This window comes from Natator depressus, chromosome 1 (assembly GCF_965152275.1).
Source record: "Natator depressus isolate rNatDep1 chromosome 1, rNatDep2.hap1, whole genome shotgun sequence".
Taxonomy (NCBI): Eukaryota; Metazoa; Chordata; order Testudines; family Cheloniidae; genus Natator; species Natator depressus.
In genome coordinates this window covers 156,393,880-156,454,827 of record NC_134234.1, presented here as the reverse complement: position 1 = coordinate 156,454,827, position 60,948 = coordinate 156,393,880, and the positions used below count along the sequence as shown (strand labels likewise).

Below are 60,948 nucleotides of genomic sequence, written 5' to 3'. Positions count from 1 at the left end.
CGCAGCCAAGCCTACCAGTCCCCTCCCCCACAACTGGCCAGGCTTCTGCTCCAGGGAGACAGGTGGGGCCGCATAGATAATGGGAAGAAGAGACTGCCTGGAGCTGGAGATGCACGGGGGTCCGGCCCGGAGGCAGAGAGGAGCTGGCAGGTGGGACCAGGGGGTGGAGAGGAACCCTTGGCTGACCGGCAGGCAGGCCGAGAGGAGCAAGTGGTGGGCAGGGGAGGGAGAGCCAGCGGGCTGGTGGCGGCTCAGTGCAAGTGGAGCAGGCTGGGGCCTCTTCTGAGTATGGGCCTGGCTCCATGGCACCATTGTAAACCCAGTACTGACTTACCTGAACATGCTTAACCCTGATGTGAAACTGGATGCGCTGGCTTTTTAGAACAGTCATCAAGACACACTTCCCCATTTCAGCAAAGTGACATGGTGAACTCTGAGTGTACCCCCTGGGTGTCTTGACACAGGGTGCTTATTTTCAAGGTTGGACTACCTCCAGGACAGCAAGAGGCTCAACAGGAGTGAGGATGCTTTGAAGAAAATTATGTAAGTGTACGCAAATCAGGATTTCTGGAAAAACTATTTGCACCAAGTGAGACAAAAATATCTTTGTACATAAAAAATGTTTCAATTATACTGTAGTAAAATGTGTATATTATGAATGTGTTCCCCCACCCCACCCCTATTTTTCTATTTTTTAAAACCTCAATTTCATCCCACTTTTAATGTTTGGAAAATGAATATGGAAAAATTCCAGGATTTTTTTTTCCCCCTCCACACACAAATAAAAATTAACACACACAGAACACTCAGTATCCTTTAGGCAAATAGCTCCATTCAGTTCATCTAAACACCACTGCATCTTGACATCCAATACTGCTCTACTACTACATATACATAATCCTGCCTCAGTGCAGGGGGCTGCACTACATTATCTGCCAAGCCCTACTTTTGTAGGATTCCACACAAGATGACATCTGGACATTCTGTTCTGCTAAAGGACTTTTTCTGACAAAAAGTGGTGAAGTGATAGTTGGCTTTGGGATATAACAAATTGTCCATTAAGAGCTGGGCATGTTTATAAACCCGGACAAACAATGCAAACATCAAATCTTAGGCTCAAAGTATTCATTTGTCCCTCAGTCCCCTCCAATAGGCTTCCTCCCAGCACAGTTTTAGAATGCATCCCAATAGCACAGCAAGGGATCCTTCCTAGATGGGCTCAGGCACAATAAGAACGGAGCAACACAGGGTCAGGCACAGCTAGGAGGAGCTTGCTGCTAAAAAAAAAACAGGTAAAGAGGCCCTGAAAACATGGAGTCTTGTTATTAATGCAGATGAGCACACAAGCAATGTGGTACACCTGGAAGACCAAGGCATATATGACAGGATACTACACAGAGACAATCAGTGTTTATTGTTTTATGTACAGCAGTAGTTCTTTCTTTTTAAAAAAAGAAGACATCCTCTTTTCATGCTTATTAGTGATAGTCTAATAAATCTGTACAGCACAGTCCTCTTAATTACACCAAGTTATTTTAGTGTACAAATTATAAAAAAGTTATCACAGCTGAGTGCTAAGAGTAAATGTTTCACCCTGTTTGGAATATGCGAGCATATTACACCCTTGGTAAACAGCTACACTTTTTATATAGGGATGTTAAATAACAAGATTGGCAAGATAACCAGTTCCATATACGCCAGCTACTTTTGCAGCTCGCTAGTAGCTTGCACAATAGCAGTATAGCTGTCCTGAGTAATACATCGCTCACCCTTAACTGAATGGTAGGAAGATTAACTGAATGTATTCAGAGTTTATTTATCATTAAGGCCCTGATTCAGCCAGGTACCTAAGCACATGCCTTACTTTAAGTACATGAATCGTCTCACTGCAGTCAATGTGGATGTCGAGTAAATGTGAGGCCATTGGTTGCTAAAAGCAGTTTAAAACAACAACTCTGCTCTTTACATCATAGCTTTTCCAGTAGGGCAGCTACATGTACACATGGACTGTACTAATAGGCACTGTTCCCTTCGAGCGATCATTTAATCCTATGCTATGGTGTACTTGGGTTTTTTATGATACCCTGCTCGCACATATCTTAACTTTCGGCTTTATATTCAATGAGACACAATCAATAAAAAAAAAGAAGTCACATTTATATGATTCCTCCTCTACCCCTCAAACCCCACAGTACTATTGCTCTAACATCTAAGGGATCACTAGAACTGAAAGGGACTATTTGGAGTGAGGGTGGGGAGTTGAAGTGCTGTCAAATGCACAAAGTATAGTTAGTTTCACTGTTTCCTTCTGCAAATTTTACATAACAATCAAGAGAAAACACATGGGGGAAAAAAAAAAACAAATAAACCAACCCCTGTATACTTTCTTTGGCTTACAGAATGCACGGATAAATAAGAATTAAAAAAACACCACAAAAAATTTCATGAATTATTTCCACAATACAGCTTTGAGATTATATGAGAGAGAGAGAAAATGAAAACATAATGCAAAGGTTTTGATGCGTGATGTGATATTCCTTCTCAAATGCTGAACTACTAAAATCATTAAGGTGTGTGTGTCTGTAAATTACAACCCCTGCCCTTCCCCAAAGTTAGGGAACCATGCTGGATCTGATATTGCAAGGTGCAGTGCTGTCCCAGTGCCCACTGATATTCTTCACAGATCGTGGCAGGAAGCATTTAGCACCTGAGAGGATTGGACCCAGTGTTAATGTTAAGTGCCGTGCCCAATCTTGCTGAACTCTGTGGCAAAACTCATGTTCACTTAAATGGGAGCAGGCTGTAGGTGAACTACTGGTATGTGCCCATCTATTCCCATAGGATTGAGTGTTGCTAGCTCTTGCAATTTTAACGGTGAGCTTTCCAATATGAGATTTTATTTAAAGCCCCAGTGCCTGGAAACAAAATTACATGAGAATCTCAGCTTTCATTTAAAAATAAGAGTAAGTTCCTAGCCCTCATGGTTGCAGAAGAAAGCTTGAAAAACATGACTAAGTTCACCTCATAATTTTGGGGGGTCTGGATCATGATTTTGAACATTTGAAATACTGAGGATTTGAACTGTCAGTTTGGGCTCACAACTAATGACTATGGCTAACATGCTCTCAATGCTATCTACAGTGATTTCTAGAAGAGGGGAAAAATGACCTAGCCACATGCGGCAAATCTTAAGTCACTATCCATCTGAACAGGGCTATTTTGGAGGGGCCCATTGAGAAGCTTTTAATTTATTGACAAAAATTAAGACCCCCTTTTATCCCAAATGTCTTTGTCCCCTCCATCTTGAGAATAGGCTACACTAGTCTCCACCTTAGTTCCCCACCACCAAAACTCAAATTTTGGCAGTCATCCAAGACTTCCATAAAAATCAAGAGTTACTGGTCTACTGGGGGTGGAGGAGAGAGCCTCCTGCTTGCATTCTGCCAAGATGAATGTAATCCCTCACACCAATTTAAAAGATGAACCACACAAGGTTTTGTACACAAAAATCCCAACTCAGTAATTTAACAGACTTTACATATTTAGTGTCAAATGTTTTGATCACAATCAGTGATTCTTTTCACTCATCAGGGCCTAATCCTGCACTTCCTAGGTTCTTGTATACTATGGTGATATGCACCTTAGGAAAACTTTAGTTTAGAAAGGCCACGACATTTAGGGTTTAATTTTGTTTTTCCTCCTTTCAGCAAACAGCATCACTAAGGGCAAGTTTACACTTAAAACGCTGCATCGATGCAGCGCTGAGTTGTGTCACTGTAGTGCTTTAAATAAAGACACTCTAAACTGACAGGAGAGAGCTCTCCCACCAGCATAATTAATCTGCCTCCCATGGGGGGCAGGAGGTAGGGTGGTATAACTACATTGCTCAAGGGTGTGGATTTTTAAACTTGAGCAATATAGTTATACCAATATAAGTCTGTAGTGTAGACCAGTTCAAAAACTTTAAATAGGGCAGGGATCTCTCTTACCTACCATTACATGCCAACACCTAACGAAATCAAGGGGAATTGTGCGTGCACCAAAGAAGTGCAGCCTCAGCCTTTTAGTGCTGATGGCATCATCTGTTGTACAGTAGATATGGAATCCTAACCTCGGTTTTTTGCAAGTTAGTAAAAAAGGAGAAACAGTTTCAGATATGTGAAAGTAGGATTCTAACCTAATCCCAAAGCCATAATGATTTCGGATTTAAAAAAGACAACGCAAAACAAAAAACCCAAAAAGCTGTAGAGTGTTGCATAGTTATATTACAAAAAACTGCAACTGCAACAAACTTAAGATTTTTTTAAAATAGTGTTTAAAAATGCCTGCAGGTATTTATAACAACAAATACAGCAAGACTGTTGACAGTACATATTTTTTGCAAAATGGTATGCATGACAGTACTGCCACAGTGCTATTACTAGGCCAAATAAAATGTATTTGGAACTAGAGACTCAGTTAAAAAGCATTTGGTGGTTCATTTATTTGGATATTTGATTTTTTGCTGAAGATTCCCCCACCCCAGTTTTATACCCTTCAGTACATCTTTGCTAAGGAATCTGGAGCCTACCAAAAGTATTGAAAGCTCTTAGTTCAATTATTCCACAGTTTCCATTTTTGGAAACTATAACTTTAAGGCTAAGGCACAATGCTGCCATCCTTACTCAGTCAAATGTCTTATTGAAGTCTTTGGGCCAAATTCACTAGTGACCGAAGCAGGCACAACTCTGTTTACTTCAATGGAATTACATCAGTTTAGATTCGTGGTGATATTGGTGCAACGCGAGTGTTTGCCTGGGTAAAGACAGCAGGATTGGGTGCTATGTTCTCAACAGGGAATGCATATATGGCAAAGGAATGTGTAAACAGGCATATATGAGAAAAATATGTTATCTGTAAAATGCATATAGATATTGAAGTTTTATTCCCCTCTTCTTAGACAGTTTAAGTGAGAACTATAGTTTTTCTTTTATCAGATTTTAAAGAAAGGAGCCAACTGCAATATATTTTAAACACACACAAAAAACCCAAACAAACCAAAAAAACTCCCTTACCATAGGACAAAACTTGTAAACTTGTAACTGAAGGAGGGGAAAGAGAAACTTTTCAAAAGTTCTGTTTTCCAGGCTACTGGTAACTGGCAAATCAGACCACGAACTAATACAAATCTAAGTAGGATTAAATGTGATCTACACAAAATGTATTGCTCCTAACTTTGCTTTTGATACGATTGCTAGTATACTGGTCTACAAAGTACTGTAGATAAGGGAGTAGAGTCCCCAACATAACTGTTGCATTAGCACTTTTAGCTTCTCATATAGTGGGGAAATAAAAGTAATAGTAAGACCTTTTAAATACTTTGTTTGCAAGTGGGAACAAAGTAAACCTAGAAAAAAAGGGGTTTTAGCATAATATATGCACAGAATTAAATATTCTAGGATACGTATTTGCATAATCATCATTATGGCTAATATCAAAGGTAAATGTATGTCTACACTGATTTAGCAGTTATTATAGCAGGATGTCTTAATCAACATTTAATTTCCTTTTCCAGAAACAAAGCAGTTTCCAAATTATAACAGGAACTAGATCAGGGTCTCTCTGCTTCCACTTTCAGCCTGTCTAGAAACGCAAGTTGAGATCTGCATTGCTACTATTGTTTCATATTACAGAAGCAAAAACCACAGTGGTAGATTACCTCTTTACAGTAGTCCAGTCATCTATCTAGAAACCAAGAAGTCATGTTGTCTAGAAGTTAAATGTAAACTATATTTAATATTCTAAACTTAAAAAAAGGTGAGCCTCCCCAGTCACACCACTTCTACAGTACAACCCATCTTCTCTACCCCCATCCCCCCAAAATAAAAATATCATCACTAGGAATGGTAGATTCAAACCTTCTGCAAATCAGGATTGAATGCAGAGTGACAACTTGGATTGGGGTGGGGAGGTGGGGAACATGCTGTCATCATACAATCAACACTATTTATGCTTAGGGGTAGGCTGGTGAGGACGGGATTCTTCTTGCTTAAAGGCTTTAAAAAAAAAAAAAAAGTGTTTTGGAAAAATAGAAGCCAAGCTTTGTCTGCTTATTCCAGAACCACTGCATTTGTGAATATCATTTTATGCATGTCACAATCTGTGTTTACATCTTCTACTATGGTTTTGTAAACAGCTGATCAATTGATGTGCAAGTATCATTCAGAGAGCATTAGGTTTTATACACATGGCTCCATGGAAGTGCAATTCAGCTTATTCTTGCTTTTGTTCTTAGAAAGAATTTTCTTGTGAAGGATGCGTGTTAGCGTTGCTCCCTTCCTTCGTGTTTCATCAGACGTTGGCTGCTGCAGGTAAACAAGGTCATTGTGTGACTGGCTCATTCCTGGATCCTTCTGATGATGCCGCCGACGGAAAAACAGCTTTGCACTTTTTTTCAAAATTCCACCTACAGAGGTGAACAAGATGGAGAATTTAGATACAAATACGCTTTTCCCGATGGATCACCATTTTATTTTGTTTTTAACATTCTATTAAAAAATAATCATCAATTTTAAGTTATGCCCTCTGAAATACTTCGTGTGAAAGACAAACTAGGAAACCAAGAATGTTCTGTACTGGAGCAAGAATATTATGAAAGTTCTCTAGGTTAGATAACATCAATGCTCTATCCAAGTTCTGTTTTGTAGCTAGTCACAATAAGTTAAGTTTGCCTGTACACGATCTGTGCTGTCAACTAGATGCTCACAACAGAATGCATCTACATTGTATGCTACTGTATTTCCAGCAACATTCAGACATATCCTCCTTCTGCCCCAAAATGGAACACTCTTGGGAAAGTCTAGCCTCTTAAGTTAGTGAAAGTAAGTGTGTGTGTTAAATTTTTTTACTTCCCCTCAACACCATGGAAATAGCACTTTTCATTCTAACCTAATCACTCAGATTCATGAGGACCTACAGCAATTAGAGATCTCTATCTATGCACAGACACTTACAGGTAATAGAAAAGCCAAGGAAGAAAATATTATCTGAAGCAATGTAGGCGTTCACTGTTATCATTAAGAGGAGTACTAAAGAGAACGTCAGTTTTCCTTCAGTCCTTGAAAAAAAGAGCGTGGTTGAAAAGGACAGAGATGCTGTTACAGAACAAGGTACAGATGAGAATTTGTTAATATTGGAGATCCTTTGAATTCTCCAACTTTTCAGGGCCAATCCACGAGTACTGTAGACTTCTCTTCCCTTCCATTTGCTTAGTTTCAGTTGCTCTCTTAAAGCCCATGATACATGCATAGCATTCACTGTGGGCTGCAACAACATTCCAGGATCTTCGAGTTCTCACATCTCATTCAGGTGGCTTTAATCCTTCCAATACACTAGGAAGTACGCATGCGGTATGGGGGAAGAGATATGCAATGAATGGGATGACATGTTCAGAAATACACACACACTCTGCCCTCCTCCCCCCAGATATCTAGTGCATGGATTGCTGCTGAAACATCAAGGAAGCTGGGGGGGAAGAGTGTATACAGCTAGTTTATGCACAAGATGAAGTTGGCATTTAAAATTCCAAGTTCAGGATCCCCACTGGCATCTGTAAAACGCTAATTTATTAAGAGCACTACCTACCATGTGCCTGTACAAGTCAGTGTGTATTATAGATGGAGCTGGTAGTGCCACCTACAGTTAAGTTGCCCAACACTTGCCATTATAAGGACCTGTTGTCAGGTGCTTATAACTTTGCGTAACTTTAGCTGACTGGGCATGGCAAATTTCCAGCAGGTGTCTGCCTCAGGCTAAATGCTTCATTTTTAAAATTTCAGCAGAAAGGATTCAGCTGTTTCAGAAAATGAGGCTAGGGAAACATACATTGTTTTTAAAGTGGGCAGAACAAACATTCTTGCAAGTGTTTGAGACACTCTAGTGCCTTCGCATTTGGCAGGGAGCCTGCTGTCAAGGATGTGCCATTTGCTGTTTCCGTGAGGGAAAAAAAAGCCCAAATCTGGACTAGTAATAAAATCTTTGAAAAAATCTCAGTTTGCACATGCTCAGACAAACTTGTTAGAATTTAGCCGCCAAAATCTTCAAAATTCCCCAAACAGGGTTTTTAAAATGAACAGACATAAGTAGTTATGTAATAAATTAATACTCCAGGATTGTATTACTAAAAGTATTTTTCATGTCATTGATTAATGCATGAAAAGGCAACTGTGTCATGTGTGTTATGCGGTCATGCCAACTACAGCCTCTCTCTCTTCAATAAATTTGCATATGCAACACAAGTCATCAGTAATCTTTTCTTTCTGTAAAAAAATGGATTGCTTTTGGGAGCCAGCAGTCCCCCACTTTTAAGAATTCTCTCTTCTGTATGTGATCCTGTTTTGTGTGTGCACATAGCCTTAACTGTGAGGCAGAAGCATGGAATTAGTCAGTGACTGATACAAAACCCTGAAGTTAAGAGGAGAGATCAGCCTACATTGGTATTAAAAGGATGGTCTAGCAATATAGATTTAAAATGACAACTTGGTTGTGTGTACAGTGGGGTGGTGGCATTTTCATCTCCTCAAGAGGGTTCATGCCGATTGGAAATTGGCAGTGAAAATGAAGAACTTGGAGGGGAGTGCAGCTTAGAACCCCAAACAGCGAGCATCAAGTAGTCATGATCTTCCTCTCTGGAGCTCACACTAGTACAAGAGAACAAAATGTGGTCTCCATTATTAGCTTGCCAGTGCTGTACCTTCATAATAGCTTGTATCCACACCACTATCTAATCTAATGAGTCTAGCTAGGTTCTTTTATTGGCACCCATCACCATCTTGATGCCATTCGCTTTGCTTTGTTATTACCTATGAATAGGTACCAAGGCAGAAACCAAGGCAGACAGGGAAACTTACATTATACTGTCCTGGAAATTGGATATGGCTACCATTATTGTCAATGGCATCTCCTGTCAAATGCATCGTATAAAGATAAACCCTAATGAAATTCAGTGCACTATCCTTACAGTTAATACCAGAATAGTTGTCCTGTACAACATTTTTCCCCACTCCCACTCAAATTGATTATTGAAGAATTGTATTTAAGTACTTTTTTTTTTTAAATTAATGAGTTTCCTATCCCATGTCTCCACACTATTCATGGCTTCGGACTAAAGCCCCTCCTTCTCCCAGTCTTCTCTATTTCACAAAAGTAGCTTTCATTTAGGAAGTGCAATATAGTTATTTAATACATGCCTCTGCTTTCACTCTGGTAAGGCTTATACTTTAATGTTCAATCTACACTTCTGGAAGCAGGAATATCTTTCTTTCAGGAGGAGCTGCTGGTGAAACAGCCAGGTTAGCTAGGCAGTAGGATGGAAGGATAAGTGACTGGAAAGAGGTGAAAGCAAATACAAAATCAGCGTGTATTCTCATGCAATCCTTTTGTTATTTCTGGCAAGAGAAAGGGAGTGGGGCACGTAGAATCCTTAGCAAGCACTCTGAAGGAGTCCAAGTCACGTTCAAGTCTTAATTTTTTGCTTGGCTCCATAAAGGCAAACAAACGTGCACTATGTATGTAATGAATAGTACGGTTTTTGAAACAATATTGCAATATTTTAAATATAAAGATATTATAGCTCAAATAATTGAGGATTGTTAGGAAAGCATAAGAAGCCCATAAACAATTTGTAACACACACACACACACACACACACTATTCATGTATGGCTATGTAATCATCTGTAGTTTGTACATGCATGTCTTTGGTAGGCTCCTAGTTACTACACGGATGAATGCCATAGAAATACCGCAAGATGTCAGGAAAATTGCAGTAATTATCCAAGTTTCCCCAATCCGTTATCTTCAATCTGGACAGAGGAGAGGGGAATCTTCCCCGCCCCAATTCAATTATTTGTAACGGTAACACACCTACAATTAGAATGACTTGCTACTACAGACTAAGCTGCTAAGAACTCTCCGCAATGCCTTCGTTTATGTAGAGAGAGGGAAAAAACCCAACCCTGACACAGGGAAGAGGATAACAGGTGAGAAAACAACAAAAGTTTTGCTTCACTTTTGCAATAAGTGTCTCTCGGTAAAGCTACATTTTCTTTAATAAAAGGTAAAACAAAAATAACTTACTGTGTAGGCAATTAATTCAGGTTGGCATAGTAGTCCTCTTAAGTTTACAAAAGGCATGAGTAAGAAAGATGAAGTCAGAAAGGTAATAAGATGTAAAAAGCAACACATGCAAGAGCAAAAATAATAATGAAAGACAGTACAAATTGTGAACCATTAACATTGTACTTGAAGGATTTTTTTTTGTTAAGTAGAACATTTGGCAAACGCTTCCCCTGCAAAACGAATGCAGATGTGAGTTTTTAAACAAACATCTTGTACTAGCGTAACTTAGCGGGGAGCTGATGAGGGAAGGAGGAAATATTCCTATCTTACTTCACAAAAGCCACGATGCTGTCAGAGAACACAACATACAAGAGCCCCACAGTTAGACTGTGAATATCTTTTTTTGGACAGGCTTTTGCGTAGAACATCCTCACACTATGTAAGAATCGGACACCGGATGTATTGTGTTTTTTTTGCACTCTTGTATTGCATCATGAACTCAGACTGTTTCTACTGAAGAGTTAGGAGATGGTGAACACAATTATTTTAAAAATAGAAGAGAGAGTAGCATTTAAGTCTGAGCAGTCAGCTGGTACAGAGAAAGAATAGAGTCTGTTTTCAATGTAACTGCATTTTTAACAGCCACCCCACCCAAACAGCTACTCAAATACAAGACTGTTTTCCAAGGTAAATTTTGAAATGAGTCCAGAGGCTTAGTGACAGTGCCACCCTGGAATCACATATTTCCTAATATTCAGGTCTCAAAATATGGGACAGTTAAGCACAGGCAAAACTATAATGCACTTCTTAATGGCCAGCTTATGGACACATTTGCCAAACTGCTCATTTACCTCAACAGCTTCAGGTAAGTGGCTAACAATAAGTGACTGCCAGGAAAGACAAGATGGGAAAAATCATGACAGAATGGGAGAAACCTCAGCACGTAAAGATCCACGGTATATTTTACGGCAGAGATTATGAATTTAAAGCACGAGAGATAAAAATTTTGTGGTGGGGTTTTCAGTACTATTCATGAAGGCCATTTTAAAAAAAAAAAGGCAGAAGAGGTCTTGAGGGGGATGGCATACATAAGAACTTTGGCAGCTACTGGACAGTGGCCCTTAGACTTGCCTCTCTCCTACACTAGTAACAGGCAAGTGGGTGAGTGGAGTCCATTGAACAGAGTGTTCTCAGCTGGTTTCTTTCAGGTTCAAAATCCCACCAGCCAAAGAACAGAAGAAGTGAGACTCAAATTTGTCTCCAAAGTTAGTTTGAGGATGGGGGGAAGAAAATCTAATGAGCCACAAGACATGCCCAGGTCATTTGCAGCCTGCAGACACACTCAGGCAAGTATCAGTTGTGATAACAAAACAATTTGTCCCTTATTTAAAGAAAACAATCACATCCTGTGTGTCACTCTCTTTTGTAAACACTTGTATTATTGAAAGAGGCAAGAGGGGAGGGGGACAAACTGTTCAATGGGTAGTTTAATATGCACAAAGAGTAAAAAGTTAATCAGACACACAAATCTCCTTTTGTGGGGAGGGGAGGAAGAAGGGGAGGGGTTGTGCACAGAGGGGATGGTGGAGGGGATTGTGGATTTGTACTGGTTTTCTCTCTTTATTTGGGCCCTCACTATTGATCTTAATTTACCAGAAAGAATTTGCATCAGTGGATTTGCAGTTTGGTCACTGATCGCCTCAGAAGCCAGATGACTGAATGGATTTGGAGCAATTTACCCTCTCTCTCCTGGAACAAGTCTTTCCATATCGTGATGGAGGGGCACAGTGTGGGGAAGCCTGTACTGTATTTTTTGTGGTTAGCTAGAGGATTTAATTCTTCAGGGTTATCAGTCAGGCATTTTTTACCAGCACCAAATCCACCTGGAAGTTTAAGAGGGGAAAAGAAGGTAAGAATAGAAAAGAATCACCTGATAGTACTGCTTGACAAAGACACTGAAGTTCAGCTATAGAAATCACTACTTCGATACAATACTAGGCAAGTGTCAAGAGAGCTCATATACCTTTAGATTTTTTCACACTCCCAGATTCCGAGACACTTAATGAACTCCCGGTCATCTCTTCACAGTCCTGGTCTAAAATTGCATTGCTGTTCCATTGTTGGCTGCTGTTATCCAAGTCCCACACATTATGGCTATTTTCCTCTAGGTCAGTTGCAGGTAGCATTTGCAAAGCAGATAGTGGTAGTTTTTTATTGGAGGGGACTTCTGTGGTAGACTCCCCCACCATGGAAGGGGCCGCCTCTTTACATGAGTCATCCATGGCTGCTGCATAGTCCATCATCAGTGCAGCTTCACTGTCCTGAGATAAGGAGGTCTGCCACAGTGAAAGAGACAAAAAAATTAAAAAAAAAAAAAAAAAAAATTAAAAAAAGACACTATTTGCTGGACAAACCAATCTCCACCACAAGGGTTTTATTCATTCTTTGCACCCTGTCTGCATTGCCCAGATACTGCCAAAAATCCACATTATTGCATATTCTCTTTGCTCCTTTTCTTAGCAGAGCACAGAGCTAAATCAAATTTGGCTTTAACAAAATGATTTGGGCTTGATTTAAAAAAAAAAAAAATTAAAAAAAATCCACTGCAGTAATCACTACTGGTCAGTAGAAGACCTTCCTTTGCAAGTAAGCATTTGTGTGGAAGGAACTAAAAAGGTATCAACTTCCAGAAAAATCTAAGCTTTAGTTAAAGAGAAAGAAAAAAAAAACCAAGGTTTTAGGACCTTATGGTGGCAAAGGAACCTTTATGAAAGTCTGCTAAATGCAAGTCTATGTAGTGCCATCATCCCCATTTTGCAGACAGTTTCAATGCTGCTGCTCCCAGCTTTCACACCAACGCAGCACAGTGCAGACAGACAAGGGTCATGTCAGCTTGCACTGCTTCTCCTCAGAATCCTTCAAGTAGCTGTGAAAAATGACAAAACAGCAGTAAATTTCACTGCCCGGCAGCTTGGAAAAGTGAGAAGCAGCAGAGGCCTTGAAGCTATTCGGTAGGGAGAATGAACAAGATGGGGGTTGGGGGAGAGCAGCCAGGTGGCTATATGAGGATAGGGAACATAAAGAGACAAAAAGCTTCTTTTCTTTTCCAGCAGCCAGAGAGAGTGGTGGGGCTTTAAAAAAAACAAAACAAAAACAAAAACAACAAACAAAAAAAAAACACGACCTCTTTTACAGGGAGCTCGGTCTGAAAGATGAAGCCCCCATGCCCAGTCTAGGGACTATAGCTTGGTAGGAATTCCAACACCATCTCTTGGACTCGCAGCTGGAATTGTCACCAGGCTGCTGAGTCTGGACAGCTCTTCCCCAACTCCAACCACAGCCCCACCTCCCAAGATAACAGCCTCTATCTAGTAAAGTTAGTCATCTGGCTAAATTGTGTCTGATTAACTCTCTACTTTTAGGCTTAACTCGCAACACTTAATTTCTGAAGCAACAAGGATATAAAACCCATCTTCTGCAAAAACTGTCAAATGGGAGAGAGTAGAGTGCGTGTTCAAGTATCATACTCAGCAAAGCAAAGCGTCTTTTCAGTGTCGCGCATTAAATACATGTGTGATTTTGAACTCTACCTTGGACACTCCTGATATGATAATGGTGCTTTTCTTTCTTGGAGATTTCAGCTTCTGCTTTGCAGACTCACTTAACTGTCGAATGGCTGCTTCAGCAACTGGATCAGTGCCATTCAACACCAGCAGCTCTGAAAAGAAAGGAAAGTGCTTTAAGATAAAAAGTATGCAAGGGTTTAAGTGCTGAGCAAAGCATAAGAGGAGGAAAAGGAAGACAGCTTGAATTTTAAACACAAAAATATACAGATCTACAGAAATCATGGAACTAAACACCACATGAACCAAGTATAAGCCAAATGATCATTTTACTATTAGTTTCCATTCCATGCCCACATCCTTCTTGTGTATCCTGGAATAGGTATATCATTCACTCTTCCAAGATTGTACATGAAGCTTCAGTCTCTCTGGGCATAGAATAATAGAATCATAGAACTGGAAGGGACCTTGATGGGTCATCTAGTCCAGTCCCCTGAGCTCATGGCAGGACTAAGTATTACCCGCTCAGTGGTCCCCAAACTTTTCACAGTTGCCCCGCCCCCACCCCCACTTGAGCCAGGGACAGGACACGGACAGGGTAAGGAGGCCAAGGCTGAGGGCAGGTTTGGGGCCAGGAACGGAGCCACAGCCAGGGGCCAAGGCTGGGGCCAGGAGTGGAAGCCACGGTTGGGCTGCAGTCGGGGGCTGTGATAAATGAAGGCGGGGGGGGGGGGAAGCTCCCTTTTATGGACACCTAGCCAGCTAGTAGCTATAAAATCCTGTTAAATAGCTGTTCTCTAATTGCTCTACCCGTAAAGTCTCACTGCTATGCATAGGTAAAAGGCAGTGAGTGGGCCAAAAGAGCAAATGGGAAGGCTAGAACATTTTAAAATTGAAAAACGACTCCCCTTTTGTCTGTCTGTGGTTGTTCTCCAGTGGAGAGGTGGACAGGTCAGCAGCTATCCTGTAAGAAGCTTGGGCCAGGTATGAAAAAAAATCATCAGTATCATATCTAGAAAGTACTCATTTAAAAACCCAGATATGTAAGTAGATCAGGAAATGTCTAGGAAGACGCAATTAGGTTTATCCCTTTTATTTCTTTATGGCTTGTGGATTCCTCTGTGCTAACCCCAAGTGCTTTTGTTTTGCTGGTAACCTTTAAGCTGGACCTCAAGAAAGCTATTCTTGGTGCTTAATACTTGTAGTGCTCTTTTAAGATCTAGCAATAGCCTGAATTACCAGATGTACTTCCTTCTTTTTTTAAAAAATAAAATAAAATTTACCTTTAAGAGCAGAATTGGATTTCTGTGTCTTAAGAGGTTGGTGCACACATTGTTTAATTAGCTGGTGGAACAGCTGATTTCCCTTGCCCCCCCTCCCCCCAGCTCTTCCCTGGGTGGGTGGGGTTTGAAAGGGTTTGAGGGTACCCCCACAGGAAGTAATTCCCAAGTGCGCCTTCCTGGGCTCTCAAAGGGGTTCTGCACTTGAGTGGTAGCAGCATCTACCAATCCCAAGGTCAGAGAAAAGCTGTAACCTTGGGAGTTTAATACAAGCCTGGAGCGGAAAAGTATTAATTTTTAGAATCCTTGCCGGCCCCCACCTTCTGTACTCGAAGTGCCAGAGTGGGGAATGAGCCTTGACAGGGGCCAAGGCTGCAGTGGGGACAGAGCAGAGCTGGGGATGGAGCAGGGCTTGGCTGTGCTCCCTCACCACCCCCCGTGGGAGCTAGCCCAGCCCCCCCCCCAAAAAAAGGTTCCTCCATGCCCCCCTGGGGGGAAGAGGAGAGAGCGCCCCACAGTTTGAGGTCCCCTGATCTATACCATCCCTAACAGGTGTTTGCCTAACCTGGTCTCAAAAATCTCCAGTGATGGAGATTCCACAATCTCCTGAGGCAATCTATTCCAGTGCTTAACCATCCTGACAATTAGGAAGCTTTTCCTAATGTCCAACCTAAACCGCCCTTACTGCAATTTAAGCCCATTGCTTCTTGTCCTATCTCCAGCAGTTAAGGAGAACAATTTTTCCTCCCTCCTCCTTGTAACAACCGTTTATGTACTTGAAAACTTATGTCCCTTCTGTCTTCTATTCTCCGCACTAAACAAACCCAATTTTTTCAATGTTTTCTAGACATTTAATCATTTCTTTGCGCCTTTCTGGACTTTCTCCAATTTGTCCACATCTTTCCTGAAATGTGGCTCCCAGAACTGGACACAATACTCTAGTTGAGGCCTAATCAGCGTGGAATAGAGCGGAAAAATTACTTCTCATGTCTTGCTTACAAGACTCCTGCTAATACATCCCAGAACGATGTTTGCTTTATTTGCAACAGTGTTACATTGTTCACTCATTTAGCTTGTGATCCACTCTGACCCCTAGATCCTTTTCTGCAGTTCTCCTTCCAAAGCAGTCATTTCCCATTTTGTATGTGTGCAACTGATTGTTCCTTCCTAAGTGGAGTACTTTGCATTTGTCCTTATTGAATTTCATCCTATTTACTTCAGACCATTTCTCCAGTTTGTCCAGATCATTTTGAATTTTAATCCTATTCTCCAAAGCACTTGAAACCCCTCCCAGCTTGATATCATCTGCAAACTTTATAAAAGTGTACTCCTATGCCATTATCGAAATCATTGATGATGATCTTGAACAGAACTGCCCAGAACTGATCCCTGCGGGCAATGTTCCCTCTATTTTCTCCATCCACGTGCGGAATGAATTTTGTTATGTGCACCAATATCAAGGTAATGTGCGGATGTGCGCCACCAGTAGAAACAAAAAACCTAGGTATAATTTTTTTTTTTTTTTAAAGTTACCATAGGGATAATTACTCCAGCCAGGACAGGTTAGGCATTTTAGAACTCACTACTACTCAAATAATTAAATTTAAGCATGAGAGAAATAAAATTATGAAATGCACAGACCAGTCAAAAAACTAAAAGAATAAAATTACAGAGAATATGTGCACATTTCAGGAAGTACCAAGAAGTAACAACAACAAAAGTATGTGTTGGGAGGAAAGTAAGTGTGTGTGTGTGCGCGCGCGCACTGTTTCTTTAAGGCACTCACTAGAAGGCTCAGACCACAGCAGCTGCCAGCAGCTCTACTGCTCCTGTGCCCTGTCCCCTCTCCCTGCTCTGTGGAGATGGCCTAAATGGGCCGGGGGGAGGCGGACACCCTGACATCAGTGCCTCTCCTTCTCCCACCCTCCCCAGTTCTGCATAGCAAGCAGGAGGGTCCCAGGAGCAGCTGGGGGAAGGAGCAACGCGGCTGCAGAACAGTATGGAGGGGCACCTGAACACACACTGCCATGTGTGGTTCTGCTAATCAAGTGCGCGGCACCCAATTCATTCCTGGACTGCCACATGACCACGCAGCTCAGAGGGAACACAGCTTGCGAGACCCCAATCGATATGCCCTTCAAGCTTGACTGTGAACCAATGATAACTACTCTCTGGAAATGGTTTATGCACCCACCTTATAATAGCTCCATCTAGGTTGTATTTCCCTGGATTGTTTATGAGAAGGTCATGCGAGACAGTATCAAAAGCCTTACTAAAGTCAATATATACCATGTCTACTGCTTCCCCCATCCACAAGATTTGTTACCCTGCCAAAGAAAGCTATCAGATTGGTTTAAATGTTACAAATGAAGTAAACAAATAGACCTTAAAGAGGCCTACGCGAAAAACAAACAAAAAATATATTTACAGTAATCTGCATGAACACCAGTCCCTGCATTGGTGTACAACAGCCTGCCTACCATGGATCTTTATCCTTGGGCCAGCAGAACTTCATCATCCAGCAAACCCTCCGTCTGTTTCAGGAACTGTGTGAACTGGCTCCAGAGAGCGTGCCGTGTGCTCTAATCTCTACCCCAAAAGGAGCAGTAAACTCCACAGCATGTGCCATTTAAAGATGACATAATGAGTCTCTACAATTATTAATTTCCATGATACTATAGTTCCAAGAAGGGAGTGATGTTCACTGTGACACAAGGAGTGAAGGACACAAGGACTGTGGATAAAGGAATTTTTTTTTTCTTTGAAGTGCATTTTGACTATTTTCAGATTGCAGGAAGACATCCACAAGACCATATAAATAAGGACACTGAAGATTCAAAATATGGGGGGGGGGGGAGGGGGAAGTGTTTGCACTTATATACACTTGAAAGGTTTGGGTCTATATTTAAATACATGAAAAAGCATATGTAACCACATGCCAAAAGTGAATACAAGAAGAACGGTTCTACCACCATCACTACCTAGTATTTTAAACACACTTCATCTTTTATCTACTGGGTGATTTACAAAAGGTAGAGAAGCAGGCACAGTGAGGATACACGAGTTGCTTAAGGTCACAAAGTGAGTCAGTGGCAGAGCTAGAAGAGAATCCAGTCTTCTGACTTCCGTAGGCCATCTTTCTCTTCCTCTAATTTAGACACAAGGGAGCGCACCTCCTCTGACAGGAGGACTCAGCAGCAGTCCCACTCACAGAGCTTTTGTGCACTGTCCCCTCCGGTGGAAGAAGTTTAGGAATTGTGGATTAGGGAATCTTTGCACCTTCCTAATCCCATGGAGCCCAGGGATGTGTAGGAAAGAGATATTCAGTTGACAAGTAAAGAGGAGCCAACCTGGCTGCTGCTCCACTGGCTTCCCTTCTCTCCTAACAGCACAGCTCCTTAGCAGATTTTCAGGAAGTTCGGAATTAGTTACACACAGACTTCTACACTGACTGTAATATTTGCTAACAAATGCTAGGATACCTGCCAGAAGGCATTAAGGCAAAGGTCTTGCTGTTAATTTAATGTTTTAGGATAATCTATGGCATAGGAGAGAAAAAGGGATATAGATACAGGCTTTGGAAGTTTCTCTCTTACCTGTATCCGAAGAGGATAACACTTTGCTGACCGGAGCACCTTGACAATGGATTGCTTGAACTGAGAAATCTTTTTCAATCACCTTCACTTTAGCTGGCGTTTTCACAGGAGAATCTGAGAAGCAAGTTTCTCATTTATTATCTCTTACCTAGATACTCTGGTGATGGGTATTTTAGAAATGTGTATAACAAAAATAATGGGCATCTGAAAAAGTGCTTTTACGGACACAAATTAGCATTTGAAAAAACCTGTCTGGTATAATTCTGAACAAAAGTTCTGTCACTGGTAAATGCCAAATCTTCAGTCTTAAAATGAGCTCATTTTTCTCTTTATAATTTTGATTTTAAAACATTCTAGACAAAAGAGCCACGTAAATAAAACTAAAAAAAGTTTGTACAATGATTTGACGACTGTAACTCATATCTACATTTACACATACACAAAATTTTAAGAGGGTTTTAAACTTTGTGCCTGTCACAGAAGGGCTAACAACACTAGTTACAGCAAGGCACAGTCTGGACCAGCACTGGACAAGCTTCCTCCCACAACACTGCCAATCCACTTTGGAGATAGTTCTAGCGATCAGGATTAGAAAGAGCCAGTCAGGTCTGTACTAAGCACAGACTCTGGCAGTCTCATCAAGTTGTATGGTAGTGTTGTAATTTGGACAAGCATCCACCAGAAGCCAAACTCATTTCCATTGTGATTTAAGCCAAAAAGTCTAATATTATAAATAAAGTGTAGACATTATTGAGTGCTCTGAGAGCAACAACTACTAAGCTAAGGTAAGCGTCACAGGGAGCTCTTGGTGCTGACTAGCAGAATATTATACGGTGTTAAAGGGATTTCCCTGAGCTGGGTATCTGCATAATAATTCACCGAAGGGTGGTATGTGAGGTCTCTACCAAGAGTTGGTAGCCCACTGGTCATCATAATCATTGAGAAATGTATGTGCAGATAATAATTAAAGGAGTTATGTATTTATACTGAAAATAACGTTTTTCAGGTCTTGGAGTTAAGGGAGGTCACCAGGAGGTGACATACCTCAGAAATATTCCCTTCATGCAGGAGGTAATTAACACCTACCTCCCTGTCTGTCCTATTGTGTATTGTAAGCGGTGAGGTTGCACTCTATACGATTTTATGAAAATATGCTAATGAGTGTGAATATAATATAACTGGAATATACTTCATGCAAAAGGTCTCTTGTAAGGTATCTTTACAAATCTTATAATCTACTGAATGTGGTCATCCTAATTGTATGTATGCATCATTCTTGTATCTGAAACTAGAAATATGAAATATAACTCTGAGGGCATATTATAATTATGCAAAGTGTGGGCCATTAATGGTGGTTTGGAATCTTGATGGCTCCCATTAACCAGGACAATTGACTGTAGATGGCTCTGTTTACTTGTAAGTCTTCCTGTATACATGTGTGCAACGAAGTCTTACAGTGACATGTGATCATGTCACCTGAACTGGAATCCATCTTTAACCTGTTGTTTTTCCATTTAGAAGGAGGGGTGGGAACCCAGAGAGGGACAAAGGACTCCCGCCTTATGCAAAAGATATATAAGGGGGTGGAACAGAACAAAGGAGGCTGCAGTCATGAGAAAACCCCTAGCTACCACCTGAGCTGGATCCAGGACTGTACCAGGGGAAAGGATTGTGCCCAGACTAGGAAGGCGTTCAGTCTGTGAAAAGCTTATTGAAATATCTGAGGGTGAGATTTTATCTGTATTCAGTTTTCTTACTGTATTAGGCTTAGACTTGCGTGTTTTATTTTGCTTGGTAATTCACTTTGTTCTGTCTCTTTTTGTATTCAGTAAAATCACTTTTTACTTAATTAACCCAGAGTATGTATTAATACCTGGGGGGCCAAACAGCTGTGCATCTCTCTCTATCAGTATTACAGACCGCAAACAATTTATGAGTTTACCCTGTATAAGTTTTATACAGGGTAAAACAGATGTATTTGGGGTTTGGACCCTGTTGGGAGTTGGGTATCTGAGTGCTGGAGATAGGAGCACTTAAGCTGTTTTCAGTTAAGCCTGCAGCTTGTGGGGGACATGGTTCAGACTTGGATCTGTGTTTGCAGCAGGCAAGTGTGTCTGGCTCAAACCAGGAAAGGGACTGAAGTCCCAAGCTGGCAGGGAAAACAGGCTCAGAGCTAGTCTAGGCACATCAGGTGGCATTCCCAAAGGGGTTTCTGTGATCCAACCCATCACATATGCCTCATGCTGTAGGCCTGTTTGTAGACTCAGTCCAAATTGAGAGATTGTGAAATTGAAGAGAAGAAATCTACAGGAAGAAATAGTAGGGGGTGTCCTGTTTATGAATAAAGACCAAGGACCGGTTTGGTTTATCTTGAGCTAGGTCTACACGTACAGACCTGTATCGGTACAACTATCTCACTCAGAAGTGGGAAGAATCCACTCCCCCGAGCGATACAGTTATACCAACCTAACTCCTCGTGCAGACAGTGCTAGGCTGACAGGAGAGCTTCTCCCGCGGACACAGCTACTGCTACCCAGGGAGGTGGATTAACTCCACTGACAGGAGACGCTCTCCAAGCGGTGTAGTAGCATCTTCGTTAAAGCGTTACAGTGGCGCAGCTGCATGAGCACTGTACAGGAACACAAGCCCTTGGAGTGCAAAAAACACACCGAATTCTTCAGGTAGGCGGCAAACTGACAGCATACAGGTCTCATGAAAGAAGAGTCAGTCAAAGCCTGTCTGGCTGTAAAGTGCTGCACGGATTTTGGATGAGCAATACTTTATTATTAGACATGAGAGGATCTTGTTAAATAAGTCCCGTCTCCAAACAGAGAGTTATGATTCTATTTTATATGTAATCATTTGTTTATAATACTTCTCCTTGCTACTACCTGAATCTCTATACTTGGTTAAATAAACTTAGATAGATATGATCTCAGCATAAACCTAAGTGCTGTGTGTTTGGCAGAGTGGCGATCTGAGGTGGAAGTGGTAAGATGGCATATACTGCTTTTTTGGGAGAAACGGATTTGTGCATACTGCAAGCAACCAGTGGACGAGGGGCTGGCCGCTTCAGGGAGATGCTCAGAGGGTTTAGCGATAGGCACAGTCCAATCCCTGATCAGCAGAGTACCAGCGGTGCCTGTGAGGCCTAGAGGGGACGGCTTATGTTGCCTGTGGCCAGCAGAGTTAGGAAGCTGACCCCAGCCAGGCACAGGCAAGGCTTCTTCATGCTAAAGGCATGAAGTGCCTCTCAACCTCAGGTTACCCCTGGGAAGCATCACCACGTAATCAAACTGTTTAATAAGGAGGATCCCCTTCAGGTGTGAATGGTAGCTTAGAACAACACCAATCCATACTAAAGAGTTGGGGGCAGAGGAGAAACAGATCAAGAAATAAAGAAGTCAGAAGTTAATAGTTTTAAAGCTATGAAGTGAGCTGTAGCTCACAAAAGCTTATGCTAAAATTGGTTAGTCTCTAAGGTGCCACAAGTCCTCCTTTTCTTTTTGCGAATACAGACTAACACGGCTGCTACTCTGAAACCTTTCATATCGGTATTATCATTTAACTTATAGTCTCTTGTGGGTACGTATGCATATGAGGATGTGGGAGGGATAAACTGGGTGACTCCACATTTTCTTCCCTTCCCCCACGACCGACAACAAAAGTAATTACACTGTGCTTCAAGAAAGCATTATGGATGTTAAAGCAAGGTACCCCCACAATTTCAATTTCTGCTCTGGTAATTCTGTCCTGTGTCTTTTGCACTTGGTCTATTTTTTTTTTTCAAGTTTTCTATACATGACAGAAAATCTGACATGTCATAAGAGCGCCTACATTAGCAGCTTGTTGCATGATTGTAGAGGATCATGTGCCATCTTTTTGCAAGGGCAGACGGAGAGATGATCACCTTGACAGGGTGCAAGAAACGCTCCAAATACAATGGATTTATATATTATTAGCAGCATCATACTATCTACTCTACCCCACTCAGAGATTCATGTTTTCAAAGGGAATACTCAACACACACACACACACACACACACACACAAAGAGAGACACCTAACATTCACAGTACCAAGCAAAGGAAGTCATGATCATTTCTCACCTTACTTACCAGGAGGCTGATTCTGCTCCCACTGAAGTCATTGGCAAGACTTTCATTGACTTCAGTGGGGCAGGATCTGGCTTCACGCAAAAAGAAATATTTTATCCAAGACTACACTAAAAAAACAAAAACAAAAAACCCAAAATACCCCTCCCCCCCACCCCTAAATAGATCTAGACAATGTTCTTTTTTCTTTCCCTGTCCCCCATTGGAACTATACTACTAAAAACCAGCACAAACAAACAATCTTGGATTTGCATTTTGAAGTTTCACTGATATCTTCACCTGGGCTCAGTGCAGAAGGTTTCCCTTCGAGTCGAGGTTTGGTTTTCACAGCAGTGACAGTAGTGACTACAGTCCCACAAGGCATTACGGTGCACTCCTTTTCTATTTTTGTGGCAGGAAGCTGAGCAGGAACTTGCCAGGATTTTGACTCATTAGGTTCCACGTAAGAGAACTAGAAAGAGAAAAACTGGTAATTAAAGTAATAATTACACCTTGAAAGGAAAGAGACACCACTTTGAAACAGCAGCTGGAATTGTAGAGCAGACTAGATCAAAGCTAACTGACGAGTTGTTAGTGCATGTTAGCAAGGTACCCACAGACCTTTAAGTATACACCAGGGTAGTGTGGGGCAGACAAACCCCAGCTTGCCACGAACTAAGTGTTCATGTAGACAAGCCCTTAGAAGACCCAAATTATTCCTTAAAGCTTTGCCCATAACAGTCACAGCTTTTGCTTTAAAGTAGGTAGGGTACGATTCACTGTTTGACTGCACCTTATGCAGTCACTTACACAAGTACAAAGTGAGTTCACAACACTACCATTTTGATTACGTAGCATAACACACAGTTGGCACTTCTGTAAATTGTTATAAAACATGCAGGCAACAGCATATTGGGCCTGTATTCTTAAAATGGACAATCTGACAGTCAAAAAGTCAACCATAAACTAAGAATGTGATACCTCTGCATTGATCGATCCTAACACAGGGCTACGGCTGTTGGACCTGCTCTTCAGTGCAAAGCTTTGTTGTCCAGAAGGCTGTTTCCTGAACAAGTCTAAAGGTACAGTTGCCCATGCTGAAAAAGAACCTAAAATAAATGAAAGTGACATAGTAAGGTCTTGTCTGAGCTGTTAATATCTTTGAAGTTATTTTGAAAAGGTGCAAAGGAGAAGCCATTGCTACTTCAAACTGCTGAGGCACCTAACATTGCAAGACATTATCCCTTCAGCACAATAAGGTATTTACTTTATAAAGAGACAGGATTATTTGCAGAGAAAATTTTTGAAGGATCTATAGTTCTTGAAGGCTAGGTTTTTATAATAGTTATAACACTGCTTGACAGAAAAGAAGGCAGATACTTAATCACGAATAGTTCAGCTATTTTTTTTTTTTAAATTTTTCCTCTGCATCCTGGACACGTGGAGGAAAAAAAACAAACAAACCTCTAGAGATTCTGAACACTGATTAAACTGTTCAAAAGACAGTCCAGCTGAATTTTCATTTTCTCCTCTATTGCCCTTGCCTTGTATTTCGTAGAGGGTGCTCCCTGGATTCATTTTGGATTGGCATAGCCAACTAAGAGTACTTCCTTATGTGGGTCTTAGAGTGCAAGTTTAGATTCTCTCTCTGATATCTTATAGTTATGTTAAAGAATTCTATTGTTAACAAAATTAACACGATGCTAAAACTTTGTTATGCAGGTCCATGCGCAAAATCTTAGCCCCTTTCATCTTAATGGGAGTTTTGCCACCGATTTCAATGGAGTCAGGATTTCATGCCACTAAGTATTAAGAAGTCAGGATTTCCATATTTCAGAGCGACAAGCATTTATGATTCTCCTTACTGTTGTGCTAGAGCTTAGCTTCTTCAACTGACATAGAAAGGCCCTTTTAGATTAGTCTGCTATAAAAGACGCTCACAACACTGACACCCCTTCTATCCAATAAGCCCCAGCCCACGCAGAATGTTCACCGTGAGAAGGGAGAGCCATTATTCGTCAGTGTTGCTATTGATTTTACATGGAGGGCACTCAGATGCCATGGTAAAAGGCAGCAATATAAAAACTCTATGATAGATGGACCTACATTAACGTTAGATGACTGCCAGCATTTCCCACATTCCTCTTACTAAGATTTAACAACCACTACCACCACATATCCAACTAAATATTACTTTTTCAGAAATTTTAAGTCTTATTTTATATTTATTGTTAGACTCTTAAGCAAGTCAAATAAAGTAATAAAAATGTGCCATTAATGGTGTATGGTATGTGTAGTGGTTGACATCTTGAAAGACCATTATTAAAGACACCTGGGCAGGACAGATTTTTTGTAGGTAAGTGATAATACATACTTTTCCCCCTTACTGAGAGGTGTTATTAGGATATGGCTCTACATTAGAGCGGTGTGAAACTTTTTTATTTTTTTTGCCATTTCATTCGTTTCCATCCTCCACATCTCTGTAAATATGTTTGACACAATGGCTATTTTCCCCCTCACATTTGTTTGCTGAGAAAAAAAAAGTTACTGATACACAACCATTTCTCCCCCAAAATTGGCTTATTTCCACTTAAAAATCTGTGGCCCAACAGAGCTTTTAAAAATAGCCCCAATTACCAAAAGTGTAATGAAATTCAAAACTCACTCACCCTTGCATGGTTTTATGATAGTTTTGTAATTCCTTTTTGCCAACCTTGAATTTCAAAACACATTCTGTGTGACTAACATAGCACTTTAAGTTATTAAATATGGCGTACATAAGTTATATTGGATAAGGGCTTAGTTAATAGGTAGGAGGCAGAAAAAAAAAAGTCTGCTCTTCTCCTGACCAAGTAGAGAGTTACTCTGCAACAGAAACATCCTTTCTTGTAAGTAGGGATAAGGAGCTCTAAGCTGGGATGGTAGAATCAGGTATAGTAGCGTACAATTCCCTATAGTCAAAGTTTGATTATACATAAGTGGGATTATGTGCTTGGAAACAGCCAGTTTGGGGCAGAAAGGAAGTCAGGATTTCTTTCTATTCATTCACTCAGAAGCGATGGATGTATTTTTCTTCTCTGGTACAAGAAGTTTTACAAACACAAGACTATTCAGAGTTGTTAAGCAGTTCCATACACAACTGGCACAAGAGTTTGTTTCTGGGCTATGGTAAGCAGTCAAACTTTTGCACTCTGTGTAGAAGTGCAGCACTGTTCTGCTGACCCGCCAAACAGAAAGTGGGTCTCATAAGCCCATTCAGGAACATTAAACATGGGAAGTCTAAGGCAAGAGAATATTAGAGGGTGGAACCATAAAAAACAACAGCCAAGCTCAAGACAGCACTCAGACTCAAGTCTGGTTTGTACATTCAGTCCTGCCTTAGGGCTTTGTTAAAGAATAAAGCAAAACCCAAGAATACGGAAAAGCATTTGCACAATGTCATCCCTCGTGTCAATGTTTGGGGACAGAAGGGAACAGCGAAAAACCCATACCCACTTTGCAGCAGGAGGTCATCTAAAACTGCCACTGGAGTTAGCCTTTGATCTTTAATTTAAGTAGCTAAGCCCTAAAGCAGAACTGGGCTTACAAACATATAAAAAAAAAAAAAAAAAAAAAAGGCAACCCAGGTAGAATTTCAGAATTAATTTTTTTTTTTTTTAAATGGTCCAAGCCAGCAAAACTCCTGACTCCTCTTTCTAGGGCTTTCTTTCCCCAGCGACTATCAGCCTCCTTTGTTCCTGGAGTTATTGAAGCGTACCTGATCTGGCTACCAAGGTTAGCCAGCAGAACAGGTCTACATTAACTACCAACTTCTGACAGCTTCTTACATGATCTTATTCAACTGTGTAAACAAGAGAGGATTTATTTCAAGATCTCAGTAATGCCCATGAGTGGACCATGCAAAAGAATTCAGTTGCAGTACTTACTATCCAATTTCCCATCTTCCAAGATCTGCAGTTGTAACTCTTTTGATTTGGCATTTAATTCACTGTGGAATAAATAAAATGATGTCAAGCCTTCAAAGAGTTTTCATTCCTTCTCCAGTTATTGTACTGGGAATGTTTCTCACCTCTTCATTTTAAAATTACTCTTTACACAAGGCTTTATATTTTGTCACACACCTTGTATTAGCATATTGCACCACACAATGCAGTTTCATTGTTCAGCCAGTGGAAAGTGTTAGACAGCATTTACAGCACCCTGCCTTTCAAATACTGGAGAGAAAACGTGTGCCACTTCTTGAACTCAATTAACTTAAGGGAAGGGAATGCTGGGGTGGAGCCTAACCTTGGATCTATCTAGCTTCCTCACTAGATTTAGGATTGCTGAAACATTTCCATTATAAGAGTGCCTTTTTTCAGTTGGTTATAAACTTTGCCTTTCAGGATGAAGTTTTCCATGTCTGTTCTCTACCAGAAGACTGAGAAACAATTCCTTCTGCGTACAGCTGAGACAACAATTACTCCCAAATTCATAAGTCCGAAAATGGAATAGATCCAGTGGTCTATTAAAAGTGGAGGTGCATCCTGCCAATGTAAGATTTTAACAAGGGAGGTAAATATTAAATTTAAATAAATAGTTTTCTGGCATAGATATCTGATCACTGACTGTGAAACCTCCTGATTTAAAAATCATTGGTGCTTCCCCCTGGTATTTTCTCTAAAAAGGGTCCATGTTACGGTATTTTGGCACAAAGTTACACTGAAGGGACACTGTAAGAGGATAAGAGTAAAGAACCACTTGCTACATGACATGACCAACACGAATCATTAGACGCAACTGCTTTGGTACAACCTGTGGTGCTTGATGCAATAGACAAAAAAAGACAAACAAAAACACCACACGCAAATCTATCAACTGGGCTGTTAAAGCATATGGATATTGTGACATTTCCTCTAAACTTTATATATTCCTTCTGCAATAGGTATAAGAGTTCAATGGAGAACTTTAATATTGGAAACATGTTTTAACACTATGCTTCTATTCAGGTGGGAACTTTCTCAGTGTTGAGCCGCAGGAGACTTCCAAGGAAGACACAGGGCGCAGCAGGAAGGGCAGTGGTGTTGACAATTCAGTAGGTGGTACTCTTCCTATTGAGCCAATGCCCCAGCCTGCTGCTAGGGACAGTGGTCCCGAAAGTGTTTTCTTCTGGAGGTGAAGGAAGATGTACAACCAAGGCTAGGTCTACACTAGCACTTTCGTCAGTAAAACTTTTGTCGGTCAGGGGTGTGAAAATAAACCACCTCGCAGGGGGTGGTTTTATTTTGTCGGCGGGAGAGCTCTCTCCTGCTGACAAAGAGTGGCTACACTGCGTACCTTACAGTGGCACTGCTGCCGCTGTAAGGTGTGCAGTGCAGACATAGACCAAATCTTGACTACTTATTGTTAAAGATCTCATAGGACTTTGCAAACTTATCTACCTTAGGCACATCTAGAGCACCCATCACCATGGAAAGCATACCATAACTGTGGTGTAATGGCCAAATTTCAGTTAAAATAGTCATCCCACTCACCTGAACTCCCCCTGCACTTTCAGCTGTAGAAGAATACTCTTTCCACTTCCTATCCTAAAACATAGGGTAGCGGCTGCTGTGCAGCGTGGAACAGATATTCTGTTCCACTAACAGATGGCTGAAGCCATCTGCAAATACAGTATATGAAGTTGGTAAAGCACTTAGCATCTTTCATCTTGAAATATCTCAATCCAGCTGGTTTATTTCTATTACTAATGCAAATGAGTTGCATCATGCTCATTCCAGCAATGGGGTGGCAAAGAATCACATTGTCCTGGCAGAGTGTCTAGTCTGTGGCCTACAGCACAGTACACACAGCAGCACCTCTTTTCCTCACTTATTAGGACAACCTGCTTCTGCCTCCTCCCTTCCTTTTAGCCAGTAAAGTAAGAAGCCTCTGGTCCCATCAGTGGCTTCCTCCTAAGCACTGAAGCGGATAGTGATCACCTAAGCAGCTGCTGTGTCAGAGTACTGTCAGATAGCAGCTTTATCCAAACTGTCTGTATTCTCTTTTTCCATTCCCACCCCACAGCATATCAGTCTGTGACCTGCACTTACAATATAACTATACCAGATGCCCTTTTAAAGACTAAGCCTTGGTCTACAATACATAGTTAGGCTGACATAAGGCAGCTTATGTCAGTGTTTCCATTACAGTCTTGCTCCCGCTGATGCACGTGCTCTATTACACCAATATAATAAGTCCTACACCAGGGGTCGGAAACCTTTCAGAAGTGGTGTGCCGAGTCTTCATTTATTCACTCTAATTTAAGGCTGCGCGTGCCAGTAATACATTTTAACGTTTTTATAGATGGTCTCTTTCTATAAGTCTTTAATATATAACTAAACTATTGTTGTACGTAAAGTAAATAAGGTTTTAAAAATGTTTAAGAAGCTTCATTTAAAAATTAAATTAAAATGCAGAGGCCCCGGACTGGTGGCCAGGACCCGGACAGTATGAGTGCCACTGAAAAATCAGCTCGTATGCTGCCTTTGGCACGCGTACCATAGGTTGCCTACCCCTGTCCTACACCTTGGAGGTGGAATTATGTCAGCGTAGTTAGGGCGACACAGTGTCTGTGTAGACACCATGTGCCTTACGTCGGCTGTCTTGTCAATTTCACAGCTCAGCTGGAACTGTGAATTGACAAGAAAGCTGGCTCCCCAGTCCTGCTGCCAGGTCTCTGCTCCAAGCTGGGCTGTCACCCAGGTGCCTGGCTTAGGCTGCTGCCCAGGATCCCCACTGGGAGCATGGCAACTGACTGGACTCAGGGCATGGGTCTCCTTTCCAGAGGTGAGAAGCCCCATGTGGCATCCCCTCACTCCCAGGTGGGAGCGGGGAGCAGCTGGGCTCCCAGCAGGGAGCTGCGAGCCCTGGCTCTCAGAACGCCCACACTACCCCTCTTCAGTAAGCGGAAGCACTCATAGCGAGGACGCAAACCACTGACAATAGGAGGGTAGGGTGGACATCAGCCACCACAGTAATTACTGTGATTGCTGCAAGCTGACCTAACATAGGTCGACTTAAGATTGTGGTGTAGGCATGCCCTTAATTACATGCTGCCATCCATTTCTGAGAGAAACTACACATCTATACTTTCCCAATCCCAGGCCCAACAATCCTCAATTAAAAGTAAAAATGACTGAAATCCATGTTAACACTTGCTATAACTCAGTACCAGAAAATTGCTTTAAAAACCATAGTTATGCCCTGCCAGTGTCAAATCACAATAGGATACGTTCAAAACACAGTTCCTCTTCCAACATCTTATATAAATTGAGACACTAAAAACATTTAATAGAAAATGTTATGTGGGTGGTTACTTACAAGATGAAATCCTCTTTCCAAGAGAGGTTAGTTCCATTTTTGGCTACAGAGCTGGAAAATTTCTGCAGAGGATCATTCAACTGAGTTATACACACTGGATTTATGCTGCCTGTATTGGGAAAGGAAAGGAACAAATATCTGTTGACTTCAAATCATCAATAAGTGTATTTTCTCAAGAGAAATAGGAGACACCTTTTTGCTTAGGCCACTGAGGGGAAAAAAAAAGCCACCCCACATGCTAGCATTATTCCTTCCTCCTACCCCTTTTTGTTTGTACTACGTTAATATCTGGTCAAGATTGGGGCATCGTTGCCCTATGTGCTGTATAAACATACTGAAAAACAATCCAGGGCCCAAAGACCTTGGTCTTTAAATTAAAGACCAAGAGCTATGAGTGTCAGTGTAACAAAATCACGAGAGCTAGAGAGAGGAGGAGGGTAATAACGATAGGAAATGTAGTTATCAAGAGAAGTTATGGGAACAGCTACATGGTTTCAAGTCACTTAAAACAAAAATTGGATAAATATTTGAAGTCCTTAGTGATTGTCTATCTAGCTGTTTCTTGAGGAACTACTATCTCTTGTGGTAACAGATATTGACCGCCGTATTGTTAATGAACAATGGATTTACAGACTGCTATTTTTACAAAGATCATGCCAGTCAAGAGCATTGCTCTACTAATGCAGACATGTGTACTAACAAGTTGAAGGTAAAAAAAGTGAATAATTTTACTGTTATTCCAAGTAGGAACAGTTGGTATTATTTATAGCTTCTAAAAACCACATTAAAAAAAAGTAGTAAATTTTACAGTGCCAAAAGTCACTATTTTTCATATTTGGGGCTCTGGAGAAGGACAACAGGCAAGAACATATACAAATCTGCACTGAGGTTTGTGCACAGAAATAGACAAAGTTATATATATAAAAAAAATTACACACACACACAAAATTTGCTATATTAGATCAATCTAAGATGTGTGTTACCTGAACCCCATACACACAAAAGACCTACATAAAAACACATGTAGAGCCTACTAGCAAAGTAATTGTAAACATTGGTTATTTACCAGCTAGAACTCACTATACAAACTCATACAGGCATATTAATGTGGCAAAACCCTATTATGGACAGGTTAAAAATTCATGTTTTAGCCTATGTAGAAACATAGGCAAAGAAACCAGCTATGCTGGTTAATCAATCATGCTACAGAGGGCTCCAACAACACGGTTAGACTCAGCTTAGTCCTGCTTACAAATGGCGAAAACAAAGTATGATCCAATAACAGTCACTTAAGAAAAAAAAAATCCCTAAGCCTGGCAGTGCTAAGGATTCACCCCAGTCACAGCAGCAAGCCAAACCCAAGCACAGGGTTTAAAGACTGTTGAATTCTGGCCTATTTACACTACAAAAGTCATAGAGACCAAGATTGCACCCAACCTGAAGCACTTCAAAAAGGGGCATCTGTTTGTTTGTTAAGTAACTAGCAATTCTGGATGCTCAGACTGAGGCATGTTAAAAGATTTTCAGAAAGTTCCTATCACCCATACTGGGGGGGCGGCGGGAAAATCTACATTAAAAAAACCAAACACCCTTTTGAAAGGCCTCAAGTTGGGCACACATAAAATTGAGGCACCCAAAAGGTCACTGATCAGACACTTAGAATCATAGCATATCAGGGTTGGAAGGGACCTCAGGAGGTCGTCTAGTCCAACCCCCTGCTCAAAGCAGGACCAATCCCCCACTAAATCATCCCAGCCAGGGCTTTGTCAAGCCTGACCTTAAAAACCTCTAAGGAAGGAGATTCCACCACCGCCCTCGGTAACCCATTCCAGTGCTTCACCACCCTCCTAGTGAAAAAGTTTTTCCTAATATCCAACCTAAACCTCCCCCACTTCTGAAAAGTTTAGTTGGTGCTCTAGGCCTGGAGCAATGAAGCAGGCACGCTTGATCATGAAGAAGCTTAGACGCTTAAAAGACAGGTCGAAAGCCTACGCCCCAAACATAAGCAGCACAACTTGGTTTAGTGGGCAGTGACCTCCTGCTTGGCTTCACGCTCCATGTGCCCCAATGACTTTTTTTTTGGAAAAAAGTAGGTCTTTCTTCAATAAAGTATCCCTGCCCTGAATAAACGTCTCATGGAGGGTTCTAGTGTTAACAAATTACTGAGAGCACAGCTAAACCAGTGTCATACCAAGTAATATTCAACCAGATAGAAAATACCGTGACTTGGATTATAACACCTATGTTCAGAGGGCTTATGTTGAGTCATCCGTTGTTAAGCAGAGCTTCCAAATGATTTAAAGTGGAAAGTTGTATTAAGAAGTGACAGTACAACAAGGGTATTTCAAGGAGTTTTACTTCCTTTTGTTGCCTCTCCTCTCCCCCAAATGTGACGTTTCAGACCATACTTTCTTGGAAATCTCTGGACATAATTCATATTGGGCCATATCCAACCCCTTCCCACCAACAGACTTGCAGGTGAGGGGCCCTGACTAAGGAAAAAGGACTCTAAGGAGGTTTCCTTTAGAGTTCCCTCAACGCCCCTAACAGAATGATCACCCCCACCTCACATACACACAGAACTGAACACAACCAGTGTACTGTATTCTATGTCCGCCTCTTCCCACACCACCCTGAGGTCTGTGCATCTCTTGCCAAAGGACAGGGCCATCTCTAGAGAAATCCTATGCCTTCACACTGGCAGCAGGGCCCTCTGCTCCTTGGCAGTGCAACTCCATTATAGCCATCTTATCAATGACTTCATCTTCTGCTGCCTTAGAACGCCTCGCCCCCCTTAATTGCAAGGGTGCTTCATGGTACCTAGCAGTGCTACAAACCAGTTTATTGACTGTAGTTTTCTGGGGGCGTAGAACGAGAGTGTCATGATGTGCACAGTGCATAACCCCTCTTGGTTTGAAATAGCCCAAAACTGGTGACCTGGGCAAGCTGCAAAGGAATCTGCTCCATGGGGTTTTGGGGGAGGGCTGAGGGTCCGCTTCCAACAATAATGGCAGGATGGAAAGGAGCTTGGCAGGATTACTTTTTGGAATAATTAAGTAGTGCTTCTGGGGTTTTGTTTTGTTACAGTATTACATGCCAGGACACCTAGCTTTGTGCATGAGTCTTTTAATTATTCAAATTAAAATAAATCAGTTATTCCACCCCACCTACAGGTTCTTGGAAGTGGAGAGGACAGAGAGGAAGAAGGCCCACCAGTGCCACAGAGGCAGCAGATCAGAAGGAGGAGTTATCTGATCCATTCATTGTATTTTGTTGTGTCTGAAAGTATGACCACTACAGGTTTAGAGTCACCCTCCTTACAGCTTTGAAGCAGAATATCTGTCGGCTTTAGCTTTTGTTTTACCTGCAGCACTGTGATCAGTCAGTGTGGCTACAATGTTCTTCACTAGTAGTTTTAGCTCATGAACCCTGGGAGGTTTCGGAGGGCTGGTGCCCTGGGGGAGAGTTCTTACGTTTTGTATATTCTGTGAAAAGGAAACAAGACATAAGGGATCATCTATATAAAATATGGAATATGTTGTATGCTCACACAGATCAACATGGTAAAAGTCATTTGATATTCAAAATTACAGGGCAGCATTAGCAACAAAGTAGTCACCTAGGAATTCTAAGGTCAAATCCTCCTGTACCCGAGGCTATGTATTTTAAAGTGTTTCCCTATGGTTTCTGATCAAATAGCACATTATTAGCCTTGCAGTTCATTCACAGGATCATGAGTGTCCTCTAACCAGACATATTAATATTAACAGAAAGCAGGTTGAAAAAATGATTTAAATGCATACAAGACTTACCTGTACCTCCTTTATTATATCTGTAGGTTTTGTACTCAAGATTACAGATGGTGAAACTAAACTAATTAGATTCTGGAAAACATCTCTGAACAGCTCAGATATTGCACATGTCTCAGCCATCTGGCCCTAGTAGGAGAGAAAAAAAGAATCATGCTTCTAATTAATCAGGAGAACAAACATTAATGCAGAAATTCACTGGACAGCTGACTGTGCAGTTTACCACTATATCATAAAGCAAATGTAAGAATGAGAGCAGGTCTAGCGCCAATAGCCAGACATACGGAAATGTCAGACAAATAGTCACTTGATCTTAGTTATTAAAAACAAAAAGCCCACATTCACAACATATGCATTATAATATCATGCAGTTCTGAAAGAGAAATGGAAAGGGTAGAGCCATTACTCACCTCAAAAAGAACCTGTGTCATGATTTCATACATATTTGTTATGCTGTTAAAGCTCTTTTACTACCTCGGCAACACCAGGATAGCAATACAGTACATAGAGACAGCAGGTCAGATCATCAGTCTAGTACCTTTGACTTCTATGGAATATGCTGATTTCAACTAGCTGAAATTTGGCAACTTCCATTCAGCACACAATGATCATTATGGTACTCCTTAAGCCCAAACCTCAACCATGCCTAAAATAGTTCTGTATGAATGTTCACGTAGCTCCAGTCAGGAAACTTAAGCTATCATTCCCATCCCCTCTTGCCACCCAAGAAATGCTTTCCAGATATTGATAGTTCATTGCAGCATTCATTTATGCTCTGTCCTTTATATTACAGGCATCAAAATGCATTGCAAAATTTTGCTTATACATGGTAGCTTTAAGGTTACTTATAAAGCGCATCAATGCAGTAACTGTTTGCTTGCCAGTGATCTGATAAAGGAGGTTTACTTTTAGCTATAATCAATCAGTGGCAGCATGCTATTCTATGCTTCAGTTTTCTTCAACAGTTGGAATTGAGAGGATATTTAAATTATTATTACACATAGACAGCAATTAGGAAATTCAAGAGCACTGGAAGTGGTCCAGGGAGAATCTAGAAGAAGTTCAATTTTTAATGTACAGAGATGGAGACACTGCATAGACCTACATGACAGAGAATACCTATAGATGAAAATATATAGAGGAGTGTCTCAAACTGACATCTCATTTAGAAAGATTATACTGTTACAGACCATAACTTTTAAAGGAATGGAGCCAATTTACAGAGTCTTATATGAAACATTCATGTCTCCTGATTCTTTCAGTAAGATGGAAAGAGTATCCTGATGTGTGCTGTGGTCAGGTGGGAATGCACAGCCATTTTGTACGCAATCGGAGGACTCACATTCTCTGGCAACAAGTTAGAGACCAAAAAATGGATATTAACTAGGCCCTGTTGCAGAAGCCAAGTTATTTAGCTGCATTCCTGGCAGAAATATCCCAACAACTCACTAGCGCAACTCAAGATGATCATCACAATGGGGATGAAAGGCCTAATCCTGGCAGATGATGAGTGTCTCCTGAAACATTCTGACTGAGCTCCATCAGCTCTCAACAACTTTGATGAGAGCCAAGAATGCTCAGCACATCACAGGATTGACCACTTCATTTTGCAAACCTACACTGTTTTAGAACTAGCACAAGTTAATGCGATATTCCTGCACTGGTGCAAGTGACAACCAAATCTTCACCACAGGCCTAATAAATTTAAAGTCAGTGGTCAAGAAGGGACTCTAACTTGTGGAGGGGTAGTATTAGGTGTGTTTGAACAATCCCAATCTGCAATGTATATAAATCTTGTTTCACTACCCGCTTTATGATGTCACACTCTGAAGATGTATAGGTTTCAGAGTAGCAGCCGTGTTAGTCTGTATCCGCAAAAAGAAAAAGGAAGACTTGTGGCACCTTAGAGACTAACAAATTTAGATGCATCCGATGAAGTGAGCTGTAGCTCACGAAAGCTTATGCTCAAATAAATTTGTTAGCCTCTAAGGTGCCACAAGTCGTCCTTTTCTTTTTGAAGATGTATAGATATTGTTCATATAAAGCACCCTCCACCCTTCAACCTTATTCTTCTCATGTTGTACTGCAGCTTCTCTCTTGTAACCTACTTAAGGGGCCATATTTCTATAAGTTGCATGTTGTTGTGATCCAATATTTTAAAAAATACCCCAAAAGACTGCTACAATTAAACTTCCAGTGTCAACTTTGGCAGTGTCACCTTATCAATTTGGTAAGTGCATAGGTAACAAACCTGTGTTACACCTGCTTGAACCACCTCCATTCTCCCCCCCCCCCACAAAAAACACCCCCCCCCTCTTTTTGGGTGTTCCTCCCGCCCCTACTCACTGCCCACTATCAATGAAAATTTAGTCTGATGGAAAATGTTGGAATTTTTCAAATTTTCAACCAGCTCTAAGTTTGCTATGAACTAAGTTATGCCAATTGTTATAATTGGCTTGATACTCATTGACATTTAGCCTGATGCTTTCATGTCCATGTGTGAAGCAGTTCACTTAAAACAAAAAGCCTCCACTCACCCAAATTTAGTTCCAAATGTAAAGGCTTGGAAAGACGGATACCCAATGTCATGGGCATTTGGGATGGTGGGGGGAATTAGGTTTATATAAAAGTTTTTTCAAAAAGATTATATTCCACTTCCTTGTTGGCTTCAAGTAGAATATAATGTCTGAAAAAACTTGAACTCCATTATCTGTGCCCCATCTTCAACTGTAAACGTTTACATTCAACCCTCTTTCTGGAATTCAACACAGGACACATTAAAAAAACAAAAACAAAAAACATCAAAACTGCATCTGAATAAGTTACTTGAAGAACCTTTAACACGTCATTTTTAGAATATGCTAGAACTGTCGTTCCTAACTGTAAAATATTATTTTTGTGACTGGGTAGCACAGTTTCTATGCAAGGCCATATCAGCTGCAACACTAAGAGTCAGCCAAGTACAGCGTGCCAAGTGTGATTCAGAGTGATCCAGCTTTTGTCAGTGTAAACTAGAATCTTTTTATTTCATCCAGTTTAACTGATGTGTGTGCGCAGCACTGTGAAGATAAGTTCTTTAAGTGATGATTATTATTTTTGCATGTAAAAGTATTTACTTAAAAAAATTAAGGAACAGGGGGAAAATGTCATTTAAATGAAGGAGCCGAAACAATTTCCAAATTGTAGTTCATTTACAAATGTCAGTATTTTAGGGGTTTTCAGCTCTAGAACTGTAAGATGCATACTCAGGTCCCATTAAACGTTAAGAAGAGAATGAAGCCTTTAGTTACTTAGATCTTACAGGCTCTTTTTAAGAGCCTGTACAACACCCAATGCAATATAACTACACTTGTAAATCCAGTGTCAAGCACTTTTCAAAAAGCAGAGTTTTTAAATGCAACAGGCACACTGTTTCAGAGACATTATGACCTGTCAATAAGTACTTAGTGACTGTTTAATACATGGATATTAGTCGACATTCCCAGTGATTAAGGTCATTTAGGCTGCCACACATGCAAAATAAATCTGTTGGGTTTTTTTTAAAGTGTTCTGAAGAGTGTTTTGTTATACATCAGTTTTTAATACATTTAGTTGTATATCCATGATAATAAAATTAAATAGCCCCCGCTCCCCCTGCCCTCAGGTCATCATTCAGTCAGTACAACTCCTCAGAAGAAGCTCTAACATGCACTGAAGTCAACTTTTTAAGACGGGGAAAAAACACTACACACGTTAGAGTGCAGGACACAAAAGAGAACCATTTCGCATTGTTAAGGTACAATTTCTCTAATCTGATAAATACAAAGTGGAGTGAAGAGAGGAAGGTCCCAAATAATGAGAAAATTCATTTGTAACTTGAAAGATAACATATGCAAACCAGAAAGCACAAGTCAAGTGCTTAGCACTATGGAAACCCTTAAGATGCTTAGTCCCTACCCTGCCACCGCCAAACATTTCAGAGTCAACTTGACAAATGACTAAAGGTCGTCCTCTTCTAATACTAATGCAAGTGATCCAAACAGTGACTTAAAAAATTATTTTGGACTGGGACAATTACAGATGTCCAAAAATGCTTTGAGAAATAATTTTATTTAAGAAGCAGGATTTTTTTCATCCTTTAAGATTTGGATTAAACCAATGACCCAACAAAAGATTTCTCTGACAAAACTGGTCAACTCTATCTCAACCTAGATTTAACATTTTAGTATCCATGTGGGATGCTACTGTGCTTAACAGGGGAATCAAAATATGTCCTTTAGTTTTGTTTTAGAGGACTGGTTAAGACAGACAAACAAATAAAAATAAAAAAAACTTACTGACTGACCTCCTGCACTGCTGTTGGCTGGATTTTAATATTAGTTTCGGGGGCATTAAGGAAGGACCACACAACTTCAATGTCTTCTCCTTTCTCTTTCAGATAGAGTTCCAGCTGTTGAAACGGCAGAGGTTAGTTTTTGTCACCTGCAGACTTGTGAATATCTTTTAAAGAGAAGCACAGGACGAAGCTCATCACTGCTATAAACAAGTGCAGTATCAGTGAAGTCAGAGTGATACCAGCATTTAATTTCATAAATCTCACGATAGGTGGTCTAAGAAGAACATAAGAAATTATTTCACCTTTTAGCGTATCCTGTGAGTATAGCCTAGGCGAGGGGGTCTCCACTTCCCCCCCCTCCGAGCCCCTGCTGCCCAACATACGATAAAAACCTCCATGGCCCACCTGTGCCACAACAACTGGTTTTCTACATATAAAAGACAGGGCTGGCATTAAGGGTTACCAAGCATGGCAATTGCCTGGGGCCCCATGACACAGATGCCTCCGCGAAACTACGTTGCGCAGGCTTCGGCTTCAGCCCCATGTGGTATGGCTTTGGCTTTCTGCCTTGGGCCCCAGTGAGACTAATGCTGACCCTGAAACTTGCTTGTGGCCCCCCAGGGGGCCCCAGACCCCTGGTTGAGAATCACTGGCCTAGGGCACTGATAAAAGTCAGACTCATTTAAAAAAAAAATTATTTTCATGGTCCACAATTATAAATGCAATATTATTTATTTGCATTGTCTTCACAAATATTTAGTTTTAATTATACAAAGAATTGGGACAAAAGTACCTTAAAAAAAAACAAACAAACAAACAAACACAAACAAACAAACAACTTTTGTGGACTGCGCTAACAAATATTTAAGCATTTTGTAACTATGAGGTTCAAAAGTTAAAACAATCTTTCAGTTTGACTACAGTATATGTAAAAAAATTGGTCCAATTAGTCTTTTTGGATCTGAATATAATATTTAGCAAGGGATATCATTAAAAAAATGTTACCTGTAAGTGAAGTGGAGACAGTTTCACACTGTACGACTGACATTCTGTGGTAGTAGGTGAAGTGTGTGACACATGAACAATAAATTGAATGGAGTCTCCCACTACATTACAAGAAACCACCTAGTGGGGAATAAATAAAATAAATAAATTTTTCATTCAAGAAACTTTCTACCTTGATCAGTTAGAAAAATTATGAAGTTCAGAAATGCAGGGGACAAGGACACTAGACTTTCGTTTCTGGAGACCAAAGTTCAAATCTTGACTTAGTTTAAAGCATTTACAGCCACTACCTTTCTCAAAAATTGGAGGTTGACACAATCAAACACTCCAAGTAAATTCCTTGACTGTCAATCATTCCCCCCACCCACAAACTTAAAAAAAAAAAAAAAAAAAAAAAAGGCAAAATTTTAGTCAAAGATCACATTTTGTTGGATCATATTAAAGAAGTTCTGTATTAAAATCACAAATGAGTTTGATTCCCCATAGTTTAAATTCCAGGGTATTACTAATTAAGAGGTCTCTTGGGTTTTGGTACTGTTTCTCTCCCTCTATGTGTGAAACTTGCAAGCTGCTAATTGTGTTAGTACATTCTAAGACAGAATCTGTTCTCAAAGCAATTCACAGAGACTCAAAGCAATACTCTAACAACAGAAACAGCACCCAGAGACTCCCCGCCCTTTTGTTGTATTAACAATTGTGATTAAAATAGAGATAGAGGATGTATGTGGACGGATGCTTGGTGTGGATAACAACTGAATGATCAGGGAGGTGCCAGCCTAAGAATCCAGTGTCCATTGGCTGAAGAAGGCGTCAAGTGGAAATAACCAGAGGACCCCCGGAGGGCAGACTGGAATCCACCCAACAGCCTCAAGAATGGGAGAACCAAAGAACAAGATAACTTCTTGGAGCCGTCAGGAATGTGCTATCTGCTGATTGATTCAGCAACAGCATGATGAAGCAATTCCCATAGACTGGCATAGGAAGAAATTCCTATAAAAATAGACTCTTAAAAAGTGAGAACTTTGGGGTCTGATTCTGCAAACCAACTTCCAGGAGCATCAGATGAGCATCTGACAAGGCCCTGCTCCCTCCTCATGTCCAGGCCACCTGGCCAGTGGCTTGGCATGAGCAACTCTAAGGCTGGTAACTATGATGACAACCTTGCAGAACCTCTGTGTGTGTGTGTGTGTGTGTGTGTGTGTGTGTGTGTGTGTGTGTGTGTGTGTGAGAATGAGTGAATAAAGATGAGATTGAATGGAATGTTATAGCTATAACTAACTGCTTACTATGATAACAACCTTGCAGAACCTGTGTGTGTGTGTGTGTGTGTGTGTGTTTGTATGAATGAATGAGTGAATAAAGATGAGATTGAATGGAATGTTACAGCTGTAACTAACTGCTTACTATGATAACAACCTTGCAGAACCTGTGTGTGTGTGTGTGTGTGTGTGTGTGTGTGTGTGTGTGTGTGTGTTTGTATGAATGAATGAATGAGTGAATAAAGATGAGATTGAATGGAATGTTACAGCTGTAACTAACTGCTTACTATGATTCTTTCTGTATTCACAATAAATGTGGTATTTTGCCTTTTTCCCTTTAATAAGATCCTGCTGGTTTTTAATTTATTGGTACAACAATTTTCCCATCAAAACATGATGGGACTCCATTTTTTCATATTTTGATGTAAAACTAGCCATCTTGTGAAAGTTTCACAAGACATTAAGATTTCTGGGTCACAAAATGGTCTGAATAAAATAATGAAGTCACTTTTGTGGAATTCCACAAAAGCAACGTGTCATTTTGGCACACTGCTATCACAAAGATGAATTTTGTTCCATCATCCTAGTTTCCCTGTTTGCGAACAAAACAAAAAGCCACCATATAATTTGGCATAATTAGCCTCCTTGACTTAAGAGATCTTTGGTTGAATCAGAAAAGTGTTGAAATTTAGTACTGAAGTGCATTGGTAGAGTTTGGGGTGAATATTCAAAAGACAAAGCTTGTGCAGTGCCTGCCTGCCTGCAATACATCTTGCTTAACCCAAGGTAGCCAGTCCATTTGCTTTTATGAACAGTAACTTTATTTATATACCTATAAATGCAAAATCTCATCCTGCCTCCTCCCCAAAGCCAATTTGGTTCAGGAATTGACTTTCTACATTCAAATAACTTGCAGTACATGTTTCACAACACAGAGGAGCCCCAGATAAAGAAGATAATTCACTAAGGAGGCAGAATCACATCTTAAGTGTATAGACATCACAGTCATGCTCTTATAATGCAAGTATACTAACTCAGCATGAAGTCATCAATTTCTGATTCAGGATTTGTTTCATAGGAACATTTTAAGTATACTATTAAAGCACAAAAATAGAATTTGTTACCTACTCATCTGCTCTGCAATCAGAGATTAAGTTTTTAAAGTAAATCAATGTATCCTCTAGAAGACTGTGGGAGAGAAAACATGACAGCTCTTAATGTCTTTACCAACATCAGAAGAGCCCTGGAAATCCACAGGTATCTGCTTTATATCCACAGGTATCCATATCCACGGATGCGGATACAAATTTTGTATCCATGCAGGGCTCTAACCATCAGTCTCTCCTTTGATGCACTTCATCTCGAGGGCTCCATAGATCAAATCATGGAAAGGACAGGAACAGGTTTAAAAACAAAAGTTTAAGACAAACTGGTGCAACTCCTGCACACAAGCAAGGCCTAAATAATTGGATTAAATAAATACATTCTGTCCCAATTCACATCCCAAGATGCTTACAAATTGATTGTTTACTTTGATTTAATTAGATATTAGGAAAAAACTTTCTAACTGTAAGGGTAATTAAGCACTGGAAAAGGTTTCCAATGGAGGTAACTGAGTCCCCATCATTGGAGGTTTTTAAGAACAGATTAGAAAAAATACATGTCAGGGATAGCCTAGATTCAGGGGTTCTCAGAACAATTTTTTGGTGGCCTCAGAGTGTGGCCACCAACCCTTGCTGGTGGTCGCTCTGACAATTTTTCCAAGCCCAATCTCCATCGCCCCAGGCTAAAGCCCGGAGCCAGAGCCCAGGCCCTGAAGCCCAAAGCCTGATGAGCACGCACACTGGACCCCCATGTGTCTGCAGAGGCGCTGCCTGGAGCCTCTGGGAGGTTGCGTGGTGCCGTGTGCTGACCCCCTGCTGGTGGTGCCAGCAAACACCAAGGCAGTCAGGAGCAACAGCTGGGTGCTGCAGGGACGGACCACTGCTTCACCTCCCTCCACTAGGGTTGCCAGTTCTGGTTGGACGTATTCCTGGAGGTTTCATCTCATGACATAATGTTTAACTAAATATTAATCTTTAATTCCTGAAGAGCTCAGGACAATCCTGGGGGGATGTCAACCCTACCCTCCATCTCTGCCCAGGAGGCTATTGTGGGCACAGAAAATTCCCCTGCTGGCCGCCCGTGACCACGGTGGCTGCATTGGAGAAAACGCTGGTCTAGGTATACTTAGTCCTGCCTCAGGGTAGGGGGCTGGACTAGATAACCTCTCAAACTTCCCTTCCAGCCCTACATTTCTATTATTAATGGCCTCAGGGCCAATCCATTAAGGCCTAGCCTTAATCATGAGTAAAGTCCAACCAATATTCCCCTACAGTCCCTTTCCACCACCTCAAAAATATTCTTAAGAGGAGAAACAACAAGGAGTCTTTGTGGCACCTTAGAGACTAACAAATTTATCTGGGCATAAGCTTTCGTGGGCTAGAACCCACTTCATCAGATGCATGGAGTGGAAAATACAGGAGCAGGTATAAATACATGAAAAGGTGGGAGCTGCCTAAGTGTGAGGTCAGTCTAACGAGACAATTCAATTAACAGTAGGATACCAAGGGAGGAAAAATAACTTTTGTAGTGGTAATGAGAGTGACCATTTCCCTCTCTTTCCCCCAAGCTCCAAAAAAGTCTGTTTTCTTGAGAATTGATTTACAATTCTTATTTTCATTACCTATTTCAACAGTTGGTTATATAGTCCATAGGGTCACTAGCACAACTCCATAATAAAAATAAATAAATAAATAAAGACAGTTTAAAACAAACAGCAAGCCAAACAAACAAATACACTCAATTTGCTTATCTCTCTCAGACTCAACCCAGAAGTCCTTGGTTTCATTCTGTTTCACACAGAAACACCATAACACTTCTTTCAAAGACCGAGAAATTTCTTTATAAAAGGTCATTCCTTCTAGGAGGTCTAATGTGTATACAGTTACCTACACAGGTAATAAAACTGTTTCCTTTAACCTAAAATGTGAAAGTCAGGCCTGCTTAGTTCTACACCCACTGGAATGGGTTCTCCATCTTTTCATTCTGTACCTTGTCTCAATGGAATTAAAGCTAAAATAGCCAGTATTTGTATGGTGAATTTACACATTAAACAGTGTTCTTATCTTCTAGCTCTGGTTCTTTTCCAGTGACAGTCAGCTAACAAATCTTCTTCCCTTATCCCCTGAGTTGTAATCAACAACAGTAGTTCTGAGCCACAAACTATTAAGTAAACAAAACAAACAAACAAAAAAAACCTGTTAATTTCAAGCTCCATCACAGACGAATATTTGCAGATTGGTAGTTTTAATTCAACAAGTTTAGACACTATTTTAACGAGAATGTGTCTATATAAATAAGAGTGTCTAAACTATTTTAAGTTTTCCCTTTCACTATTCACAGAAATTTTATCTCTCATTCTGATTTTAACTTTTCCCTCAGGCTCTCCAGATAGTTGAATTAGTAGGGGAACTTGTGCCTCAGTTTCTGTTTGCTCCCTCCTACCTCTCTAGAGGGCTATAAAATTTCAGCTACTCTTTTCTCCTTGAAGTGGCGGCAACATGCAGTTAAATAAATAAAATAAAGAGGTTTAGGGTTATTTTAGTTCATATTTTTGTTTTAATTCAATTAAATTCACTTGTTATGTACTGGTACGATATAAACTCACACACTTCACACATTGTTCTAAATGTTTCCCACTCCTCTGACACTCTTCTTCCTACCCCCTCTAAACGAGTGGGTCATAGCCCATAATGAAATGGATTTTTAAGTGGTAAATTCTTATCTTCCCAGTAGCAGTATATTTAGGGTTTTTAAAGATGGCTGGCTATATGTATTTATTAAAACTCTCAGTGCATCGATAGCAAGGGCTGGCCTTTTCTTTGAAAGAAAAGAAACAGGTGCTACTATATAACACAATTTTATTCTCAGATAAATAGCTTAATGAAGGTTGAGGGCATCTCAGTAATTTAGGAATAAAAATCCTTATAAGAAAAAACACACCACTGGAAAGCCAGAAAATTAAAGTTAAGGTTAAATTTACAATAAACCAGTGTTTGAAGGTATACCAGTTTATTCTTAGGTACCCAAACTATCTTAACTCTGCACCCAGAGTAGTGACCGGAGAAAGACAGGACTCTCTTCTTCATCCACAACAGTTTCATCTCATCAGGGACCATACAAACAATTTTTACCTTTAAAACTTGCTAATATGTATTCTCAGCCTAAAACTTCACTGTAGAGAACTTACTTCTTTTCTTAAAATTGTCCTAGCATCTGACTGGTGAGAAAAGGGAGACATCCAGGAGATTCACAGGAGTAGAACTATGCTTTGGTTATAAATGCTTGAGGCTTGCCAAGGGGTTAATGCCTACAAGGCTTTTGTCGTCCTGTAACAGGATGGGACTCACAACCGCGGCGCCTCCTGCTGGCCCTCCTGGGTATTAGCTCTCCATGGTCTGCCTTCAGCTAGCGGGATCACGCCTGCAGTCACTGCTGTCTCCACTCTTTGGACCCACGTTGCTCCCTGCACCTTAGCGTCCTCTTTTGGGCACAGTCCTCCGGCTGTGCCCCCACTCCGGTATCTCCCCATTTCCGGGGGACCAGCAGTCCTTAGTCCCACCACTTGCCTCAGTGGCCAACTGCAGTCCAAGGTCCAGCCCCTCACCTCAGGGGCAAACTGCAATCTGGATACCGGACGCTCTTCTCATTGGCAAGTGAGCCAGGCCCGCCTGCTACTCTGGGTCCCGACCCAGGGACCCTATAGCCAGCAACCATCTACTGCCCTCCTCCAACCTGCTGCCTATTTTCCCTGGGCCACTTCCCCCGTAGCCCTAGCACCCTGTCAGCCCTTATTGCTAGGCCCCAGCCTGGCATTGGTCAGCCAGCGGCTCACCCTCACACTCTGTTGCCCCTGCCCAGCACTGCTCTATCTATGGCACTTCTTCAGGCAGCCAGTCCTCCCCCCTTGCCTTCCAGGGGGGAACTCCCTTCTGCTCTGCTGAGCAGCCCTTTATATATGGCCCCCGCCAGCCCTGATTGGCTGCTCCAGCAAGCCTTCCTTCCTTCCGTCCTTCCTATTGGTGGGCTCAATAAGCCCTTTCCTGATTAGTGGTTTCTGCGCAGCCTCCCTGGTGCTGCTTTTAACCCCTTCTTCTCCCTGTGTGGGGCAGCCGCCCCACCACACATCCTCAATGCAAGGGTTGCCCTCTCAAAGAAAGGTGTTGAAAAATCTCATCCAAACATTCCCAGCTGACCTTTGCCAGGGAGAATCCAACTCACAGCTCATAACCCAGAGCTCACCTAGCAGCTTACTGAATGACACAAACAGACAAACAAGCAGAGAAGTCTCTGCATTTGTCTCCCCCTTCTAACTCAGGCCCACCTCTGCTATTCCAGAGGCGGATTTTAGTCTGGATCAGAGCAAGGTTGTCTGCAAAATAATTAGAAGACACCCCAGAGCGTGGCAATAGTCAACCCTACTGATTAAGGACAACACAGATTAATCAGGCTGTTCACTGCCCAAAACAGTTCTGTTGATCAGGATTTTGTGGATATTCTGGCAAAAGAAAATAAGCCTTTCTTTGGTTCTTACACATCCACAACATAGGGTTTCAAGACTGTTTATGCTGTAACCATATCAGATTTGGCACAAGACCCATTACTGGAATTCTAGCCATCTTCCCTCTCACATGCAAAAGTCTTCTATCATGGAAACCTGTGAGGACAAAAAGTGTGGGGTAGAGGGATTAGGGCCGTACTATCAATAGTCATAGACCATGGAATATAAAGTCCTACCAAGCTTCAGTGCCATGTTGATTGAAGAGCATCAGTCTAAGTTGTCAAACTGATCACTTCTTTAAGTCACAGAAGGTTAACGATTAAAAACAGATTCTTCACTCTAAAGAAAGTGCTTCCCACACTCAAAATGAGAAACCAATTCACTGCAGGGATTTGATCTCCACTCCTCACCATCAGAAATCCTAGCCCAAGGATTCTGCGCATGGCCCAACTGTACTAGTAGAGGCAAAAGACACCTGGGACAGTCTCACGGTAGACAAGAGAGCCTAAGCTAATTCAGAGGAATCACAGTCTGCGTGGAAATTTACATCACTTTGTTCAATCAATACTGACTGGTATAATACTATCACAGAGCAAAAATCAGTCAGCTCCACCAGGGATTCTTCTGTGCAGCAAGTAATCTATATACCAATGCCAGTTTTTACACCAACTCAGGACTGTCACACTCTAGATTAACACACTATTTAATCAAGCTTTGGAGCTGAGGGAGGAGATTTATTAGATTCAGATGTAACCAAAACAGCCATACAATCTCTCCAAACTTATGCTCAATTAAGAACCTAATAGAAAGCCTCCAGGTTAACATGAGCCTACAGGTTTCAGAGTAGCAGCCGTGTTAGTCTGTATCCGCAAAAGGAACAGGAGTACTTATGGCAAAACTTTAGAGACTAACAAATGTATCTGAGCATAACCTTTCGTGGGCTATAGCCCACTTCATCGGATGCATAGAAGGGAACATATAGTAAGATTTTTATTATATATATCACACACACACACAGATAAGTTGGAAGTTACCATACAAACTGAGAGAGGCTAATTAGTTAAGATGAGCCTTTATTAGCAGGAGAAAAAAAAACTTTCGTAGTGATAATCAAGATGGCCCATTTAGACCGGTGACAAGAAGGTGTGAGGATACTTAACTTAAGGAAATAGATTCAATATGTATAATGACCCAGCCACTCCCAGTCTCTATTCAAACCCAAGTTAATGGCATCTACTTTGCATATTAATTCAAGCGCAGCAGTTTCTCGTTGGAGTCTGTTTTTGAAGCTTTTCTGTTGCAAAATTGTCACCCTTAAATCTTTTACTGAGTGGCCAGAGAGGCTGAAATGTTCTCCTACCAGTTTTTGAATGTTATGATTCCTGATGTCAGATTTGTGTCCATTTATTCTTTTGCATAGAGACTGTCCAGTTTGGCCAATGTACAAGGCACATGATGGCATATCTCACACTGGTAGATGTGCAGGTGAACGAGCCCCTGATGGCGTGGCTAATGTGATTAGATACTATGATGGTGTCACTTGAATAAATATGTGGACAGAGTTGGCATTGTTGCAAGGATAGGTTCCTGGGTTAGTGTTTTTGTTGTGTGATTGCTGGTGATCATTTGCTTCAGGTTGGGGGGCTGTCTGTAAGCGAGGACTGGGCTGTCTCCCACGATCTGCGAGAGTGAGGGATCATTTTTCAAGATAGATTGTAAATCTTTGATGATGCACTGGAGAGGTTTTAGTTGGGTGACGGCTAGTGGTGTTCTGTTATTTTCTTTGTTGGGCCTGTCCTGTAGCAGGTGACTTCTGGGTACTCTTCTGGCTCTGTCAATCTGTTTTTTCACTTCAGCAGGTGGGTATTGTAGTTGTAAGAATGCTTGATAGAGATCTGGTAGGTGTTTGTCTCTGTCTGAGGGGTTGGACCAAATGCGGTTGTATCTTAGAGATTGGCTGTAGACAATGGATCGTGTGGTGTGGTCAGGGTGACAGCTGGAGACATGTAGGTAGGAACAGAGGTCAGGAGGTTTCCGGTATAGGGTGGTGTTTATGTGACCATCGCTTATTAGTACAGTAGTGTCCAGGAAATGGACTGCTTGTGTGGATTGGTCTAGGCTGAAGTTGATGGTGGGATGGAAATTGTTGAAATCATGGTGGAATTCCTCAAGGGCTTCTTTTCCATGGGTCCAGATGATGAAGATGTCATCAATGTAGCGCAAGTAGAGTAGGGGCGTTAGGGGACAAGAGCTAAGGAAGCTTTGTTCTAAGTCAGCCATAAAAACGTTAGCATACTGTGGGGCCATGCGGGTACCCATAGCAGTGCCGCTGATTTGAAGGTATACATTGTCCCCAAATGTGAAATAGTTGTGGGTGAGGACAAAGTCAAAGGTCAGCCACCAGGTTTGCTGTGACATTATCGGGGATACTGTTCCTGATGGCTTGTAGTCCATCTTTGTGTGGAATGTTGGTGTAGAGGGCTTCTTCATCCATAGTGGCCAGGAGGGTGTTTTCTAGAAGATCACCGATGGATTGTAGTTTCCTCAGGAAGTCAGTTTTGTCTCGAAGATAGCTGGAAGTGCTGGTAGCGTAGGGCCTGAGGAAAGAGTCCACATAACCAGACAATCCCACTGTCAGAGTGCCAATGCCTGAGATGATGGGGGCGTCCAGGATTCCCAGGTTTATGGATCTTGGGAAGCAGATAGAATACCCCTGGTTGGTTTCATCCAGCCAGATCTCAGAAAGACAAAAATCAGAGACCTCATCCAAGGACATGCCTGGGTTAACCTTATTAGGCAGTGACCGTCAATAAGCAGTGTGAATCACAGATCATGTTTCTTTCCTGCCAGTAACCTGGAGTCTCTCCTCAGGAGTTCAGAGTAAGAAGATGGGACGGATATCAAAACACCTCAAGTGTGTTTTAAAACTAACAGATTGTCTTTTGCATTACTGGTCTTTACCTGCTCCTTATCTCTCTTCGTCAGCTCCAAAAGGGATTGAAAGTCTCCAACCCCTACAATGGTGCTACACTATGCCACCAGCTCTTGGCAACATTGCTCAACTCTCTCAGCCAACCTACAGAAGCACTGAAGTGGCACAGTTGCAATGGCAGAGTAGCTGAATAAGGCCCTCAAGGGCAGGCTGCAAAGCCCAGCTGAAAAAAAAAATCACATGGCTGATTAGCCCACTAAATGAAGCTTTCCTTTCTCTAAACCACTTCCTCTCCCCCTCACCCCCGGCGGAATTTTTAGGGTATGAAGAATATGTCAAGCAGGCAATGTCAAGGAGGAAAAGGAGGGAGACTTTTGGTTGTAGCTTATAACCAACTAAATAGATTTCAAAACTTGCTCTTGCCTAGGCCAAATCCTTATGTGCCAAGTTCCAGACGAGGAAAAAAACCAAAAGCAAACCACAAAACTTTTACTGCCAAGCAAAAAGCCTTCTGGAAACAGGTGATGGAAATGCTGACCAAGTAAAGCAAAGCAATGCAAGTATTTCTTTAAAAAAAAAAAAAAAATCACTTCATTCTATACATTTAGGCCCTGTTCAAACTATATTTTTTAGTTGATTTTGTAACTGGTTAGAGCCTTGATCACCTTAACTTGCAACAAGTCACATGGTTCAGTCTGCATCCACACAGCCATTTTTCTGCCATTACAACCATGTTTGCCCACAGCTAGCACCTGGCCTAACCATCAGTGCTTCCTGGAAAATGCACCCATTTCTTAGATTTTAACTCTTCAAGGAAGGGACAAAGTGTGTTGGGATATGTTTGCACAGTGCCTGGCATAATGGGGCCCCTATCCTAAGTGGGATCTCTGAGATCTACTGCAAAAATAAAAAACAACAACATTCTGGCCAGATATCCACTAATAGCTCAGTAGGAGATATAGTGCCCTGGTAGACTTGTTCACAGAGTAGAACCAGCATCATATGTACTAATGCACTCAGGTATGTCCTACTGCAGAGAGAGCTGAGAGGAAGGAGGACTAATCACACAGAAGAGAAACCATGGGGTTCTTTTTTGTGTTGAGTGTGTTTATGCATAATATTATACATACATGTATTTACTGTCATTTTGTCCTTTCACTCTAATTCCTCTGTCGCATCCACTGTTGAGTCGTCACAATCCTAGTTGTGAGCTCTGAGGAAGGGATTGGTTTTGGTTTTTTTTAAATTAGGTTTGTAAAGCACATGGCATAATGGAGCCCAGATCCTTGGCTGAGGCCTCTGGATGCTCTTTTAATACAATCATAAATATAAGGGCAACCAGTTTGGCACAAGAAGATAGCCATGTGCCAGACATTCCTCTGGCAAAATGCTCTTGGCTGCCACAGCATTGATAAACACGTGGGGCCTGGTCACACACCAAATTTAGAACCACCGATGCTAATAACTAGTTACAAACTCAAGTTGAAAGTTGCAATGTGGACAGGGCCTAAAAAAACGTTTCAGTTATGTATTATAGAATTTCCCATTCTAATTTAATGTATTTGTATGGACAGACCAGTTCCAGGAACAGAACAATACAGAAGAGCTACTTATTTCTCCATGGATTTACTATCAATGCTCTTTGGATTTTCAATTAATGTCCTACAAGGAAACTACCAGAGTTTGCTAGAAAAAAAAAACCCCATGCATTTAAAAAGGAAGTGAAAGTACCTATCAAAGGGCTCCTTCTTTAATTTACAATTATTGTGCATAGAGGCAAAAGATATTTGAATTTCATGCAGGGTGTGTCTTAAGAAGAGAGTAAAGAAATTCATAGATAAGGCTGAAGTCATTTCCATAAAAACCTGCCTATATGATTAAGACAGCATTCAACCCAGTCTTGTCTGTAGCTGACTTTTTCGCCAAAATGTTTCTCACTGGAAAATGTAGATCTGTCAACACCAAAACTTATCAGTCTCAACTAAGCTTCCATCAGAAAGGTTTTTAGATCCAGGATGTTTTGTTTTGGGGTATTTTTGGGGGGTGGGGGGAAGAGAAGGAGGAGGAGGAAAAAAGGAGAGAAATGGAAGAGACCCAGATGAATGCCTAAATGGGATATGGGAGACCCAGGTTCTAGAGCAGGTACATCCCAGGGGAGTGCCCTAATCACCAGGCTATTGACTTTTCTGGTCTGGCTGGTTCTCCCTCCCCCTCCCCAAAATCCCCCAATCTCCCTCTTATGTTTGTTCCACAAAAAAATATTTATATAGATTCAGAGATTAAGGCCAGAAGGGTCTACCATAATCATCTAGTCTGACCTCCTGTATAAAACAGGCCACAGAGCTTCCCTGATTGAATTAATTCCTGCTTGCACTAAAACATCTCTTAGAAAAAAACATCAATCTGGATTTAAAAGTTTAAAAAAAGGTCTCACTTTGGTTCTGATGAAGAACAAATGTTGAAACTTCAAACCTTTTTGCAAAATGCAATTGTTGTTTTCTTGCTACCCCTAGTCCTATCCATATAGGTAAACCTGTTTCAACCTATGTTTCTAAATCATGCTACATCATCGGTGAGGTCCAACACCACAGCATGATTCTGTAAGCTTTGGTCCCATCTATACAGGCAAGACCAAAGCAGATTTTAACCTCTTGGGAATACTACCATGTTGTAAGTGAGTCATCCAGCACAGCAGTTTTCCCTAGTACAGACAGGGCCTCGCTCACCCTGTTTTGCTTAGGCATTGAAGATCACATGAAATGTAAGGCCACCTACTACAGTAGATCCCTACTAATCATCTCTCTCTCAGACACACACATCTGCCCCCAGTTCTCCAAGTATTAACAGCAGAGCGTAATACTAAAAATATTATGATGTATCTTAAGTATTTGAAATTAAACTACAGTTGTCAGAGGAAGTGAGAAGGTATACATTTTGCAATGCACTATTTGTTCACTTGCTAATTTTTAAAGTCAGAAACTTGTAATGGGTCTCCCAGGCATTAGTGCAAGTCAATGACATTCTGTTAGACATACACATTTTAAAGTCCATGTTAACACATACACAGTAATATACTTCATTTGTACAAGGGGGCCACATTTCAGTTGACATGGCAACCTTAACTTTAAATAGCAAAGGATCTGATCCAGTGGTGGCCCAAAGCAGCCATAATACTGGCAGATCCAGCCTCTGTAGGATTCCCCCTGTGTTGGGGAATCTAATGTGAAGCCAACATAATAGCAACATTATAGCATCCTAGCCCCAACTGCTGGAGAAAAAGGAGATGTTGGAGGGCATCTTGACATCCTGGGAGTTAAGACCCCCCTAACTTACTTTGTGGACTGGCTCAGTCATCAGCTAGCCTCAGGATTAGGGGTGTACAAACACTCAGGTCTTACTCTGAATGCAGCTCTGCCATATCAAATGATCTGGGCCCTTCCCTTCCATTCAACTAAGAGTTTGTTATTAAAAAACAAACAAAAACGAAACCAAAACAAACCTAAAATCGGGGAACCTAAAGCTAGACTACTCTGACATGTGCGCATAGTTCACAGGACTAATAGGAACAGAGAATTAATAAGAGAGTGGGTGCTTAGTACCTGTGAGAATCAGGCCATTTTGTGTCAGGGGCCTAACTGTAGGCACTTAAATTTGAAAACTTAGTCATTAGCCTCTACAATTTTGTCCAAATTATGCCACCCAATGCAACTTCCACTGAAGTCAGTAGAGTTGTGCTTGTGCATCTCATGGAAAGAATGTGCATATTCCAATGGCCACATTCGGTCTTGTTTTAATGTTGTGTGCTTCCTTAAGAAAAAAAAAAAAAAAAGTGTTCATATGCTAGTTCTCACTTAATACCTACTTAGGGTGACTTTCCGGACCCATTAAAGACCAGGACAAAATTCCCATCGAATTCAACGGGGCCAAGATTTCACCCTTAGACTTTGTACCTACTTGCCCTATTCTTATCTGGTTGCAGTTAAGTAAAACTTTTAATCAACAAAACAGAAGTGAGTAAGAGACGGTTAGAAGTACTTTATTCTCCAGAATGTTCCTTTCCTTCCCCACCCTAAGCAGACTAACAGTAATGAGAGGGGGAAATAATGGGAAAACAACATTTGGCCATTTGACCTTGACAGATGCATAAAACTAAGAAGCAGCTCAATTTTGTGGTCAATTGCTAGCAGCCCTGAAACACACTCTGAAACTTATAATTGGCTCATATAAGCATGCACAGGGTTTACAACAGTCCATAACTCAGAAAGTCCATTGCCAAGCTCGACAAAGCTTAGTATTTTAAAAAGGAGTAACGATTTTAATCTATTAAGAGAAAACAAAGTTTACCTTCTCTTGGGCTGACTTTACAACACTTACAACACGTCTAACTGCTAGCTCCAGTGGCTGAGGAGTTGTGTCTTCTTCAAATGTAAGCAACAATGAATCCTAAGAAACAAGTAACATGTTTTAATTAAATAAATTATTTTCACTTGGAAATAATAGAGACACTGTCATTAAAGTTTTTGAAACCATCAGATAGTGTGAGTTTTCATATATAAAATTGCAGGGATTTTTAAATCTTATCCACTATGCTCCACTATAGAATGCAAGGAACGTCCTAGAAAACTTGTGCTGAATTTCACGCTCATAAGGCCTGATCCTGACTCATCTTGACAGCAATGGGAGGTGAGGGCACTCAGCATATTGCAGGTAGTTCAACTGAATTCAATGAAGCTACTCTCATGAGTAAGGTTATCTCACAGCTACCATAATATAAATATTTAAAAATAATAGTAACAACTGTTTTCAGGATCCAGCCTAATAACTCTAATACTATTCTACAGCACGTTATATGGCTGGCTGCATGATCTATCCCAAAATGAAGAGATCTTTCAAACAATCGTTTGAAAGATCTTTAAACACACAACAATATTTCTGCAAAGTATTAAAAATAAAAAACACCCCACGCCTACAACACTGACCAGAACCTAGGAAGAAGAATATGATGTAAACGTTAACACACACGAAGAGGGGGAGAGAGAGATCCCTAAAATCCACTGCTTTGTGAAGTCATGTTTTCAGAAACAACAATAATTACATTTTACTTATGCTGTGTGTGCTCATTGGCGGCTGCTGCTGCATTAACGGACTGCCCAGGTTAAGTTTTGCTTTGGTATAAAAGAGCACACATGGAGGAATTTCATTAGTGTTGTGATGCTGACATTGTTCTGAGCGTTTGGGAGCCTAGCTGAGGGAGTAACAACATATTGCAGTGTCAGGCAGCGAATTCATCAAAAGAAAAGGCTACAGAGGCTCTTTTGGGGAGGGGGTGTGAGTTAGAGAGAGAGAGAGAATGTTGTCTTCTGTATCTGTCTGCCTACAGTGTGATGTTAATTTCTGTCTCCTGGAACCTGTCCCCAATTCATTACAATTCTTAAAACATTTATTTTTGCAGAACTCTGTCCTTCATCCTTTATCATAACACCCATAGTTTCCTCACACATCACTGGTATTTTAAGAGGACAATCAAAGGTATTTCCAATCAACCTTCCCCATTTACAATAATGCCTGGAGAATTTTAAATTTCATACACACACACAGGTTGCTTAGAAATAATAGACTGCTAACAAAAGAACACTGGCTTGAGGAGATGGTGCTGAAAAATACACATAAAAATCTACTCTCGGAAACATAACATTTCCCAGATGGTTAGAATTGGGTATTTCCATTGACACAGCAAAGTTTCAATTTCAGTCCAGGAAATTACAGTAGGTTGTTGTGGCCCGACCTACCCTTGCATCCTCCCTTCAGATCCAGAGTTTTGTTTTTTAATACTATATATAAAGTTTTACGTCCTTTACACAAAGATACTGGGACTAGAAAGGTAGGCCAAATGTTGTGCATGCCAATTCAGACAATTTTTTTAAAAGTTTTACATAAAATTCAAACATAAGTTGCATGACTGACATAAGGTTGAACATTATCTTATTTTACTCTATTCTGCTCCACTCTACAAGACTGAGATCTGCCAGACAAACAAAAATAAGTTAAACAGAAGTAAACATCAAAAACCTGAAATGTGTTCTAAAACCATAAATGAGAGGGGCTGGAATTGACCAGTTTTGAGAGTTCTATACAGGGGGGAAAAAAGTCTGGCTCATGATTATGCTCAAATAAATTTGTTAGTCTCTAAGGTGCCACAAGTACTCCTTTTCTTTTGGCTCATGATTGACATTAGAGTCATGTGACAAGTCAGGAAGTTTCTACTATTTACCTCAGAGGTACAGGACAATGTTATCAATTGCATATGCATATTGATTGGTTGAGAGGTCAGCAACACCCTCTCTCCTGCACTTCTAGCCATCTCCCTTCTATATATTTTTTAAAGGAAATAGTGGCTAGAACAGGAAAATTTCTAGATTTCACTAGTAAAGATATTCTGAATAAGTGTCCCCATACACATATTTACTTCTTGTTTTGGCAAACATGGTAAATAGTGGGCAGGGCAAAGCAGGAGTCAAATAATGACATTCACTTCAACATAATCAAATCAGGTAAACATTATATATGTTTTATTAACAAATGTTTCTACAGTTAGCATTTTTCATAGTCCCAAAACGACTTGATTCATGGTTAGCAAACATAAGAATAAAACCAGAGTCTGGTGAAGTTCTAGCACGTTATTGGGATAGACAACACTTATTTAGCTTTCGTGGCAGACTCCGCAACCACAAGAGTGCTCTCCAGGGGAGATGTAAGCCTTTGGGTCAGATTCCACTTTCAGTTACACCAGCGTACATCCAGTTCATTGATGCTTCATACTCCTGATTTGTACAGATGTAATGGAAAGCAAAATTTGGCTCTTGCATTTCCACATTCATATGTATTTACCAAAATAGATTTGCCTTTTTAATGGAATGACAGTTCAATAAAGTGGAAGGAATCGTACTGATTTGGTAGGAAGTGGGAAGAAAGAGATTTTAGTTTAAAGCTTCCAGAAGGCAACTATGATGAACAGTGAGTACTGTAAAACGTCAACATTTGGAAGGGAAAAAATAACTTGATAATGTCCTTACACTGTAGTCTTAAAAATCTGAGGCTCGGTTTTCAAAATTACTCTCCAGGACTTTAACCTACACAAAAGTGCAGAAACAAAAGCCACAACAGTATTTGAAAGTCTACATATAGGATCTTTTTGGAATAAGAGTCATAAAGCCATTTCCCCACTCCCTTTTCACCAGGTTCACTTCGATTTGAAACTAATCAACAGGGTTACAATCCCATGAAACAGGACTGGGGAAACAGATCTCCATTCAAAACCATGCGATCTCAAGGAACACATACTTGCAATAAGTGCAGGTGCCCATATTATGGTATCACAGACGATCGCCACGTCGTTTTCAGTGCAAGATTTTCACTATTATTTTTCCCCCCAGTATAGACGGCCACTTACCCCTCTCACTTTGGCTTCTGCATTCAGGGCTGTTATCCAAGCTTTCTGCCACTGGGTCCTCCAGCTGTTCAGAGACAGCACCCAGGCCAACAGGGTGTCATTTCCCTGCAGAAGTTCATCCGACGACGGCGGTTTCCTCCGGCTGTTCCGCAGAGCCACCAGAGCATACTGCACCAGGTAGATGGCCAGAGTGACCAGGGCAGCCACAAACAGAGTGACCAGGGTCAACCACTGCATCTCGTCCACCCAATACGCCGGCCAAGCCATGACTGCACAGAACCAGCCAGCTGCCCCCCTCCGCCCGTCGGGGCTGCCCGTGCCAGGGTCCCGCCCCGCGCCGGGGGAGAGAAGCTCACGGCATCTGCTTCTCCCGCGCGACCGCAGCCCGGCCGCTGAGAGCCCCGAGCCGCGGCGGGGACGCAGCTCGCCCTTTGCAATGCGGCGGCAGCCGCCGGCTGGCGCAAAGTCCGGCCCGAGGACGCCCCCGCGCAGCGCAAGCCCGGAAGACCCCGCCCCGCAGCCCCGAGCGCAGGGAAATGACCGCCAGGCCCGGCCCGCGTAGGCGACGCCCGCAGGGGCCACTAGGGTCCCGCGCCCCGCTGAGGCCCAGGGGCCCCTGGCCGGCAGCCTGCGCCGCTGCGTCCTCTGCGCGCTGCCCAGCCCAGGCCGCGCGGGGCGGGGAGCCTTGCAAGGGCCGGGCCGGGCGGGCACCGCCGTCGCATGGCGCCGCGGCCTCTCCAGCGGGCGGGGCGGGCGCTGGGCAGGACCAGAGCCCCGCGCGCCGAGCCGCTCCGCCCCCGCTTCAACCTGGAGCCGGTGGCGGCCGCCGCCGCCGCCCCTTCCTCGGCCCTTCCCAGCCTGCGCCCCCTCACAGCCACCGGCTCCTTCGTCCTTAAAGGCGCCGCAGCCCCCGCCAGCGCCCTGCCTTTGCAAACCCGCAGGCGCATCGCCAGCTCAGCCGGGAGCCGCAGCCTCCCAGGCGCTTGGGGTGACAGGGTAGGAAATGGGGCTTGGAGGGGCGCCGAAGTGCGCGGCGATGGGCTGCCGTGGCGTCGTTCGTGCAGATGGGTAACAGAGATGTCCCTCCTGTCAGGTGCATGCCGCAGACATGGAAGTGCAGTGAGATCACCGCGTTCATTGCTTTCTTCGTGCAGCCCCCTCGGCTTGGACCAGCTTCCCCGCGCCGCGTTCCCCCTGCAGCTCTTAAAAAACCCCACTCTTCGACGCTACTCTAGAAGCCACCCGGCTGTAGTGACATTGTGCCCCTCTGAGCCAGCTCTCCTCCTGTTCCTTGGGGTGAAATTATTGACCCACCCTCTCCCTGGCTGGGTCAGTCCATGTCAAAAAATTGTGGAGATTTAGGAGAATTTTTAAAACATTTCCGATACAAAAACTGTGGTTGAAATGTCCAACACTGGAAACATTTCAAACAGCTCTATATAAACTGGTTTTTAAAACCCAGCAAAAATGATTTTGAAAAGATTGAAATGTTGACTAACCCTGGTCAGAATGGAGTACCACCATGGCAAGATCAGAAAGCATGGAGCCTGCTCACAGACTCCTTTGTCCCCTGCAAGCCACCGAGCCAGCTCTGCAAGGGCACAGGGGAGTTTATGATGCTGGCCAAAGGTGTATAGAGGTCAGAGCCAGTGGGATCACAATTCAGACAAGGTATTCTTAGTATTATTTGTAGTTCAGTAGCACACAGAGATCCCGACCAAATATAGGGCCCCATTGTGCTAGGAAACATACAAAATCATAATGTAAAAGACAGTTTCTGCCTGAACAGTTTGCAAATTAAATACATAAGACCAGTTGGGAGGAGAAGCAGAGAAACAGAAAGGTGAAGTGACTTGCCCAAGATCATATATCACACCCAAGAACAGAACTCTTGTCCTCTTGGGCACAGATCCTGTGTGTACGTGTGTGGGGCACAGTGTTCGAAAAAAGCTGTCTTGGTGCTCTGAACTCTGAGTTGGAGTATTTGGGGAAGGATTTAATTTCCCCCATTGGCTCAAAGTGACATTTGTTTTCATGTTGGATTTGTAATTCTCCAGTTTTACAGTTTGTTTTTCTGTCCTAATTCCTGCACAGCTTGATAGGATTTAGTGACACATCCTGGTGTTTGCTTCTCCCTTCCACCAATTACACTAACTTGAGTAGATGCCATTGTTTCCTCCCTCATTCACTCTCTGACCATGCCTACGCTAGTTAATTAACTGTTTCTAATTGAACTGGTGGAACAGAACCAACTGAAGTCCAAGTAAATGAGTGTGCCCACATTAGACACGGTGATTTGTGTTCTGTGCCATTACAGTTTTGGTCCATGTTCTAACTGGTGCTGTTCTAAATTGCTTTAGTTGCAATGCCTTCTGGGTATCTATCCCACAATTTCAAGCACATCTTCCAGAAGCAAGGGATTCTGAGAGATTTCAAAGGCCACCAGTGCAATATTGGATAGTAGTGGGAGGGCTACTTGAACCATTGTCCATCTACTGTCATTAAACATTACAGACCGGAACCATGCTTATTCAAACACTATTTGGCTGTTTAGAGCAGTTGTTGCAGAGTGTTTTACATGCCTGCTAAGTGGACCAAACAGTTTTTAGAATTGTTGTAGTGTAGACAAGTGTTTTAGGCAGGGTGTGTGATGAGAATAACTGCTCCAATCTATGTGGAACAGATGGGAATCTAAATAAAGGTACTGGACAGGACACAAATTGGAGGCAGGTGCCCAACTTTCATTGCCCTTTTTGCCTTTGAAAATCTCCCCTGAGATTGCTATATCACTGGTAAACAACATTTTGGAAGGGACCAACCCCCATTTCTCTATAACTGCATATGAGCATTTTAGGGGGACAGCCCCCATAATAACACTTTTGAAAGAGTAACACTCCGCAATTGCATTTTTGGGGAGAGTGGCCCGCAATAGCTTTCCCACCCATCCATTTCACAGGATGCTTTTTTTTTTTTTTTTAAGAAAGCAGGAAAGAGGGAAGTGTACAAGAGTTTACTATAAATTTTCTCTTCTTCCATCATCCCGTGACAGAGGGGGGAATCAAGGCTCAACTGTTCTTTCCTCCAACCTCAAAATCCTTATCCTTTATGGCAGGGGTGTCAAACTCATTGGAAGAAGAGGGCTGAATTCTACATTTAATTATGGTTCATGGCCCAGAGTATAAATTCAGGACTATATACTCTCAATAAGACATTGATGTCAATTGGCAGTTTGCACAGATATCAAGGAAAGGATATGGTCTTTATGCAGTAACTAAATGTTTTGTTATTTGTTCAGTACCTTATTGTCTCATTCATCTTCAGTATGCCCCCTTTTTGTTTTCAATATGTTCCTGTTTAAGCCTACTGCTGTTTATTTCTCCTTCTTCTCCATCTTCCTTTCTCAATTTCTTCCCCCTCCCCTGTCTTTGGGAATCTCCTCTGTTCTCTGAATTCCCTTCTTCCCTGCAGCAATTCCAGGTTTCCAACCGTGTGGGCTGCACTCCCATCCTCTTCCTAATCTTCCCACTAAAATGTTGAGTGATTAAAATATTAAATATTGATGTTGGCACTGAAGTGTCACCCAAAGCAATGGTTCTCAACCTTTTTTTACCCAGGGACCCCTAAACTTAAATTGACAAACTTGCAGAACCCCAACTCCCCATCATTATTTTGTTGCTCATAATTTGTTTCTTTCACATTATTTTAATAGTTATCATGAATATTACTGTAGATAAATTATTTGAATAGATCAACAAAACACAGCAAATTAAAATATTGACAGCTTATTAATGCCAGAGAGGTTTTCAAACTGTGGGGCATGTCCATCTAGGGGGGCTAGGGGAGGGAACACCACCTCCACTCCCTGACTCACTTCAGTGAGCCACCCAGCAGAAATCTGGGGGGAGGCCACAACCAAAAATTGCAGTGTCACTCCAGAAGAGAGATCTTCTCCTGCCATCAGAAGGGATTGCCTCACAGCCATTGACTCCACAGGCAGCAGCTAGCCAAGGAGATACACCACTGCTCTGCTTTGCTGCATCAACACTTCAGAGAGCAGGGCCAAATGGAAGGCACAAATCTGGTGTGTGTGTGGGGGGGGAGGATGTGACCTCCTGTGCCCCCTCCCATGTCACCTCTGGTTGCTGGCACATTCATGGACCCCCTAGATTATACTGGCAGACCCCTACCTGCATGCAGACCACAGGTTAAGAACCACTGTAAAGTCTATATTCCAATCAGCTTTAGATGATTACCAATGCAGGCAGAAAATCGAAGCTGAGATTCTGGAGAATCTGAACAGGTCATGGTGACCACATAAATAAATTATGTTCTAGCCACATGTTTGACACCCCTGCTTTCTGTCTCCTCCAGAATCAGCTCCTTGTCTTTCTGAGAAAGCCTGCAGGTAGCAGCAGCCCCGGATTCGAGGCTTTGCAGCCTCTGCTTCATGTGCATGCTCTCAGGCTGCTATTTACCCTCCCACACCCGAGCCTCTTAGATGTTTATCTGCCACAACTGCCCATTTCCAAGCAAGTGAAAAGTGAGAAATAGAGACAGAAGGGCTGTGCATGGGACAGGGATACATTATTTAATACATTATTTTAAA

General features: G+C 41.7%; 1 protein-coding gene across 1 annotated transcript; it reads right to left on the bottom strand.

Moving 5' to 3' along the window:
• Window positions 1-1,410: 1,410 nt before the first annotated feature.
• C2CD2 (C2 calcium dependent domain containing 2) lies at window positions 1,411-56,765 on the bottom strand. The gene is made up of 14 exons (XM_074969595.1): window positions 56,343-56,765; window positions 53,237-53,335; window positions 39,100-39,219; window positions 38,104-38,208; window positions 33,783-33,908; window positions 33,335-33,455; window positions 29,971-30,079; window positions 26,556-26,617; window positions 23,611-23,738; window positions 22,930-23,101; window positions 18,537-18,650; window positions 13,688-13,815; window positions 12,121-12,433; window positions 1,411-6,445 (listed from the first exon to the last, which is right to left on the bottom strand). The coding sequence occupies exons 1-14, from the start codon at window positions 56,607-56,609 to the stop codon at window positions 6,219-6,221; spliced, it is 2,091 nt and encodes a 696-aa protein (XP_074825696.1). The 5' UTR covers window positions 56,610-56,765; the 3' UTR covers window positions 1,411-6,218.
• Between the last annotated feature and the right edge of the window lie 4,183 nt (window positions 56,766-60,948).

Coding starts and splice junctions, on each gene's coding strand:
- C2CD2 (XM_074969595.1), bottom strand. CDS start 56,609: ATGGCTTGGCCGGCGTATTGGGTGGACGAGATGCAGTGGTTGACCCTG. Junction 33,456..33,782: donor ATATAATAAAGGAGGTACAG/GTAAGTCTTGTA, acceptor TCCTTTTCACAG/AATATACAAAACGTAAGAAC. Junction 6,446..12,120: donor GAGTGTGAAAAAATCTAAAG/GTATATGAGCTC, acceptor TCACCTCTGTAG/GTGGAATTTTGAAAAAAAGT.